A 72,089-nucleotide genomic window follows, 5' to 3' on the forward strand; every position below is an offset into this window, starting at 1 on the left:
ATCACCTTTAGAGTTTAAATTCCCTCTATCTTGAATAGATGACATCCATCAGCATATCAAGTACAAATAGTCCAGTCAGTTGGACTCCCACCTCATTCGAATAAACTCGAGAGGGATGCTTGTGATGCAAAAATAAGAGTCCATGTGGTGGGCCCTTAACTCGGTCAACATAAAAGCCATGCGACACAACCTGGGACTTGGTCAACATAGACTCCACGTAGCATGTCAACTACTGAGTAGAGTCGACTAATCGAGCTGTATATCTCCCTTTGGAGTCTTCCTAACAAACACATACTTACCCAAGGAGTCTTCACCATAAAGGTCGACTCTCTCGAAGAGTCTTCCTAACAATGGAAGACTAACCAATTGGCTTGGCTTCCTTGATTTGACACTCTTGCCTAGCTTGCTTAGCTCTGCCAAACTGACACTCCTGCCTATTTAGCTCAATTATACTAATCTGACCCCTCTTCACTTAACATGTCAAATCTTCTAGCATAACTACATGTGAATTGACATAGCACATGGATTATCATAGAACCATGCGACATAACCTGGGACTTGGTCAACACAAACTCCCCGTGGCATGTCAACTGCCAAGCAGAGTCGACTAATCGAGTTGTAAATCTCCCTTTGGAGTCTTCTTAACAAAGACATACTCACCTAAGGAGTCTTCACCATAAAGGTTGACTCTCTCGAGGAGTCTTCCTAACAATGGCAGACTCACCAATCGACTTGGCTTCCCCGATCTAACACTCTTGCCTATTCTGCTTAGCTCTGCCAAATCGATACTCCTGCTTATTTAGCTCAACTATAGTAATCTAACGCCTCTTCACTTAACTTTTCAAACCCTCTAGCATATCAAACCCTCTAGCATAACTGCATGTGGATTGACATAGCACATGGATTATCATAGCACATGGAATAGCCTGGTCGAGATAGTGTGACCCATACGGTCTTCTATAGTAAAGAACGTGGGTTACATGACCCTTTGATATAACGATGTGATATCTTCCTTTATGAATGTTCGATCAATCAAAACATGGAAGAGAGGTATTATACAATTGTGTTATAAAAGGTGTCTGCATCTCTAGGCAAAGGTATGCCTTTTATGCACATGAATACACATACACTTATCTACTGTTCATTTTCTTCATTTCTCTCTGCTGGAGACTATTAGATCATGACGCACGTGAGAGGGGGGGGGGGGGGGGGGGAATCACGTGGTTTTCAAAATGCTTCTTTTTCGATTTTAAAATCAAAGTATAAGCAACGGAAAGTAAATAAGAAAACACCAGAAAAATACAACCGATTTTTACTTGGTTCAAAGCCTTCGACAACTCATACTCCAAGGCCCAGGTCCCGCGGACCTATCAATGGGCAATCCACTAAAAACCTCTTCCGATTCCCTCAGAAGAGAGAATCGAGTACAAGAAAAGTTAGGCCAAGTGCAACACACTACACTTGTCCTTTTATAATTATTAATTATAATAACAAGATTTTACCAACACTTTTTAGGAATTAAAATGAGGCACTTTGTGTTAATGTCTGTCTGTCGGGCAAGATCGAAACTCCTCGGAGTAGTCGTCGGGCTCAGCAACTTCGCAGTAAAGTCGCAGCAAGCAATCAGAGGCTCAAATGTGCGCGCAATAGCTCGTATGTAGTTGTTGTATAAGTGCCTACTCGAGACTGCCTTATAAAGGGCTTGGAGGGTGCCTCCCATAAGTATGGAATGCGCCTCCAATAAGGCAAACCCTATCCCAAGCAAACTGGCACTTATTTGCGACCGATTCCAAAAATTATCCTTCGGAGGGTGCCTTCCATAGCTATGGAAGGCGCTCTCGGGTACTGTCCACCCGAAGATAGCTTTGCTTCTTTCCTTGCTTTCTTGCCCTGCAGCAAATGTGTTAGTCCAAATACCCTGCAAGACAAGTGTTAGCACAAATATAATAAATAGAGTAATTAGTTCCTGTCCTCTCAGGAACAGGAACTAGTTATAGTCTCAGTTTAGAGATCTCAAATGGACATAAATTGGACCGATGACTACTATCCCTTAACTGGGATGCATCCTCACAGTCACTCTCCTTCAATGACTTACCTTTACTTACCTTTTGTCAGATATCCAGTCAGCCCGTCGATCAGTCTGAACTTCGTACCAGCTATCCGGTCGGCCCGTTGACCTAGCTGGGTTTCATGCCAACTATCCGGTCGACCCATCAATCTAGCTGGAATTCGTGTCAGATATCCGGTCAGCTCGTCAACGTATCTCGACTTCGTGTCAGCTATCCGGTCAGCTCGTCGACTTAGCTGGGATTCACACCAACTATACGATCGGCCCATCGACCTAGCTAGATTTCTCCTGGACACTTAGTCAAAGTGTTAGATCACAACAAAACTAACTTAACCTACTTTATTATTCATCAAAACTTGAGTTAGACCATTAGTGCTAACCGTACCAACAGAGACTAATTTGAACATTAGAGTAACTGAGTCGGGACACCTCCAATCTCTATGCTAACTCTCTTCTCTATCTCTATCTCTATCTCTCTCTCTCTCTCTCTCTCTTCCCTAGGTCTCATAGACTTCTTTGGAGGAGGATCCCTTTTAGCATATGAGGACTTCATCATCATAGAAAACAGTTCACCAGTGGCTCACCTATCGATGATCTCAAGTAGGGATAGTCGATTAGAGGTTGAGATGAATGAGGCAGAGGAGAAGGGTCAGCTAGAATTGCTGGAAGCTGAGGCAGACTGCTTCAAGGAAGAGCTGGTCAGCTATAAATTCAACTAAGCAAATAGGAAGAAAGCATTCTTGGACTTGCCTGAATTCTTTGATATGCTCGATCGGTGCCCAATCCACCTTCCTCCTTGAAAAAGGGTTTTAATGGAGCTATTCGATAATTTCAAAGTTTGGCTACCCCCTTTAGGAGCTTCCCTTGACTTTTTGAATCTTAAAAAAGTTTTAAGCAATGTCCCCGATGATAACTGTTAGTGTGTGCACTTATGTGCCAAGACACTCCTTATGTATTTTGTGGATAATTATTTAATAAAGGCAAGAATTTATCATTAATTAATTACTTTTCTGTACGTATATGATTAATGATAAAGTCCCACATATTAATGAGTATATTAATCTGAAAATAGTCCTTGATCAGATAGATATCTAGAGGGGACATGGATATCTAGATCAACGCTGAGTATGACTAGGTCGAGATAGACCGGAGGGATGGATATCCAAGTTGTACTTGGGGGTGCCTTGAGTTTAGAGGTACACTGGACACGACCCGCTTAAAAGGATACCACATATTAAGCATCATTGGTCTTTCCTTTTATGAACGAGTGTAACTGATCTTTTGACTTGAGACCTTCATTTATTCTATGTGTGGAGTTATGTGCTTTGACGCCGTTAAAAGCAGTCTTTAATCAGATTGTGATTAAAGCGTAGAGAGAATAGTGTTGAGTCAATAGAGGATTCATCGCTCTCTTGGATTAGGAGTTAACATCCTGGCCGCTTGATAGAGATATTAGTGACTCAAAATCATGGCCATGGGAGGAATGATTTATCATTCAAGAGGAGTCTATTATATCTTGGAAATCAAGTAAAACAATTAATTTGGTAATGATGCATAATGTATCAAATTAATTGGGATGTAGGCTTAGATGAAGAGATCGAATTACACAGTAATCAGTTCATAGTGGTTTACATTTTATGACTGATATTAATTTTATCACGTTGGGTGGCTAAAAACTGTTGCTAGACGGTTACCTTAGTCTGTGTATGGATTTACACTGCCTTCGTGTATAAAACCTAGAGGGTCGCACGCATAGCACATAGACATGAACAATGGTATCGGAAGCTAGTCGAGATCGAGATCAAATATGGATTTATTTGATACAAAGAAGAGAGAATTCGAATAGCCATAATCATGATGATTAATGGAGAATTCGAATAGTCATCATAATGATAATTAATGGAGAATTTGAAGAGTCATCATAATGAAGGTCATAAATGAAGAATTTATGGAGCCTATAACTCTTCATCTTCCTTATTAATGAAGATCATAAATGATGAATTAATTGAAAGCTTAACTCTTCGTATTCCTTGGAAGCTATAAATAGCCATCCTCGGAAAAATTCAAGGAAAGGATTTCATTCTCTCCATTTCTCCTTCGTCAACTTTTTCTTTGTGGACCTTCCACCGGAAGAGATCGGTAGTGCTTTCAAGACTTTGTCGATCCAAGTGGCTAGCACCTAACGGATCGTATCAAGTTCGTGATCTAGTGCACGTGATACCGCCAGAGGAGTCACACGTGGGGCTCTTATCTGTCATCTGTCTGTGATATCATTTACCACGAAAGATCCATGATCAATATATGTTCTCTCAGGTACTCCAACTCAACAAGGGTATCGAGCCATTCGTGGTTGGTGGTCGATCATAGTATGGATTCTTCAAAATTTATTTGAGGAATCGGTGTTTGAAATTTCAAAGAAATCTTAATTTCTTTATTTCAAGTTATATGCCGTAGCATTTCATGATTAATTAAATTGTCTAATAAACATGTACATGTTGTAATTTAGATATAAATTCCTTATGGCATAAGTAGATTGACATGTTAACATCTCCGAGACCTATTTGTCTTAAAAGACTAAGAGGAATAATGGAGATAAATCTCATAATGAGATTGTGCAAATGCACAAGAAATTAATTATGGTGAGACATTTTTAATAATTATAAAATCCCTTAAATATATTAAAGTCAAGATTTGTTAAATGCCCTCCGCTAATAACTATGATGATAGTTAGAGTTTTTACATAAGTCGGTACAGCTCAGATGTGGGCTTGTGTCAAAACATCTATAATTTATCATGATTATTAGTGGGATGACTTAACTCAAATTCGTTGACTTGTTTAGCTCAGCTAAGGTTAACTGATTTGAGGGGCAAGGGTTGAGAATATAAGGCTCAACAAGAATATACCGAAAGTCACATAGATTTGTGATTGGCAAGTTAAGGCCTACCTGATGAATGTAGCATGTAGGTACAGCTCAGCTGTGTGCATTTTATATGATTCAGGGTTTCGATCCTATTAGGAATTGTTACCAACTAATTCTCGATTCTGATAGTGAGGGATGTTGGACTTGAATAAAATAATAGGAGTTATAAAAGACCTTTATTAAATAATTCCACAAATACTAAAACTCTGCTTTAAATTTTAGATGACAAACACAAGTACCTTATCACTACGAAGCATTCTCGAGAAAGAGAATATCCTCCTCGGTTCCAACTACCTAGATTGGTATAGGAAACTAAAAATCGTCTTAAGACATGAGAGAAAAATTTATGTGCTAGAAGACGAACCACTGAAAGAGCCTACACCCGATGCTTCAGAAGAAGATCAGTCATATTATTCACAATATATGGAAGATGCACTGGATGTGCAATGCATCATGCTGTCTTCTATGTCTCCCGAGTTGCAGAGACAGCATGAGAACATGAGTGCTAGGGAGATTGATCAGCACTTGCGTGAGCTCTTCCAAGAGAGTGCGAGAGTAGAGAGGTATGAAACCTCTCGAGCACTATTTCGTACCATGCTGGAGGAAGGAAACCAAGTTGGGTCTCATGTACTCAAGATGATCGAGTACATAGAGAGGCTCGAGAGCTTAGGTTCCAAGTTGGACCAAGACTTGGCTGTTGACCTAATCTTGTCGTCACTACCTCCATCATTTTCTCAGTTTGTATTGAATTTCAACATGAACAACATGGACAAGAGTTTGACTGATCTGATGGTAATGTTGAAAACCGCTGAGAAGGATATGAAGGTAAATCCTTCACTGCATGCAATGATGGTCAGAAAGATCAACAAGCGCCCATGCACGGGAAGTTTAATCCTAAGTACCCCAATCTGATGAGAAGGAGGCCATGTGCTTCCATTGTGGCAAGAAAGGTCACTGGAAGAAAAACTGCTATATTTTCATGAAGAAGAATGCCAGTAGAGCGGATGCTTCAGGTATCTTTATGATAGAGTGCAATCTTTCTGTTTCTTCATCATGGGTCATAGATTCTGGAAGTAGTTCTCACATTTGTGCGAACATGCAGGGTCTAAGTGACTGCAGACGGTTGTCCAAGGGCGAAATGGACCTACGAGTAGCTAATGGAGCGAGAGTTGCTGCGTTAGCTGTAGGAACCTATTCAATAAATTTGCCTAGCGGACTTGTTTTGAATTTAGAAAACTGTTTTTTGTTCCTAGTTTCCCAAAGAATATCATTTCGGTGTCAAGTTTAGACACCAAAGGATTTGTATTTCAATTCAAGGACAAGTTATGTTCCTTTTATTTGAATAATGTATTCTATGGGAATGATTCATTGAATAATGGTCTTTATGTTCTTAACTTAGATGAACCAATCTATTGTATTGAAAGTAAGAAACAGAAATTACATGACTCAAACTTAACATATCTCTGGCACTATAGATGTATCACTAGATTACTCAATAATGGGTATTTGGACTCTTTTGAATTAGAGCCCATAGATACATGCGAAGCATGTTTACAAGGAAAAATGACCAAGAAGCCTTTCACCAAGATAGGTGAACGGGCAAAGGAACCACTAGAACTCATACATAGTGATGTTTGTGGGCCATTGCAAGTTCAAGCTAGAGGAGCGTATACCTACTTCGTGACTTTTACTGACGATTTAAGTAGATATGGATATGTCTACTTAATGAGACATAAGTCTGAAACTCTAGATAAGTTTAAGGAGTTCAAGAATGAAGTAGAAAATTAGCGGAAGATTAAGGCCCTTGGAGTGATCGAGGTGAGTATCTAAGTCAAGAGTTCATTGATTACCTAAAGAGTGTGGGATAATTTTCCAACTTACCTCCTAGAACACCGGGTGGAATGGTGTTTGGAAGGAGAAATCACACACTCATGGATATGGTTAGATCAATGATGAGTCATGCAAGTCTAATGTCATTTGGGGCTATAAAGCAAGACACACACTACACCAGAGTTCCACGAGGCAGAGATAAGACTCCTTATGAATTATGGTTTGAAAGAAACCAAATTTATCTTATCTTAAGATATGGGGTTGTGATGCTTACGTGAAGAATGAAAATTCTAATAAACTTGCAATAAGATCCATAAAATATATCGTTTGTAGGTTATCCCAAAGCTACAATGGGATATTATTTTTATCTCCCAAGTGAGCCAAAAGTTATTGCACGATATGCTTTTTAGAAAAAATTTATTTCTAAAGAAAATAGTGGGAGTAAAATAAGTCTTGAAGAAATTATAGACTCTTACAAACTGGAGGTTAGGTTGGACAATGAGATATTGCAGTATAAATGTCTCTCATCCGATCGCCAAGACGAGATCAACGTAAGTCTACAAGGAGAGCCAGGACGATATGGTTGGTGGTAACCAGATAAGTGAAGTACTACTCATCGAAGATGCAACCGTACGAGGCAGCAAGAATGATTAGAAATGATGGAAGCCATGAAATCGAAATGGACTCCATGTACCCAATTGAGTTTGGGAGTTGGTTGATGTGCGGTTGGGTAAAACCCATAGGTGCAAATGGATCTTCAAGAAAAGATTGACATGGATGGGAACATCAGCACCTATAATGCTAGGTGGCAAAGGGTTTCAATCAACGCGAAGGAATAGACTATGATTAAACATTTTAGCTCGTTGCCTGTGCTTAAGTCCATTAGAATTTTACTAGCTATAGCGAGCTTACAAGGACTATGAAATTTGGCAAATGGATGTTAAACTTTCCTAAATGGAAGGTTACAGGAGGAAGTATATATGGTACAACCTCCCGGTTTTATAAAATCCGAGAACGCCAATAAAGTATGTAAGCTCAAGAAGTCCATTTATGGACTAAAGCAAGCATCTCGGAGTTGGAATCTGCGATTTGACGAAGCCATTAAAGATTTTTCTTTCGTCAAGAATCCAGAAGAACCTTGCGTTTACAAGAAGGTTAGTGGGAGTAAGATTACATTCCTAGTGTTGTACGTTGATGATATACTTCTTATAGGCAATGACATCCCTAGCCTAGAATCTACCAAGACTTGGTTGGGAGAGTGTTTCTCAATGAAAGATCTTGGAGATGCAACCTATGTCTTAGGTATTAGAATATACCGAGATAGACAAAGCAGGTTACTAGTGTTGAGTCAAGGTGTATACATTGATAAAATACTGAATAGATTTGGTATGCAGGACTCCAAAAGAGGATATTTACCAGTGTCACATGATAGAATGGACAAGATACCTTATGCTTCGGTTATAGGGTCCATAATGTATGCTATGATATGCACTCGACTAGATGTCTCGTATGCATTAAGCATGACGAGTAGATATCAGTCAGATCCTGGAAAGGGTCATTGGACTGCGGTAAAGACTATCCTCAAGTATCTTAGAAGAATAAAGAACATGTTCTTAATTTTTGGAGGAGACGAGGAATTAGTCGTCAGAGGATATCTTGACGCAAGTTTTCAGATAGATCGGGATGATCTGAAATCGCAACAAGGATATGTGTTTTGTCACGTACATTTGGTTCTTTGGAGGAGTTCCACGAGAGGCACTTGCATTCAACAGTGAGTCCGGTACATAGCACGAGCGACAAACTGAGGGAACTTCATAGCGGAGCTTGAAGTGGTTCCTAGCATTGATCCAGTTGTATATCGTGACAATAATGCCAATACTGTGAAGGCCCAAGGTCTCTCCAAGCATGTACTAAGGAAGTATCACCTCCTTAGGAGATTGTTCAGAGGGTGATGTTGGTTAGCGGTAGATACCGGCGAATATGCGGACCCCTCACAAGGCCTTACCTCTCTGAAACCCATGTGAGAGCCTAGCGAGGTCAGGTAGTGTTTGGCAATAGTGCAAGTGGAGATTGTTGGTGTGTACACTTATGTCCAAGACACTTATGTATTTTGTGGATAATTATTTAATAAAGGCAAGAATTTATCATTAATTAATTACTTTTACGTATATGATTAATGATAAAGTCCCGCAATTAATGAGTATATTAATCGAAAATAGTCCTTGATCGGATAGATATCTAGAGGACATGGATATCTAGATCAACATGGAGTATGACTAGGTCGAGATAGACCGGAGGATGGATATCCAAGTTGTACTTGGGGTGCCTTGAGTTTAGAGGTACAACCGACCCGCTTAAAGGAGACCACATATTAAGTATCATTGGTCTTTCCTTTTACGAGTGTAACGATCTTTGACTTGAGACCTTCATTTATTCTATGTGTGAGTTATTGTTGGGATCGATGGGGCGGCTTGGAGAGGGGTGTGAAATGGCAGGAATGAGCCAATGTTCGTCGCTCGCTTCGGGTCTCAGTTCAGAATGCGCCTGATGAATAGAAACGAGCGGCGAGATAAAGCAAATAGATGTGAGCGAGATGCAAACCTAGTGCAAACGATGTAACGCGGTGTAGCCAGGTGGAAATCCTCCTGTCGTGTAGGTCTGAAGCCTCCTCTATGGTGTCCGGGAAAATGGTACCTCTTACAGCAACAAGATGATGGGAGAGGCAGCAAGAGAGCGAATGTACAATACACAATAAATGTCCTTTGAACGGTTGCTTGCTAAATGCGCATCGCAAGTCCGGACTGGAGAAGCCAAACTCGGTCTCGGCCCCCGAGAGGCTTTGGAATGCGGGCAATTACATCGCTGCTCAACCGACGGCTCGGAGCGGAGGAACGAGCACTTTCGGAGCGGAATTGTTTCTTCTCGGCTCGACCTCAATACTTCTTATGTCCGATCCTGGCTAACTAGAACACTAAGCCAAGGCCTAACGTGTTGCTGGGGCGAACGGCTTCTGGTCGCTGAGCCTATCCACCGACGCCGCACTGACGCATCGGCCTAGGGAACGCATACGTGTGCCCTCTACCGGGTCCGATTTATTCGAGATCGGGACCTTCATCCTCCTTACGGCTTCTCTGATAAGACCTCCGTAGTCCCGTCGCAGTAACGGTTTTTCCCTGCCTGTAAACCGGAAGACGATCAGCGGCTCAGCTACAATCGATAAACGCCTATGATCGATCGTTTTAGGGTCGAGCCGCTCCCCTAGTCAGGAACGGCCCTCAGGCTAGGCCTGGCCTAGACGTCACACCCGCCTACGCTTCACCGACCGCAGTCAGAGTCAGGAAACTAGACTTCCAGACTTTTACTTTTACCATCTCGTTGAAGTCTCCATTGCTTGGATTTTTGCCCTCAACCTTCCCCTGGCTTCCAGTGGTCACTACCAGGACTTCGCACAGCTTTTATCCCCAGCTTCCTCACTGTGACTTCCTCTCAACCGCCACTTCACTCACCAGACTTTCACTTACTAGCTTCCTCCTAAGATTTTGCGCTTCCTCCACACCGGTCATTATTTCTGCCTGCAACCGCCTCGGCTTCACTCACCGTGACTTCTTACCTCACCTAGCTTCACTCACTAGATTTTCACCTCGGCTTCACTCACTGTGATTTCCCGATCACCGGCTTCACTCAACAGACTTCAACCGTCACTTCACTCACTGTGACTTTCACTCCCAGCTACACTTTTTTCACTCCATCTACTCACCAGACTTTCAGGCTGCTGGTTTCACTCACTAGGACTCTGCCTAACATCCCAGTTAGGACTTCGCAGTCAAGTATCGGTCAACCTTGGCGTGCTTGACTCTTCTTCATCAACTGATCGAGACCACGACGGTATTCTCTCGCATGGACAGCTGCATTGTCCATGTCTACATGTCTTTCTGTATTGTCAAACATCGAAACCATGACCAAGATTTACGCTTGGTCAAGTAGGTCAACCTTGACCTACTGAAAATTGCACCAACAGTTATGTGCTTTGACGCCGTTAAAAGCAATCTTTAATCGGATTGTGATTAATACGGTAGTTGGGTGTATGACAAAGCGTAGAGAGAATAGTGTTGAGTCAATAGAGGATTCATCGCTCTCTTGGATTAGGAGTTAACATCCTAGCTGTTTGATAGAGATATTAGTGACTCAAAATCCATGGTCATGGGAGGAATGATTTATCATTCAAGAGGAGTCTATTATATCTTGGAAATCAAGTAAAACAATTAATTTGGTAATGATGCATAATGTATCAAATTAATTGGGATGTAGGCTTAGATGAAGAGATCGAATTACACAGTAATCGGTTCATAGTGGTTTACAGTTTATGACTGATATTAATTTTATCACTTCGTGTATAAAACCTAGAGCGTCGCACGTAGACATGAACAATGGTATCGGAAGCTAGTCGAGATCGAGATCAAATATGGATTTATTTGATACAAAGAAGAGAGAATTCGAATAGCCATAATCATGATGATTAATGGAGAATTCGAATAGTCATCATAATGATAATTAATGGAGAATTTGAAGAGTCATCATAATGAAGGTCATAAATGAAGAATTTATGGAACCTATAACTCTTCATCTTCCTTATTAATGAAGATCATAAATGATGAATTAATTGAAAGCTTAACTCTTAGTATTCCTTAGAAGCTATAAATAGCCATCCTCGGAAAAATTCAAGGAAAGGATTTCATTCTCTCCATTTCTCCTTCGTCAACTTCGTCCTCCACCAGAAGAGATCGGTAGTGCTTCTAAGACTTTGTCGATCCAAGTGGCTAGCACCTAACGGATCGTATCAAGTTCGTGATCTAGTGCGCGTGGATACCGCTAGAGGAGTCACACGTGGGGCTCTTATCTGTCTATCTATTTGTGATATCATTTACACCTATCGAGGACTCGAGGTATGTTTTTATATTATTTTTATGTAAAAATATATGTACCACGAAAAGATCCATGATCAATATATATCTTTCGCTGCGCTCCGAACTCAACAATAACCTGGTCAATTAACTTCTTCTTTCTTTTTGCATTGTTTCTCTACAAGTAGGTTTGATGTAATATAACCTTACATAAATGAAAATGGATCCTTTTTTGAAACTCCTGCGTTGGCACAATTTCATAGTATGAAATTCAAATAAGACTAAGTGTTGTATTATTATTTAAAGAAATGACAAGTCAACCAATTTAGGAAGCTCAGCCAGGACCAAAAAGGATGAACATAATTCAACGAGAAAGATAAATATAATTGAACCTAAACTGTCGGCCTTGCCTGAGGTCATGGAGACAACACATGGTGGCTCTGTCCTTGACAACGGATACATTAGAGGCTACTATGTTCTTGACAGAGGAGTTTTATAAAGGTGATTCTACTCTTGATAGAGAAAATGTATGTGGCGACTCTGTCCCTGATAGAGGTGTTGGTAAGAGGTGATTTTGTCAGAGTATATGTCGATGATGACTCTATCCTTGCCAGAGGAGTTTTAAGAAAAGACTCTATCACTGATATAAGAAATGAAGTTGGTGACTCTGTCCTTGACAAAGAAGTTGTAAGGGGCGATTATATATGTCCCCAATAAAGAAAAAATTGGTAGCGACTCTGTTCTTGATAGAGGAGTTTTAAGAAGTGACTTTGCCCCTGATAGAGGAAATGTCGATAATGACTTTGCTCCTGATAAAGAAAATGTGATCTTGCAAATAAGAATTTCGAAAGCAAATTTTTATTAGAAGATATAACTTCAAAGAATTGTAAAAAAGTAGACATTAACTTAATAAAACCACCAGATACTCGGCACATGTGCAATTAGTTCAGAGGTGGAAGACATTCCAAGGGCGGTCAACCAAGTTGCTTTCCTTTGGAGTCCAACAAGTCCTCTTTCTTTATTATTTCTTCGAGTGACTCCCATCTCAATATCTCAATTCTGATTTCTCATAGACGATACCAATTTGATTCGGTCCGAGATTAAGGGATGAGATGACTCCTCAATGTGTCCACAACCAATCTCTTTAGGTAAGTCGGGTGCGCGTCAAGTCAGTTTTCAACAAGTCAGCTACTGTTGAGTTTGCCTTTGTCAGGTTGGCTACTATTCGAATTTATCTTTGTTGAGTTGGCTTCTATTGGGTCTATCTTTGTCGGGTCAGTTGTTGCTATGCCGAGTAATTGTATAGACTCATCTAACATTTGACTCATCTGACAAAGATCTCTAGCGTCAACCACTAAAAGGATTAGAGAGAAGTTAGAAGAGGAGCCAAAGTGTAGCTTGGCTCGACCTTTCTAACACTCTAAGTCAAATTCAAAGAGAGAGAAGGAGCTGGAGGGAAAAGATAATTGAGATATATAATAAGTAATTCTGTTACCATTACCTTAGCTACAGCTATGATTGCATACTTAAAGGAGGCGGCTAGCAGCCTGTGTAATGATTGTGTCCTTTAAGAAGACGGTTGGCACGACTCAAGTTGAGGTTGAGTTTTGCCAGGAGATGACTGACTCAACCCGAGTTCCTCCCAAGTCAGACAGATTGAGAGTTGCATTGATTAAGTCATGATCCATACCATATGGTACCGTTATCTCCACCGCATCAGCGCCATTGGACATGTAGCAATATCGTTTAAATAATAGGAATTTTTTGTCCTCATTAATTCCTTTATGAATAAAAAACTACAGTGGTGGGGGAATACACAATTGGTTTCCCGTGGATTTACCAATCGTTCAATCATACAACCAAAAGTACAGCCGCCTCGGGCTTGCGGCGATAAGGCACTCCACTGATTGAATCATATATTTAAAATTGTAAGATGATTTTTTTTTAGATAGTATTAAATGATTAAAATTTGTTCAGTCAAAATATATACATGTATATACATACATGAATATTTTGATAATATCATATGGATATATTAATTATATGTATATACATATATTATAATTGAAAGATAGAGATTTCTAGTTGATCAAATTCTGACTAACAAAATTTATTATTTTTTTAATATGATAATAAATTTAAAGATGTGCTTGGGATGAATATTTACTTGCTCATAGAATGTGGAGTTTAATGATCTATTACATAATTAATAAAGTTTAAAGAGCATCTATATCAATTATATTATTTAAAAAAATTATTTTAAATTTGAAATAGGATAATTAAAAAATTTTATATCAATTATTTTATTTATTTTTAAAATTTTATATTTATGAATAGTATTTCTTTAAATTTAAAGAATCAATTCTATTTTTTAAATATTATATAAAGAAAAAAATAAGAAGATTGGTATATGATATAGTGAAAAGCGAATATTTAAATTTAATAAAATAAATTTTTTATTTTAAATTATATATTTCGGATAGAAAAATGGTTATGGATGATTAGGATTTCCAATTAAAAAGAAGTACAGCCCCTTTGATCCGAGTCCATGCATGTGAGCTGTAGAAGGTTTGACATTAATGAACAAAATCACAAGTGAGGAACAACCGAACAAGGCATCAGAATCGATCCAAAATAGAGAACAGGCATCACCTGTGCCAATGATCTGACAGGGGTGCAGGACCCACAGCCGAGCCCCCACAAAGAAGATTCTTCGGGTACAAATCACAGAATGATAATTAATAGGATTGCAAGTCAATTTCAATAATAATCAAAAGTGGAAAATTTTAATAGACCAATAAATCAGAATTATAAGTTGAATAAATGTATCAATTAAAAAATAAAAAAACCTAAAGAAGAAAAATAAAATGATGAAATGAAACTAAAATTTATGGAATAAAATAAAATTTTCTTCAAAGTAAAGAAAATTCAATTTATTAGTAAAATTGGATTGGGCACAAGATTGAACTGATTTTGGTCTACGGCATACATATTATTTGATCAGTGTTAAGTGGAGCTCATCAACTCTGACAAGGTAACTTTGCCTTTGTGTTTTATTCCATTTGTTTATGTTATCTTTTTGGGAGTATTTTACGTTCATGCATCTCAAAATAAAAAAAATTCTAAGGCGAACTCAAAAGAATAGAGATATGTTATCCAAACTAAAATGAAGAGACCTTCATGCGGAATCTGCATGATGAAGACCCCTTCACGTAAGGAGTTCTGTTCATCAAATTTGGTCATGCATGGCTTCAAAGTGCAAACCACGAGCACCGAAGAAACACAAATAGGAGATAAAGATTCCATGATCAGAGACAATATTCCGGACAATATTGAGGCTGCAGCTTTACGATCAAGGGGAGGTCGATATGTTAAACAGCACAATTGAGCCTGATGCTGCATGCCTCTCCTCTGTCGCAATAACTGCTTCGGCTGTCATTGGCTGAAAAAAGCCCATTAGGGTTCCTACCATGGCATGCAACGACAGGCTCGAGCAGAGAGAAGGGGAGAGAACGTGAGGAAGTGAGTGGTCTCTGTGCTACTCCACTGCGCAGATTCCTTTCTTCCCACCCGAGGAAAGGTTCCTCTGTCTCAAGCTCTAGATTTCAATCTTCCACTTTATTCCCTTCCCAGTTTACAAGAAAAAAAGATTGACTATTTCTGACACGTACCCCACTTCTTTCTATTTAATGACAGTCTTAATCTGAGCTTCCTTGTCGTTGTCCTTTAATTTACAGAGCACCCATCGACTTAAGAACATGACTTGAGAACGGCTAACCATGTCCAAACTATAGAAGGCGATCGAGTGGATTGGATTAAGGAAGGAATAAAAATCGCTTTCAAAGGCAAAAAAATAAAGCATAAAGGAATCATCACTTTGCTATCAATCACTTTAAACCAATAAGGAATGAAATCCTAAAGAACATGTCGAAGAAAACACATAAGCAAGCACTTCCTTGGTGTATATTGATGTGGATCACACCAGACTGTTGGGGTTGCAAGGTTGCAAACATAGTCCCATATTGGAAACACATGGGAAAGATCATGGGTTTATAAGAGAAAAAATATCTCCATTGGCATGAGGCCGGTCGGCTTGAGAAGCATTAGCCGTTGTGGAATATCTAAATTCTTTAGTATATCTAAAGGGTTTAAGTAGCATTGATCGCCTGTATATCACGACCGCAGAGCTATGTGATGGAGTAATATTGACCTCAAACAGAAAGTGAGGTCTCATGTTGGATCAGAGGACCGGACACCTGCAGAAGTCCTAGTTCGAAGTCCTAGTAGTACGGGCACAGGAAGTCCTAGTAGGTCGACCGAGGGTGGGTGCACCAGGCAGGAAGTCCTAGTAGGTCGGGTGGACCGAGGGGCAGGAAGACCTGGTGGGTCGAGGATCAGACGTGGGAAACCTATGGTCCTTTGTTTTATTCTCTACTTACTTGTAGTTTGTTATGCCTTGGATGCAAAGAAGGACAAAAAGGCACGCGCATACATCTTGCAGTGTGTCCCCGAAGACATCCTTCTCCAAATTGCAACAAAGAAGACGGCGAAAGATGTTTGGGACAGCCTGAAGACGAGATATCTTGGTAGTGATCGGGTGAAGAAGGCACGTGTACAAACGTTGAAGAGCGAGTTTGACGCCCTCCGGATGAAAGAGACCGAGACGATTGATGAGTTTGCTGGCAAACTCAGCGCCCTAAGCAGCAAATTCTCCACCCTTGGAGCCACACTTGAAGATTCCTCGTTGGTAAAAAAATTGCTCGATTCTGTCCCTGATAAATTCTTCCCTATTGTTGCCGGCATTGAGCAGTTCTACGACCTTGAGTCTATACCATTTGAGGAGGCTATAGGGCGACTGAAGGCGTACGAGGAACGAACGCTTCGACTACGCAGCAACACCAACGGCTCTGAAGGTGAGCTCCTATTAGCTAGACTTGATGATGGTGTGACATTTAGAAGATGCATCAATGTCTTCAGTAAGAATCACTTTGTGGTGTTGAATGCATTCACCACCACAAACTCAGGTAAGTCTTCTTTATCAGCACCTGCGTTCCATGTCCATTCATGAGCTTTGCAGCCTTCTTCGACTCCTAAGTATACCATGGGTGAGCTTCTGTCATCAAGTTTCTTAAGGTGAGGGGTTGTATTTTTTGCATAGGCAATACAACCAAACACCTTCAAGTGGGCAAGATGTGGCTTTCTCCCCATCCAAGCTTCAAATGGAGTACGTTCTCCTAGCGCTTTAGTTGGAAGACGGTTTAGCAGATAGACAGCATGCCTAACCGCCTCTCCCCAAAACCTTGCCGGCATATGTGTACCCTTGAGGAGAGATCTTGCCATAGCCATCACTGTACGGTTACGACGCTCCACAACGCCATTCTGTTGGGGTGTGTAGGGAGCCGAAAGGTGCCTCTCAATTCCTTCATTTTCACAGAATCGAGTGAACTCCGTGGATAGAAACTCACCGCCACGGTCTGTCCGAAGTGTCTTGATCTTGTACTCAGTCGTGTTCTCCGTCACGGACTTGAACTTCTTGAATGCTTGGAATGCATCTTTCTTTGCTGTCAAGACAAATACCCACATCCACCTTGTGCAATCATCAACAATCAAAAAGAAATACTTGTTACCAGCAAGTGTACTTGGTGAAATTGGCCCGCAGATATCAGCATGGAGAAGTTCCAACGGCTTCGTCGCTCTAAAGTTTGCTTGGTGCGGGAATGACGATCTTGCATGTTTGGAGATCACACACACCTCGCAAAGCTTGTTCGTCTGGGGCAATAGTGGCACACCAACCGCCAATTTCTTCTCCCCCAACAGCTTCAAGTCATGAAAGTTTACATGTCCGAGCCTTGCATGCCATAACCAGGTGGGGTCTTCTAGACTTGCTTGGAGGCAGACTTGCTTGAATGTCTTCAAGGTTATCGTGTACAAACATTGAAGAGCGAGTTTGACGCTCTCCGGATGAAAGAGGCCGAAACGATTGATGAGTTTGCTGGCAAACTCAGCGCCCTAAGCAGCAAATTCTCCACCCTTGGAGCCACACTTGAAGATTCCTCGTTGGTAAAAAAATTGCTCGATTCTGTTCCTGATAAATTCTTCCCTATTGTTGCCGGCATTGAGCAGTTCTACGACCTTGAGTCTATACCATTTGAGGAGGCTATAGGGCGACTGAAGGCGTACGAGGAACGAACGCTTCGATTACGCAGCAACACCAACGGCACTGAAGGAGAGCTCCTACTTACTCATGCCGAATGGCAAATACTTGACACACCATCATCAAGTCTAGCTACCCCATCTTCAACAAGAGCATCAAGTCCGTCTACACCATCATCGAGCACCCAAGCAACTACCTCACCCGAGTCTCATGAAGGGCCAGTCCGTTATAGGTCCATTGCCGATATCTATGCCAACACTGAGGAAATAATTGGTATTGATGAAGAGGAGAATGAGGTAATGCTGATGATGTCAGAAGAGCCGACCTGTTACCAAGAAGCTGCAACCGAGGCTTGCTGGTACGAAGCAATGGAGGAAGAACTGAAGACTATTGAGATGAACAAGACCTGGACCCTAACTGAGCTCCCATTAGGCCACAAACCTATCGGCCTAAAATGGGTGTTCAAACTGAAGAAAGATTCAGCTGGAAAAGTGGTCAAGCATAAAGCAAGATTAGTTGCTAAAGGCTATGTGCAAAAACAAGGCATCGACTTTGAAGAGGTATTTGCACCTGTCGCTAGACTTGATACTATTCGAGTCATTCTTGCACTTGCAGCAAATCAAGGCTGGGAGGTACACCATCTAGACGTGAAGTCGGCATTTCTGAACGGAGAGCTGGAAGAAGAAATATATGTCACTCAACCAGAAGGGTTTGAAATACAAAATCAGAAACACAAGGTGTACAGGTTATCCAAGGCCCTCTATGGACTGCGGCAGGCTCCACGAGCTTGGAACATGCGGCTGAACAGGAGTCTGAAAGAGCTCGGCTTCAAAAAATGCAATCAAGAACATGCAGTATATACAAGAGGTAAAAGAGAAGCTAGTATACTTGTTGGAGTGTATGTTGACGATCTCATCGTGACAGGAAGGAGCACAGAAGGAATAAACAAGTTCAAACAACAAATGATGACAGAATTTGAGATGAGTGATTTGGGTCTTCTCTCCTACTACTTAGGAATTGAAGTGGAACAACAGAAGAGCCGAATTTTACTTAGACAATCAGCCTATGCTAAGAAAATTCTATCTCAATTCCAGATGGCAGACTGTAATGCCACAAAGCAGCCGATGGAACCCAAGACACAACTGCATAAAGACCTGGAAGGGACTCCAATTGATGCCACGGAGTACAGGCGCGTCATTGGCTGTCTAAGATATCTGTTACACACACGGCCAGACCTATCATATTCTGTCGGCATGGCGAGCAGATACATGGAAAAGCCTACAAGCATGCATCATAAGGTGGTCAAACAGATCCTCAGGTATTTGAAAGGTACAATCTATTTTGGACTTGCTTACATAAAGGGACCCCAGGAAATTAGTATATTCGGCTACTCGGACAGCGATTTAGCCGGAGATCTCAGAACTAAAAGTTTCTCCAGTTTCTAATTTTTGGTTATTTGTGCATTGCTTTCCATCTGTGCAGTTTTTTCTCCCCTTGCTACTGTGTGTTTTTTTTAGTGCTACGTGTGTTTTTTTTTCCTTTTTCCTGCATCCTTTGCTATTCATCGATTCTGTGCCAACACTTGGTATCACAGCGTTGGTAGTATAAGACATCCAAGAATCTACGATTCCATAAAATGCGAGCATCCCAGAAAAATAGAAACTGGAGAAACTTTAGTTCTGAGATCTGATTGTTTCACAGCTTCGACCCCTTTAAATACAACTCAAGTGATAAGATTTAACCATAAGAATAGGATGGCTCATCCCACTAAAATAGGAAAGATTAATATCACAGAAAAATTAAATAAATCATGAACGAGAATAAAACGTGGCCATGTTGTCCGAATTATTTTCCTACATTTACTCCCCCTAATTCGGACATGGCTCTAAATCACGAACGCCGAGTAGTTGTCGCATGACAGCTAACTTCACTCCTGGCAGTGCTTTAGTCAATACATCAGCTCGCTGTTCTCCAGTATTAATGAACTCAACCACAATCTGTCCATTCTCAACACATTCTCTGATAAAATGAAATCTTGTATCTATATGCTTGCTTCGACCATGGAATACTGGATTCTTCATGAGTGCTATAGCAGATTTGTTGTCAACAAACAACGTTACCGGCTTTGGCTTTTCACCTGTCAATTCACTGGCAAGGCTTCTTAACCACAAAGCTTGACAGGCTGCAGTTGTGGCTGCCATGAATTCTGCCTCACAAGATGAAAGCGCCACTGTCTTCTGCTTCTGTGAGTTCCAGGACACCAGACTTTCATTAAAATAGAAAGCCATTCCACTTGTGCTTTTCCTCCCGTCGAGATCGCCGGCTAAATCGCTGTCCGAGTAGCCGAATATACTAATTTCCTGGGGTCCCTTTGTGTAAGCAAGTCCAAAATAGATTGTACCTTTCAAATACCTGAGGATCTGTTTGACCACCTTATGATGCATGCTTGTAGGCTTTTCCATGTATCTGCTCGCCATGCCGACAGAATATGATAGGTCTGGCCGTGTGTGTAACAGATATCTTAGACAGCCAATGACGCACCTGTACTCCGTGGCATCAATTGGAGTCCCTTCCAGGTCTTTATGCAGTTGTGTCTTGGGTTCCATCGGCTGCTTTGTGGCATTACAGTCTGCCATCTGGAATTGAGATAGAATTTTCTTAGCATAGGCTGATTGTCTAAGTAAAATTCGGCTCTTCTGTTGTTCCACTTCAATTCCTAAGTAGTAGGAGAGAAGACCCAAATCACTCATCTCAAATTCTGTCATCATTTGTTGTTTGAACTTGTTTATTCCTTCTGTGCTCCTTCCTGTCACGATGAGATCGTCAACATACACTCCAACAAGTATACTAGCTTCTCTTTTACCTCTTGTATATACTGCATGTTCTTGATTGCATTTTTTGAAGCCGAGCTCTTTCAGACTCCTGTTCAGCCGCATGTTCCAAGCTCGTGGAGCCTGCCGCAGTCCATAGAGGGCCTTGGATAACCTGTACACCTTGTGTTTCTGATTTTGTATTTCAAACCCTTCTGGTTGAGTGACATATATTTCTTCTTCCAGCTCTCCGTTCAGAAATGCCGACTTCACGTCTAGATGGTGTACCTCCCAGCCTTGATTTGCTGCAAGTGCAAGAATGACTCGAATAGTATCAAGTCTAGCGACAGGTGCGAATACCTCTTCAAAGTCGATGCCTTGTTTTTGCACATAGCCTTTAGCAACTAATCTTGCTTTATGCTTGACCACTTTTCCAGCTGAATCTTTCTTCAGTTTGAACACCCATTTTAGGCCGATAGGTTTGTGGCCTAATGGGAGCTCAGTTAGGGTCCAGGTCTTGTTCATCTCAATAGTCTTCAGTTCTTCCTCCATTGCTTCGTACCAGCAAGCCTCGGTTGCAGCTTCTTGGTAACAGGTCGGCTCTTTTGACATCATCAGCATTACCTCATTCTCCTCTTCATCAATACCAATTATTTCCTCACATTTTCACAGAATCGAGTGAACTCCGTGGATAGAAACTCACCGCCACGGTCTGTCCGAAGTGTCTTGATCTTGTACTCAGTCGTGTTCTCCGTCACGGACTTGAACTTCTTGAATGCTTGGAATGCATCTTTCTTTGCTGTCAAGACAAATACCCACATCCACCTTGTGCAATCATCAACAATCAAAAAGAAATACTTGTTACCAGCAAGTGTACTTGGTGAAATTGGCCCGCAGATATCAGCATGGAGAAGTTCCAACGGCTTCGTCGCTCTAAAGTTTGCTTGGTGCGGGAATGACGATCTTGCATGTTTGGAGATCACACACACCTCGCAAAGCTTGTTCGTCTGGGGCAATAGTGGCACACCAACCGCCAATTTCTTCTCCCCCAACAGCTTCAAGTCATGAAAGTTTACATGTCCGAGCCTTGCATGCCATAACCAGGTGGGGTCTTCTAGACTTGCTTGGAGGCAGACTTGCTTGAATGTCTTCAAGGTTATCTTGTACAAGCGATTTTGCGTTCGCTTTACCAGCATCAAGAGCTTCCCGCTCCTATCAATCACCTTCATGGTATCTCCTTCCATGTGCACCTCGTTCCCAGCTTCTGTCAACTGACCAAGGCTTATGATATTACTACAAAGTTTCGGAATGTAGTATACCTCGTGGAGGGTCTTCTGATCGCCGTTCTTGCATTCGAACACAGCCGTCCCCTTGCCCATGATCTCAATGGTTGATCCATCGCCAAACCTCACCCTCCCGGTGATAGTTTCATCTAGTTCTTGAAACTTCTCGCGATGTCCAGTCATGTGATTGCTGGCACCATTGTCAAGGTACCAAACGTCTTTGTCTTCACCTTTCTTGACGCCCCGGTACACCTTCGGTAGCAACCTCTCTTCACTGAGCAGAATGGTATCCTTGAGGAGAGATCTTGCCATAGCCATCACTGTACGGTTACGACGCTCCACAACGCCATTCTGTTGGGGTGTGTAGGGAGCCGAAAGAAAATAACAAGGGGAAAAACCAAGTAGCAAGTGTTGGCACAGAATCGATGAATAGCAAAGGATGCAGGAAAAAGGAAAAAAAACACACGTAGCACTAAAAAAAACACACAGTAGCAAGGGGAGAAAAAACTGCACAGATGGAAAGCAATGCACAAATAACCAAAAATTAGAAACTGGAGAAACTTTTAGTTCTGAGATCTACTTTGTTTCACAGCTTCGACCCCCTTTAAATACAACTCAAGTGATAAGATTTAACCATAAGAATAGGATGACTCATCCCACTAAAATAGGAAAGATTAATATCACAGAAAAATTAAATAAATCATGAACGAGAATAAAACGTGGCCATGTTGTCCGAATTATTTTCCTACATTTACTCCCCCTAATTCGGACATGGCTCTAAATCACGAACGCCGAGTAGTTGTCGCATAACAGCTAACTTCACTCCTGGCAGTGCTTTAGTCAATACATCAGCTCGCTGTTCTCCAGTATTAATGAACTCAACCACAATCTGTCCATTCTCAACACATTCTCTGATAAAATGAAATCTTGTATCTATATGCTTGCTTCGACCATGGAATACTGGATTCTTCATGAGTGCTATAGCAGATTTGTTGTCAACAAACAACGTTACCGGCTTTGGCTTTTCACCTGTCAATTCACTGGCAAGGCTTCTTAACCACAAAGCTTGACAGGCTGCAGTTGTGGCTGCCATGAATTCTGCCTCACAAGATGAAAGCGCCACTGTCTTCTGCTTCTGTGAGTTCCAGGACACCAGACTTTCATTAAAATAGAAAGCCATTCCACTTGTGCTTTTCCTCCCGTCGAGATCGCCGGCTAAATCGCTGTCCGAGTAGCCGAATATACTAATTTCCTGGGGTCCCTTTGTGTAAGCAAGTCCAAAATAGATTGTACCTTTCAAATACCTGAGGATCTGTTTGACCACCTTATGATGCATGCTTGTAGGCTTTTCCATGTATCTGCTCGCCATGCCGACAGAATATGATAGGTCTGGCCGTGTGTGTAACAGATATCTTAGACAGCCAATGATTCGAGTCCCTTCCAGGTCTTTATGCAGTTGTGTCTTGGGTTCCATCGGCTGCTTTGTGGCATTACAGTCTGCCATCTGGAATTGAGATAGAATTTTCTTAGCATAGGCTGATTGTCTAAGTAAAATTCGGCTCTTCTGTTGTTCCACTTCAATTCCTAAGTAGTAGGAGAGAAGACCCAAATCACTCATCTCAAATTCTGTCATCATTTGTTGTTTGAACTTGTTTATTCCTTCTGTGCTCCTTCCTGTCACGATGAGATCGTCAACATACACTCCAACAAGTATACTAGCTTCTCTTTTACCTCTTGTATATACTGCATGTTCTTGATTGCATTTTTTGAAGCCGAGCTCTTTCAGACTCCTGTTCAGCCGCATGTTCCAAGCTCGTGGAGCCTGCCGCAGTCCATAGAGGGCCTTGGATAACCTGTACACCTTGTGTTTCTGATTTTGTATTTCAAACCCTTCTGGTTGAGTGACATATATTTCTTCTTCCAGCTCTCCGTTCAGAAATGCCGACTTCACGTCTAGATGGTGTACCTCCCAGCCTTGATTTGCTGCAAGTGCAAGAATGACTCGAATAGTATCAAGTCTAGCGACAGGTGCGAATACCTCTTCAAAGTCGATGCCTTGTTTTTGCACATAGCCTTTAGCAACTAATCTTGCTTTATGCTTGACCACTTTTCCAGCTGAATCTTTCTTCAGTTTGAACACCCATTTTAGGCCGATAGGTTTGTGGCCTAATGGGAGCTCAGTTAGGGTCCAGGTCTTGTTCATCTCAATAGTCTTCAGTTCTTCCTCCATTGCTTCGTACCAGCAAGCCTCGGTTGCAGCTTCTTGGTAACAGGTCGGCTCTTTTGACATCATCAGCATTACCTCATTCTCCTCTTCATCAATACCAATTATTTCCTCAGTGTTGGCATAGATATCGGCAATGGACCTATAACGGACTGGCCCTTCATGAGACTCGGGTGAGGTAGTTGCTTGGGTGCTCGATGATGGTGTAGACGGACTTGATGCTCTTGTTGAAGATGGGGTAGCTAGACTTGATGATGGTGTGACATCTTCCGCCGCTGCCTCAATGTCTGCAGTAACAATCACCTCATCGGTGTTGAATGCATTCACCACCACAAACTCAGGTAAGTCTTCTTTATCAGCACCTGCTTTCCATGTCCATTCATTATTTTCTTGAAATATTACATCTCTACTTACTTGTAGTTTGTTATGCCTTGGATCAAATAGACGATGAGCTTTGCAGCCTTCTTCGACTCCTAAGTATACCATAGGTGAGCTTCTGTCGTCAAGTTTCTTAAGGTGAGGGGTTGTATTTTTTGCATAGGCAATACAACCAAACACCTTCAAGTGGGCAAGATGTGGCTTTCTCCCCATCCAAGCTTCAAATGGAGTACGTTCTCCTAGCGCTTTAGTTGGGAGACGGTTTAGCAGATAGACAGCATGCCTAACCGCCTCTCCCCAGAACCTTGCCGGCATATGTGTACCCTTGAGGAGAGATCTTGCCATAGCCATCACTGTGCGGTTACGACGCTCCACAACGTCATTCTGTTGGGGTGTGTAGGGAGCCGAAAGGTGCCTCTCAATTCCTTCATTTTCACAGAATCGAGTGAACTCCGTGGACAGAAACTCACCGCCACGGTCTGTCCGAAGTGTCTTGATCTTGTACTCAGTCGTGTTCTCCGTCACGGACTTGAACTTCTTGAATGCTTGGAATGCATCTTTCTTTGCTGTCAAGACAAATACCCACATCCACCTTGTGCAATCATCAACAATCAAAAAGAAATACTTGTTACCAGCAAGTGTACTTGGTGAAATTGGCCCGCAGATATCAGCATGGAGAAGTTCCAACGGCTTCGTCGCTCTAAAGTTTGCTTGGTGCGGGAATGACGATCTTGCATGTTTGGAGATCACACACACCTCGCAAAGCTTGTTCGTCTGGGGCAATAGTGGCACACCAACCGCCAATTTCTTCTCCCCCAACAGCTTCAAGTCATGAAAGTTTACATGTCCGAGCCTTGCATGCCATAACCAGGTGGGGTCTTCTAGACTTGCTTGGAGGCAGACTTGCTTGAATGTCTTCAAGGTTATCTTGTACAAGCGATTTTGCGTTCGCTTTACCAGCATCAAGAGCTTCCCGCTCCTATCAATCACCTTCATGGTATCTCCTTCCATGTGCACCTCGTTCCCAGCTTCTGTCAACTGACCAAGGCTTATGATATTACTACAAAGTTTCGGAATGTAGTATACCTCGTGGAGGGTCTTCTGATCGCCGTTCTTGCATTCGAACACAGCCGTCCCCTTGCCCATGATCTCAATGGTTGATCCATCGCCAAACCTCACCCTCCCGGTGATAGTTTCATCTAGTTCTTGAAACTTCTCGCGATGTCCAGTCATGTGATTGCTGGCACCATTGTCAAGGTACCAAACGTCTTTGTCTTCACCTTTCTTGACGCCCCGGTACACCTCCGGTAGCAACCTCTCTTCACTGAGCAGAATGGTATCCTACCGCTGAGATTCTTCGTGGAACATGGTCATCATTAGTGCTGGCTCTTCATCGGTGGCGCAAGTGAGGTGAGCCTCATCTCCACGACGCTTGTTGTAGCATTCAGACGCATAATGCCCCATTTTCTCACAATTGAAGCATTTTATGTGTCTCTTGTCACGAGTGCCACTGTTGTTGCCGCTAGTGCCTCCTGCACTATCTTGACGCTGTGTACCACGACCACGACCGCGCCCTCGGCCACGCCCACGCCCACGCCCTTTGCCACGATTAGAGTTGTTGGACCCACGTTCCTTGCCTCCTGACGAAGTGTCCACGCTACTCCCCTTTTGTCGCATTTGCCATTCGGCATGAGTAAATAGGAGCTCTCCTTCAGTGCCGTTGGTGTTGCTGCGTAATCATTGGCTGTCTAAGATATCTGTTACACACACGGCCAGACCTATCATATTCTGTCGGCATGGCGAGCAGATACATGGAAAAGCCTACAAGCATGCATCATAAGGTGGTCAAACAGATCCTCAGGTATTTGAAAGGTACAATCTATTTTGGACTTGCTTACACAAAGGGACCCCAGGAAATTAGTATATTCGGCTACTCGGACAGCGATTTAGCCGGCGATCTCGACGGGAGGAAAAGCACAAGTGGAATGGCTTTCTATTTTAATGAAAGTCTGGTGTCCTGGAACTCACAGAAGCAGAAGACAGTGACGCTTTCATCTTGTGAGGCAGAATTCATGGCAGCCACAACTGCAGCCTGTCAAGCTTTGTGGTTAAGAAGCCTTGCCAGTGAATTGACAGGTGAAAAGCCAAAGCCGGTAACGTTGTTTGTTGACAACAAATCTGCTATAGCACTCATGAAGAATCCAGTATTCCATGGTCGAAGCAAGCATATAGATACAAGATTTCATTTTATCAGAGAATGTGTTGAGAATGGACAGATTGTGGTTGAGTTCATTAATACTGGAGAACAGCGAGCTGATGTATTGACTAAAGCACTGCCAGGAGTGAAGTTAGCTGTCATGCGACAACTACTCGGCGTTCGTGATTTAGAGCCATGTCCGAATTAGGGGGAGTAAATGTAGGAAAATAATTCGGACAACATGGCCACGTTTTATTCTCGTTCATGATTTATTTAATTTTTCTGTGATATTAATCTTTCCTATTTTAGTGGGATGAGTCATCCTATTCTTATGGTTAAATCTTATCACTTGAGTTGTATTTAAAGGGGTCGAAGCTGTGAAACAAAGCAGATCTCAGAACTAAAAGTTTCTCCAGTTTCTAATTTTTGGTTATTTGTGCATTGCTTTCCATCTGTGCAGTTTTTTCTCCCCTTGCTACTGTGTGTTTTTTTTAGTGCTACGTGTGTTTTTTTTCCTTTTTCCTGCATCCTTTGCTATTCATCGATTCTGTGCCAACACTTGGTATCAGAGCGTTGGTAGTATAAGACATCCAAGAATCTACGATTCTATAAAATGTCGAGCATCCCAGTAAAGGAGAACGGCGGAGTGCCATTTCCCTATCCGATGCTAAGTCCTCACAATTACACTGTGTGGGCGATAAAGACAGAGGCGATCCTTGATGCCCAGGGAGTCTGGGAGACGGTGGAGCCAGTGGAAGGAGCCCAGGTGGATGCAAAGAAGGACAAAAAGGCACGCGCATACATCTTGCAGTGTGTCCCCGAAGACATCCTTCTCCAAATTGCAACAAAGAAGACGGCGAAAGATGTTTGGGACAGCCTGAAGACGAGATATCTTGGTAGTGATCGGGTGAAGAAGGCACGTGTACAAACGTTGAAGAGCGAGTTTGACGCCCTCCGGATGAAAGAGACCGAGACGATTGATGAGTTTGCTGGCAAACTCAGCGCCCTAAGCAGCAAATTCTCCACCCTTGGAGCCACACTTGAAGATTCCTCGTTGGTAAAAAAATTGCTCGATTCTGTCCCTGATAAATTCTTCCCTATTGTTGCCGGCATTGAGCAGTTCTACGACCTTGAGTCTATACCATTTGAGGAGGCTATAGGGCGACTGAAGGCGTACGAGGAACGAACGCTTCGATTACGCAGCAACACCAACGGCACTGAAGGAGAGCTCCTATTTACTCATGCCGAATGGCAAATGCGACAAAAGGGGAGTAGCGTGGACACTTCGTCAGGAGGCAAGGAACGTGGGTCCAACAACTCTAATCGTGGCAAAGGGCGTGGGCGTGGGCGTGGCCGAGGGCGCGGTCGTGGTCGTGGTACACAGCGTCAAGATAGTGCAGGAGGCACTAGCGGCAACAACAGTGGCACTCGTGACAAGAGACACATAAAATGCTTCAATTGTGAGAAAATGGGGCATTATGCGTCTGAATGCTACAGCAAGCGTTGTGGAGATGAGGCTCACCTCACTTGCGCCACCGATAAAGAGCCAGCACTAATGATGACCATGTTCCACGAAGAATCTCAGCGGCAGGATACCATTCTGCTCAGTGAAGAGAGGTTGCTACCGAAGGTGTACCGGGGCGTCAAGAAAGGTGAAGACAAAGACGTTTGGTACCTTGACAATGGTGCCAGCAATCACATGACTGGACATCGCGAGAAGTTTCAAGAACTAGATGAAACTATCACCGGGAGGGTGAGGTTTGGCGATGGATCAACCATTGAGATCATGGGCAAGGGGACGGCTGTGTTCGAATGCAAGAACGGCGATCAGAAGACCCTCCACGAGGTATACTACATTCCGAAACTTTGTAGTAATATCATAAGCCTTGGTCAGTTGACAGAAGCTGGGAACGAGGTGCACATGGAAGGAGATACCATGAAGGTGATTGATAGGAGCGGGAAGCTCTTGATGCTGGTAAAGCGAACGCAAAATCGCTTGTACAAGATAACCTTGAAGACATTCAAGCAAGTCTGCCTCCAAGCAAGTCTAGAAGACCCCACCTGGTTATGGCATGCAAGGCTCGGACATGTAAACTTTCATGACTTGAAGCTGTTGGGGGAGAAGAAATTGGCGGTTGGTGTGCCACTATTGCCCCAGACGAACAAGCTTTGCGAGGTGTGTGTGATCTCCAAACATGCAAGATCGTCATTCCCGCACCAAGCAAACTTTAGAGCGACGAAGCCGTTGGAACTTCTCCATGCTGATATCTGCGGGCCAATTTCACCAAGTACACTTGCTGGTAACAAGTATTTCTTTTTGATTGTTGATGATTGCACAAGGTGGATGTGGGTATTTGTCTTGACAGCAAAGAAAGATGCATTCCAAGCATTCAAGAAGTTCAAGTCCGTGACGGAGAACACAACTGAGTACAAGATCAAGACACTTCGGACAGACCGTGGCGGTGAGTTTCTATCCACGGAGTTCACTCGATTCTGTGAAAATGAAGGAATTGAGAGGCACCTTTCGGCTCCCTACACACCCCAACAGAATGGCGTTGTGGAGCGTCGTAACCGTACAGTGATGGCTATGGCAAGATCTCTCCTCAAGGGTACACATATGCCGGCAAGGTTTTGGGGAGAGGCGGTTAGGCATGCTGTCTATCTGCTAAACCGTCTTCCAACTAAAGCGCTAGGAGAACGTACTCCATTTGAAGCTTGGATGGGGAGAAAGCCACATCTTGCCCACTTGAAGGTGTTTGGTTGTATTGCCTATGCAAAAAATACAACCCCTCACCTTAAGAAACTTGACGACAGAAGCTCACCTATGGTATACTTAGGAGTCGAAGAAGGCTGCAAAACTCATCGTCTATTTGATCCAAGGCATAACAAACTACAAGTAAGTAGAGATGTAATATTTCAAGAAAATAATGAATGGACATGGAAAGCAGGTGCTGATAAAGAAGACTTACCTGAGTTTGTGGTGGTGAATGCATTCAACACCGATGAGGTGATTGTTACTGCAGACATTGAGGCAGCGGCGGAAGATGTCACACCATCATCAAGTCTAGCTACCCCATCTTCAACAAGAGCATCAAGTCCGTCTACACCATCATCGAGCACCCAAGCAACTACCTCACCCGAGTCTCATGAAGGGCCAGTCCGTTATAGGTCCATTGCCGATATCTATGCCAACACTGAGGAAATAATTGGTATTGATGAAGAGGAGAATGAGGTAATGCTGATGATGTCAGAAGAGCCGACCTGTTACCAAGAAGCTGCAACCGAGGCTTGCTGGTACGAAGCAATGGAGGAAGAACTGAAGACTATTGAGATGAACAAGACCTGGACCCTAACTGAGCTCCCATTAGGCCACAAACCTATCGGCCTAAAATGGGTGTTCAAACTGAAGAAAGATTCAGCTGGAAAAGTGGTCAAGCATAAAGCAAGATTAGTTGCTAAAGGCTATGTGCAAAAACAAGGCATCGACTTTGAAGAGGTATTCGCACCTGTCGCTAGACTTGATACTATTCGAGTCATTCTTGCACTTGCAGCAAATCAAGGCTGGGAGGTACACCATCTAGACGTGAAGTCGGCATTTCTGAACGGAGAGCTGGAAGAAGAAATATATGTCACTCAACCAGAAGGGTTTGAAATACAAAATCAGAAACACAAGGTGTACAGGTTATCCAAGGCCCTCTATGGACTGCGGCAGGCTCCACGAGCTTGGAACATGCGGCTGAACAGGAGTCTGAAAGAGCTCGGCTTCAAAAAATGCAATCAAGAACATGCAGTATATACAAGAGGTAAAAGAGAAGCTAGTATACTTGTTGGAGTGTATGTTGACGATCTCATCGTGACAGGAAGGAGCACAGAAGGAATAAACAAGTTCAAACAACAAATGATGACAGAATTTGAGATGAGTGATTTGGGTCTTCTCTCCTACTACTTAGGAATTGAAGTGGAACAACAGAAGAGCCGAATTTTACTTAGACAATCAGCCTATGCTAAGAAAATTCTATCTCAATTCCAGATGGCAGACTGTAATGCCACAAAGCAGCCGATGGAACCCAAGACACAACTGCATAAAGACCTGGAAGGGACTCCAATTGATGCCACGGAGTACAGGCGTGTCATTGGCTGTCTAAGATATCTGTTACACACACGGCCAGACCTATCATATTCTGTCGGCATGGCGAGCAGATACATGGAAAAGCCTACAAGCATGCATCATAAGGTGGTCAAACAGATCCTCAGGTATTTGAAAGGTACAATCTATTTTGGACTTGCTTACACAAAGGGACCCCAGGAAATTAGTATATTCGGCTACTCGGACAGCGATTTAGCCGGCGATCTCGACGGGAGGAAAAGCACAAGTGGAATGGCTTTCTATTTTAATGAAAGTCTGGTGTCCTGGAACTCACAGAAGCAGAAGACAGTGGCGCTTTCATCTTGTGAGGCAGAATTCATGGCAGCCACAACTGCAGCCTGTCAAGCTTTGTGGTTAAGAAGCCTTGCCAGTGAATTGACAGGTGAAAAGCCAAAGCCGGTAACGTTGTTTGTGCACCCCTCAAACAAAGGACCATAGGTTTCCCACGTCTGATCCTCGACCCACCAGGTCTTCCTGCCCCTCGGTCCACCCGACCTACTAGGACTTCCTGCCTGGTGCACCCACCAGGTCTTCCTGCCCCTCGGTCCACCCGACCTACTAGGACTTCCTTTGCTATTCATCGATTCTGTGCCAACATTTGGTATCAGAGCCTTGTCAGTATAGAACACCCAAGAATCCACGATTCCACATAAAATGTCGAGCATCCCAGTAAAGGAGAACGGCGGAGTGTCATTTCCCTATCCGATGCTAAGTCCTCACAATTATACTGTGTGGGCAATAAAGACAGATGGACTTGTCCGTTGTGCGAGCAGATGGATTTGCTCGTGTTGCCGAAGGAGCAGACAAACGAGACTTGTTTGTGGCAACGAATTTGCGGGCAGACGGACTTGCCCGTGTCACAAAGAGAACGAACAGACGAGACTTGTTCGTGGTGCCAAAGAGATCGAGCCATGGGCCGAGCACTTGGTGTGCAAGCAGACTTTGGCGCAGAGCCAAAGAAACAGAGCCATGGATAACGCAGACAGATGGACTTGTTCGTGGTACGGACAGATGGACTGCCCGTGGTGCCAAAGATGGACATATTGTGGTTGAGTTCGTTAATACCGGAGAACAGCGAGCCGATGTAATAACTAAAGCATTGTCAGAAGTGAAGCTGCCATGCGACAACTACTCGGCGTCCGTGACTTAGAACCATGTCAGGATTAGGAGGGGTAATGTGAGTATAATCCAGACATGTTATTTAGCTACGTATTTTTTCTTTCCTTACATTAGCAGTGATAAACTTTCCTAAGCTTTAAGGGATAAAGTCTAGAATTAGTCTTCCTATTTTTGTGGATCTCATCTAGATCCTATTTTTGTGGATCTCATGGTTCGTGCTCTTAGCATTTGTGATGCTATATAAAGGGTCAAGAGGCATGTAGTATCTCATCTCATTGTAAGGTTTCCTTTCATTAGTGAAGTTTCTATTTTGTCCTATTCTTCTTGTTTTGTTCTTGGGTGTTGTGTGCTATCGTATCCTATTCTAGGCCAACACAGACATGAAAAGCAAAAAGATCGTTCTTGCTCAAAAAAGTTTGATCTTTTTCTCATTGGATCGATCCAAAGTACAAGAACAAGAGAAGCAGTTGGATCAGACGCTGCCGCCGCGGCCGAGGTGGAGGAGGCTGCTGCAGCATTTGGGGCAGGCGTCTACGCTCTTCGGCACCATGAAGTACATGAAGCATGACCGGCAGCCGGCGGCGACGAGGACTTGACCTCTGCCGGACTCGCCGGTTACAGATGAATCAGAGGGAGACGAAGAGGAGAGGGAAGAGACGCATGAGGAGTTGGCCGTATCGACGCAGCTCTCGTACCCATCGCCATTGCCGACTCCGGTGCAGCTGTCGTTCGAGGAGGACACGTGGGCTTTCCCGGACTGGTAGCAGTACACAGCGGTGGTTCGCGGGTCCGTGGCGATCCTCGTTCCTGTCTCCCAGTTGATGTAGTAAACCTCCCCTGTCTGCCGTTAGAACACAGCGAGATTGAGGCCGTAAAACACCAAAATGGGATCTTTGGGAAAAGAGTGCGCTACGATCAATGATTGGGAGAAACTAAAACAAAATAAGCGAATTTATAAGCAACGGAGGAGGAGTTAGGATCCGCACGCGCATGTCAAGGCACTGCTCCCAGGGACACGGCAGCGCAGTCTCTGAGATGAGCTCCACCCTTACTTCTCCGGCGCTCTCATCGCTGACCTCCAAGAGATGCGAACCCGGAGGCGACGAGGACATCACCGGCGACGGCGACCCCGCCTCTCCTCCGGTTTTCTTTCCTAGATCGCAGCTCCTAAGCGAGGCAGCGATCATCTCGATGTTGGGAGCCGCGCTCATGGACGGGCAGGTTCACTAGATGAACATGGAGGAAGGGAGTCGCACTAGATTGATTAGCTTTTAGATCGATCGTCCGCATAAATACTTCCAAGGAAACGCTGCAGATAGTTTAAAATTTTAAAGTTGTAATTATTGAAAAATTTTATTTTTGAAGCCTTCATTTTGATCCGTGACTTTTTATGAGGAATATAAATTAAATTTATTATTTTTTTTCCTGAAGGTACGACGTATAATAAATATTGGTTTTTCTATTATGATACTAACTCCCGCATAATTAATTTATGGCGACGACTGGCTAGAGCCTAGAAGAAGGAAAAGGTCGCTTTCCACCCGGTAAAACTTATCGCCCTCCCCTCTCGTTGTTTCCGCCGCCATGTTGGTCGGAAGACCCCAATTCTGCCGTCAAGGCTCAGCCCGTCTCCTAGACGGCGCCATTGAGGGCCATTTCTGCTTGATTTAATCCCTGATCCCCATCTTCTCTTCTCTCTCCATCTGCATTTCCGCTCCCTGCCTCGTTTTCTCTAATCCATCTCATCTGGATCTTTGTCTCCTTTCGTCTTTGTGAGATTGCGAACGGTAGTCGAGGGCGGGGAACGACGCGGCTGGGCGGAAGATGGTGAGGTTGCCGTATGTGACCGCGCTCACAACGCTCTTCAGTTATGGCCTCCTCTTCGCGTTCGGCCAGCTTAGGGATTTTTTCAGGAGGATCATCGATTGGTTCAAATCCAGCTCCAAGGATCTCAAGGTCTCTCCTTTTCGCCACACCTGTTCCATTTTTTTGCATTTTCTTCTTTGGTATTTGGAAAGGAAAAAAAAATTCTGTTTGGATTGGATCTTGAGACGGACTCTTTGATGTTGCTTGGAACAGGGCTATGCGCCGATCTGCTTAGGTCTGGAAGACTTTTACACCCGCCGTCTCTACCTCCGCATTCAGGTTTGTTTTTTCTGAATATCCATATCATTTTCTTCTTCAAAAGTTCTTTCTAGTTTCTAACTCGTTTTCTCTGTAAAACATCTCTCTTTTTAGAATATAACTTATTACCTTTTTCGTTGATGCTAATATCAATGCTTTTCTAGAAACCTTGATTCTTTACCTTTATTTCCGGAAGATATTGTGATATGTTAATTTAGTTTGTATCATATCTGTAGGCATTTTCATAATTGTGATGAATGATTATTCGACCTGTCATTAATTTGATACCAATAATTTCTTTCCCTTGCAAATCCTGAATAGGCAAGCTCTTCACGACCAATACCCCACTTGGTGACCATGTCATTTTATCATTGATAAATGATGAAATTGGTAATAACATGGAAAGTTTTGAAATTATCTAGTTGACAAGTTGTTGCTTAGAGAAAGTAAAATTTCACAAAAATCAATTCAGTTTACAAATATCCACTTTCCTATTTTTTCAAGTCATTCAGCCCTTTTTGTTAGGATCACAAGTGCCTTTGATACTACTTGATAGAGTTAGAGAACACTCTGGCATACTTGCTTGATCTCATGGCACCAAATCACACAGTTGTATATCCAAATCTGGTGTCTGTAGAATGCAGGAGAACTTCTGCCACAAGGTCACACTCCATCATGGAGTCTTTGTATCCCTTGGTAGAATAACACAAACACACATAAAGAAAGACGAGCTATCTAATATGGTTTAATGTAAGTCTACATCTGACATTTGCATAAAAGCCTTTGGAAAATAATCTAAATGATTTTCTTAGAGTATTTAGCCTTAATTTGGTCATCAGCCATGTTTTAGGCACATGTACTCATGCACCCACTGCATGCTCTTGGCTTAGTAACTTAGCAAAAGAGGTATAGCCCAACAATATCTATCTCAGTAAGATGCTACATCACCTCTCCATTTTAAATTCTAGGCTAATACTCTAGAATGGTCTTGATCCTCTTTGCCTTTTCCACCGATGTACATGCTAAAGTCATCAAATCCACGTACTTGACTCAACCTCAATCAATCTTGTGTACAATTGATTAAATTGATGGCTCCACTCAATCATGAAACGATATCCTTTCTCCTAAATCTATCTACTCATTTGAGGTCCTGAAATGCACTGTGCCACATGAGCGCTATGTGTTAGGACCGATGATCGCGGCTAGAGAGGGGGGGTGTGAATAGCCGCCCCAAATTCTTCGTTTCTTTCTACAAATCAAGTTAGCGCAGCGGAAATAAAATGAATAGAAACGAAAGCGGAGAATAGCAAACCTCAAACTCGTCGATGTAACGAGGTTCGGAGATGAAACTCCTACTCCTCGGCGTGTCCGTAAGGTGGACGAATCCGATCAATCCGTCGGTGGATGAGACCCCGGAGAACCGGCTAATGTAACACTCCTTCTGGGTGGAGAAACCTGCGATGTTTTGCAAAATACAGTGAAAGCGGAAAAGCAAAATACAATACAAACAAAATAACAAACCTTCGCCATCCGCCTCTGCATGATCGCCTTCTCTCTCGACTCGACCCCAAGCATCCAACACAGCGCAAGACTAACTGAACGGTGGTTGCGCTCCCACGGTGGTCAGTCAGTCAAAAAGCTGGCAGGGAACGTCGGCAAGGGAGGGCGACTCGCAGCCGGAAAGAACTCTTACAGTTGACGAGGAAAAGAACGCAGATCGCAATCGAAGAGTAAGCTTCGGCTTCCACCGTAGAAGAGAAGAAATATACTAGATGCCGATCGATCCCTTATGTGATGTTGCCTCTCTGCAGCGACCTCGGAATCGCACTGCATGTGCAAGCGAACTGGCATTAAGCTGGTCAGATCTAGCGGAGACGATGTCATCGGTCGCGATCCAACAGACATATTTCGACTGACGTCCTCTGATATCGAACTGAATCTTGGGCGGTCAGAATCGTAGGGCCTTGATGATGGTCCTTGAATCGTTGTTTCCAGCGATGGCACACACCTTTTTCTCCCGAACTTCTCCCGTCTCGATCGTTGTGTGAAGTCGACGGCCACGACGATCGACTTAACGAGATAACCACCCGCGGCTATCGTTCTCTTCATGGGCCGATCTCCGGATGTATCCAGATCGATCCGATCGATCCATAGGAACCAAGTCCTAAGCCTTCGAACCAACATCCGGTCGGCCTTGACTGTTGGTACATCGCTTAGCATCCGGTCTCTCTTGACACTCTAAGACTCCCAAGTGTCGGTGGTCTTTCGACACCGGATGTCCGATCACCCTTGATCCTCCTGGCTTCACTCAGACATTCTTCCACCGTGGCTTTCACTTTTAGCTTTACTCACTAGGGTTTCACACTTCATTCACTCTTTCCATAGCTTCACTCTAGGGCTTCTCACGCCGGGCGCACATCATGAGACTTTCCTTTTGAGTCCCAACCGTGCAATCACCGCCTCATATCGACTGATCACTGAGACAGTACCTTTCCTGAGAGCAACTTGACTTTCACCTCACCAGGCGCGAATTTTACAATTCCCGATAGAAAAGGCAGCGACCGTCGAATTTATCCTGATCGGAGGGTTGGCTAACTTAGAGAACCAGCCACCAGACTTCTCGGCTGAATGCTCCTGTACAGCAGCTACAGAGTGCCATAGGCTGCTAGTGAAGCTACCTTGGTCGTTCATCCCGAGTACGAGTCAACTGGCTCCGGGCCTACCAGGTCTCGAGAGTGTGTTAACTCAACCGGACAGACCGGAGTCAGTCAACCGTAAGCACCCTCGACCTGAGTACTTGTGCCTTTGAGCAACTTTTCGCTACTGGCCCGACTCGTTAACTTCACCGGTCTGTTCAACTCGGTCCAAGCTCGACCTGACCCAAGCAGGTGATGCACCCGGACCTTGCCAAAACTCCCACTTGTGAACACCGAATTGAACACCCCATACCGTAACCTGTCGTTCGGCTCGACTCACAGTCAACTTTCACTAATGTTCTACACCAACCTCGTCAATCAACAGGAATTGCTTGGGTTGAACCAATTACTTCTCCTTATCAATTAACTTTTCGACACTTTTGACTTTTGACTTTTGACCGCGAGGAATGACAGGTCGATTTGATAATGAAACCGTGAAGGCCATCCACTCCGAGTCCTTTAGGAGTCTTTAGGGTAAAGGTCATGACTTGATAACTCTCGAGCACCCCTTCGCACAGTCACTGTCTAATTGAGTAAGTTTCGAAATTCTAAAACCAAAAAGTCAACTCCCGACCATCGCAAATGTCTTGTCTCGAGTAAATTTTCACCCGTTGCGCTTAACTCGTGGAGAGTGTTTCCGGCAAGTCATAGATCTTGGGTCAATGAGACCAAACCGTGCTCGAACTGATCGGTCAAACCTTCTCGGTGGCACCGATCGGTCCGTGTCAGCGTTAACAACTGTTAAGCTCTGGATCGGTCCGAGTGCGGAAAGCCGATCAGAAAGCCTCAGAGCCAAGAAATGGACAGATTTCTGAATTTTCCTTCGAAGTTGAAACCTCTAGAAAATTACGAAGAATTCGAAAATTATGAAATTTTGAGGATCACGTCCTCGTACCACATCTTATCATGGAAAAATAGTTTTCTAGCAATATCTTCCATTTTAATCTTGATACAAAGTTAAAGTCTTTGAAACAAGCTTAAAGTTAATCCTCTTTGTATCACTTGTTGATGATGAATACTATCAACTGAAAAGCCGTCGAGGTTTTGAATCGGTGCAGATGATTTTATACTCTTTAATTTGGGATCACGATCTTGGGGCTAAATGTACATGACTTGTACATGACTTTCCTATGATTACCGATTTGAATTAAACAAATGCAAATGCAAGGAACTATACCTTGATCCTAACTAAGTGATCTGATATCTATTTATCCCAGGTGTCAGAAACGCGTCGAGTCAATTTGATGAGGATATGGGTTTAGACATAGGCTAAGTTCCTAAGTATATTTTACAAGCAATTTGATCTCCGTACTCAAATTGTAACGTCATAAATCAATTAATTGATTATAGAGTCACAGATAATAATGGCGTAATGATGTCGTAAATAAAAACGTATTGATGTCGTGAGTGTCGCGTAAAGTATGAAACTTAAATAGAGCATGACATTTAACTAACCTAAGCATTATCATGACATTTCAAATGATAATTGATCCGGCGGTAAGAATGGGGGACCCATTCTCTGAAGGGTCTCAGCTTGAGGACCGATGAAGGGATGACTAAGCGGTTAGTGGCCACGTCGAGTAGCTGAATAGGTCCGAGCGGAGCTAGAGATAACCCATCCAGGGGCTTGGGTTCTTGGCAGGCGGGGAGATCCGTAGGGCGGCGGAGTCCGCTCGGTATTCCGAAAGCGGGTCGTCAGTTCGGCGAATAAGGCGGTCTGAGGGGCGGCGGCTACCCTCGGCTCGGGTATGGGATGTCGGCGAGCATGTCGATGATTAGGTCCGTGGTAGTGGAGATGGAGGACCTTGCCGTCATATCGTGGAAAGGTTGATCTGATAAGTATGGCCTCGTGGACATCTTCCGACAGCAGATCATGTCCCGGCGCAGCCGCCAGGACCGGACCCGTACAGCGTGGTCGAAGGCGGTGGTCGCTTTGATTGGCGGCGCTGGGCTTCTTGGGAGGATATAAGGCCTCCGTTTCTTCGAGGTATGAAAATCTTCATCTTGAGGCCACCTTCTTGTTATTTCTCGCGACTTGGCGTCGGAGAAGTCAGGGACACCCCTCACTCGGTTTCGCTGCGAGTTCGGGAGCACTCGAGGATCGAGCGCCGCGTCCAGTCGTTGATTCTTGGTTGACGAGGATCGATTTGGCGCCGTGGAACGCACGCGTTCGAGCAGGAGAAATGGGCGGCCGGCGACACCGGTGGCGCTTTGTCAAAGAACTCGATGCTCCTGAGTCGAGATGAGGCCAAACTTATGGGCAAAACAAAAGCATCGGTTACAACTGACATGCGTGCGGTGGGCGGCGGGCACCTCGAGCCACCGTCGCGTTCCCTCGGGCCTTATTTCGCACCCCTGAGCCGCAGCGACTCGAAGAGATAGAGGCTCTTCTTCGGACGAAATGCGGCGGGATGGCAGAAAGGGAAAGCTCCGGGCGGACTCGTCTCGGCGGATCAATCGCCAATTCTCGGAGGCTATTCTACGGACCCTTTACCCAAGCACTACGTGCCTCCGACGATCGGCGATACAATGGAACAACGGACCCGGATGATCGTTCTGGTAAGTTTGATATCAGACTACACTCCATGATACGGATGGAGTAAAGTCCGCGTCTTCCTTAACTCTCTCGGGATCGGCTCAGCGGTGGTTTCGGAGGCTGCGGACGGGTCCATCACTAGCCAAGGACTTCGAACGGCCTTCCTCCACCACTTCTAGCGGTCGGCGTTATCGGAAGACAAGTGTCGACTTGTTTGCCGTCAAGAGTCGAGAGAATCGCTTGAGCCTCGTCCGGTGATTGACCAGTGGCGATGGATATCGACCCAGGCGATGATGAATGCCTTCGCTCGGGCCTTGTGGATGGGGACTTCTTTTCGCTCGCCGGAAAGCCGCCCAGATTATGATCGTATGCTACGAGTCCGACGAATACATAAGCGTGGAAGAAGCGCCGGGAAAAACTCCCGGCGGGCACCTATTAACGCCGGCGGAAGACACCACTTTCACCACCCTGCCAGTGAAGCGATCCGATCCCCACGCCGGTCGCGTCTGAGAAGTGGGCTGACGAGACGAAGAGGTGGACCCACTGTTACGCTCCTTCCACAGACGAATACGCACAACACGAAGGATTGTCGAAGTCTTCCCCGTGGCGATCCGTTCGGAATTTGAGCAGCGGTCTCCTCCCATCGGCCAGACAAAGGACCCATGCGGCCGCAAGACCGGCGGCGTCACATCGACACCCGATCGGCACCGATCTCCGCAGGAGAAGTGCAAGGCGTCGAGAGAAGTCACGGTCACGGTCGCTCGGAAGAGGAAAGCAGGAGCAATACTTCACGGGGTGAGATCAACGTTATTCTTTGGGGACGACCGGAGGAGACTCAATCGAGCAGGCGGGCGCCAGGCTGCGGATCCACGCGGTCGGGCTGGCAAAGTAAGAGGGCGAGTGGACGGAAATCACTTTCGGGCCGGAGACTGGAAGGAGTAAGTGCTTTGACGCGCTCTTTTTAAAGCGGTAGTAATTACACTATTCACCGAATATTTGTTGACACAGGGAGCTCGGTCAACATCATATTCAAGAAGGCGTTCGATTAATGCTGAATTGATCGAGCAGCTGTCGCCCACGTGCGACCGGCTCTCGTTACGAGCACCGCAGTGCGGTGGTCGACAATCGTAGCTACCTCTGGGAGAGGAGCGCTCGGAGGACAGAGACAATAAATTTCGTGGTGGTTGACTCTCCTCGTCCTCTCGTCGTTTTGGGACGCGGCCTGCGCGACCGGCGGTCGTCTAACCTTCCACCAGAAGATGAAGTTCCCGTCGAAGACAAGGTGGGAGAAGTACGGGGAGACCGGTTAGCGGCTCGGCGATGCTACGTCGAGATGGTCCGGCGAATCCAACTCCGCTCGGAAGGTGCCTCAATCGAGGTAAATACTATCATTGAAAAGCCACCCGCCTTAATTTACGAGGAAAAGAAGAGGTGCAGATTCATCAGAGCCGATCGGAGGCCACGACTTTGTTGCCTCGATGCGGAGGAGAAGCGAAGGAGGAGCTGATCGATGTCTCCGCGAAACCATGATGTACATGCGGTCGAACACATGAATTGCACGGAATTTCGATGCGAGACAACATGTAATTGCATGTCAAATACCGGACGCTCGGCGATGAAAGCGAGAGAAAAAAGGTTTGCGAATGCCATCGTCCCGGGAAGAGAAACTTGAGGCCGACCACATCTGAAGTCGTTCGGTGGTGGCTAGCGTAGTATTAGTCTCCAAGCCGGGCAGTGGAGAGTCTGCGTCGACTTTCGGGACTTAAACAAAGCATGCCCAGGACTTATCCTCTCCCTGAATAGATCAATGGTGGACTCTACGTGCGAATTAATTTCAGATGCTGACGCCTACGAGGCTATCGTCGTCTTGGCTCACAAGGAAGATCGAGAAAAAGTAAGCCAGTGAACTTAGGCGGCATACTCGTTCATTCTGATGTAATGCCGTTCGGATTGAAGAATCACGGGGCCACTATCGGCGCTTGATGAGCAAGGTGTTCGAGGTAGATCGAGGCGTGTCTGGAAGTCTACATGTGGACGACATTCTTATCAAATCCGTCCGAGCGGCGATCTCTTGAGGACGTGGAAGAAACCTTCAGCGCAACGCAAATATTGAGTCGAGCTAAATCCCAAAAGTGCCTCTTGGAGCAAAGGAGGCGTTTGTTGGGTGCATTAGTGACCGGCGGGGAATCAAGCCATCCAACAAAGTGAAAGCTCTGCAAGACATGCCGCCTCCAAGAAATACAAGGGAAGTGCAGCGGTTGACCGGTCGGATAACTGCTTTGTCCAGATTCATCTCCAAAACCGCCGACCGGAGCACTCGAGGATCCAGCAGGAAGCGCCGCATCCCCAGCGTTCGTTGACTCTTGGTTCGAACAGGATCAATAATAAATTAAATATGATGTCATGACATGGCATATAGCAAACAATATATGGCAAATAACATGTAAAGGTATAGAAGATACATAATTCTAGCCTTAATTGCCATTTTTGATAGTTTTGATCATTTTGCCATAGGTTCTATATTCCTAAGTGTAATAGACCTAGCATCTTATACCAAAGATTTTTAGATCACTATGTGCCAATTAGATTGACCTAAGAGAACTCCTCAAATGTAGTTGGCACATTCTAATCACCTTAGGAATAATTCTTAATTTCATTTTCAAGGCTTGATCACACCTTGAAAATTCCTAAAGTGCCACCTTTTGCCATGATTAGGTTAACTTCCTATTCAAGTAAGGTTGACACACCCTAACTCATCTAGCGTGATGAAATCACGCTCCTAGGAACCCAATACCTATTTGAGCTCATTGGGTTCACTAAATATTCACTAGGGATGACTTCCCTAGCAACCCTTCTAATGACCCTCCTAGGCTTTGAAGTCTTGGTCATTTGGGACTCATCAAGATCAACTCTAGGGGTGACTCCCCTTGTGACCTTGGTGATGGTCTTCCTTGCCCTAGATTTTGTTCCATAATCTAATGGAACATTGTGATAAGTGGGCTTGACCACTTGGGACTTAGGTTTGTGACCCAAACCTTTCATGTCCTTGGGCTTTGGTTTTTGACCCCTATTTGACTTTTCCAAATTTTTAAGGGTCTTTTCTAACATGTCAAGTCTTGACCTCAAGACTTGATTTTCCTTCTTTAATACCTCAAGACTTGATTTGTCATTTTTCTTTGAGGCATTCCTAGGCATGTGTCTAGTTGATTTGGGATTCCTACCTAGGTTTTCCTTAGCCTTAGATGGGTTAATTCTAGGGTTGGCTTTCCTAATGTTATCCTTATCTAGGCTCACATGTTTGGCACCTAAGCATGTGTATCGATTTCTAATGTTATCATGCTTACCATTATTAACAATAGCAATAAGGCTACTAGCATGTGTCTTATTATTATTGCAATAATGTGCCTTAGAGATTACCTTAGGGTTTGCCTTAGCTCCCCCTATCGATGTGCTCGTCTTCTTGTCCTTGTGAGGTTACCTCCCCCTCGGACATTGGCTCCTATAGTGTCCCCTTCGCTTGCATTGGAAGCACACCACGTGCTCCTTGCCTTTGCGTGTCGGGACTCCGACTTCCTTGACCTGTGGCGCCGGTGGAGTCTTCCTAACCCTCTTTGGACACTTACTCTTGTAATGCCCAAATTCTCTACACTCAAAGCACATTATGTGTAATTTATTTGAAATTAAATGGCTTGAGTTACCTAGGGTTGAGGATGGATGTGAGCTCTCTTCTTCATCCCTTCCGGAGATAGAAACTTCTTCTCCTTGCTCCGAACTTGAAGAGGAACTCTCCTCCTCTTCTTCTTTAGATGTTGAGTAGCCCTCAACTTCTAAATCCATCCCTCCATGATGTGAACTCCTTGGCTCACTTGACTCCTCTTCATGGCTTGAAGTGGAGTTCCCCTCATGGAACTTAGCCAAGTTGTTCCACAACTCCTTGGCATTGTTGTATCCACCTATCTTACATAGAATGTCATTAGGTAATGAGAATTCAAATACTTTCATTACCTCATCGTTGATTGTGGAATGGTGGATTTGTTCCCTTGTCCACTTCTTCTTCTCGAGTGGTTTTCCTTCCTTATCCATTGGAGGCTTGAAACCTAATTGAACACAACTCCAATTTTCAAGGTTAGTCACAAGAAAATACCTCATTCTTACCTTCCAATACGCGAAGTCGTCGCGGTTATAGAAAGGTGGAATGGTGATGTCTTCTCTGAGTTGATCCATTTCTAGCTTGTGCTCCCTCGGGTGTTAATCCGTCGAAGAGCAACCTCGCTCTGATACCACTTGTTAGGACCGATGATCGCGGCTAGAGAGGGGGGGGGTGTGAATAGCCGCCCCAAATTCTTCGTTTCTTTCTACAAATCAAGTTAGCGCAGCGGAAATAAAATGAATAGAAACGAAAGCGGAGAATAGCAAACCTCAAACTCGTCGATGTAACGAGGTTCGGAGATGAAACTCCTACTCCTCGGCGTGTCCGTAAGGTGGACGAATCCGATCAATCCGTCGGTGGATGAGACCCCGGAGAACCGGCTAATGTAACACTCCTTCTGGGTGGAGAAACCTCGCCACAATGTTTTGCAAAAGCAATACGGGTGAGCAAAGCGGCGAAGCAAAATACAATACAATGTATGAAACACCTTCGCACTTGCCTTCTCTTCGACTGGATGAAGCGGTAACTTCTCGGATCCAACCACAAAACAGCACGGAATCGATCGGTTGGTCCCAATAGTGGAAGCTCACAAAAGCTTCAGCGAAGAGCTCAGAAGTGGCATGAAGAACTTGCGGGCAGAAGAAGAGGCGAACAAGAAGAATCGAAGCTTGGACCAAAAGAAGAAAAATATCAGTAGCGACCCTCGATCTCCTTTATGGCTCGAACTGCAATTGCACTGCAGCGTAGCAAGAAGAAAGCGGAGATAGCCGTTGAATCTCAGCGGATATACGGAGACCGATCAGGGCATATCCGATCGGTCCAGAAGACCATCGATGGTCCCGGGACCGATCGAGCTTTCTGATCGGTCGTGGGCCGATCGGCATGCATCCCTTCCTTTTCTCCCGAACTTCTTGCCTTCGATCGTTGTTCTTCGATCGGTCTGCGGACCGATCGAGATAACACTCGATGAGTTCTTGTTTGGTTCGATCGGTCACGGGCCGATCCGGATACTGATGTATCGGATCGATCCACGATCGATCGAGCTTGATTTTGCCCAAACCAAGTCCCAAGCCTTCAAACCAACATCCGGTCAACCTCGACTGTTGGTACATCGTGCTTAGCATCCGGTCACTCTCTTGACCGCTAAGACTCCCACAAGTGTCCGGTCAATCCTTTGACCCACTTGGTCTTTCAACACCGGATGTCCGATCACCCTCGATCCATGAATTTTTCCCCGCTCCGTTCACGGGACTTTCATGCAGCTCCTCACCAAGACTTTCCTTGCCTCACCGGGACTTTCACCAACCCGGCTTCACTCACGGACTTTCACTTTCACCTAGCTTTACTCACTAGGGTTTCATCACTCACTCCTCACTCACTTTCCTGCCCGCTCACTCACAGACTTTTCCGGCACTTGGCTTCCTCACCGGACTTTCCATCTGCCTTCCGTTCACTGGACTTTCACCGGCTTCACTCACGTGATTTTCCATCCGCCTTCCACGATCTAGAGAGCCACTCCAGGGCCCTCTCGACCTAGTCAGGAGAGCTACCGAGCCCTCTCCGACTCCCATTTGCCAAGTTCCCATACTTGGACTTCTCCGTGCCAAGTCTCCATACTTGGACTTTTCCGTGCCAAGTCAACTCACCTCGGGTCAACCAGGTCAACCTAAACCAAGGGTTGCACCCACAACCTCCCAAGTTTCTGTTCTCGTCAAACATCAAGATACAACTTGAGTCAGGTCAACTCGAGTCAGGTCAACCAGGTCAACCTTGACCTAAGGTTGCACCAACAATCTCCCATCAAAATACAACTCTTCTGTTCTCGTCAAACATCAAAATACAACTCGAGTCAGGTTAACTCGAGTCGGGTCAACAAGGTCAACCTTGACCTAAGGTTGCACCAACACTATGGTCATACTAATCATTTTATATGTCCTAGCGATAAGGGTGTCATGCATGAGAAGAATAGTGCGAAAAATGGGTGTTGTGATTAATTAAAGGAGACTTTGAAGTCAAAGGGGAATCATGGAGAGAGGAAAAAAAAGGAAGAGATGGATGAATTTTATTGGAGGATAAAAGATGTGTTGCGAGTATGTCTTCTCTCATAGCTTGGTTAAGTCTCTCCTTGCCCCCACAGTATAGCCAAGTTGGTACTCGGGTGGTAGAGTTGCTTCATCGGGCAACGGTTGATTACCGCGGGGTTCATTCTCCTGAGATATAAATGTTCTCCCACCAAGGAGGCCGTTTGATACGTGATTTACCTCCCTTTATCTCGCTTTGGGGCTGACAATGAGGGGCGCTCGGAGTGAGCGAAACCACCTTTTGCTTATTGGTTAAGTCTCTCCTTTTTATTTTATTTTATTTTTTCATTTATTGAATGCAGGTTTGAATGGTTTTGAATCTGGACCAACATGACTCATGAATTTTGAAATTAGGTTATTTGATTTAGGCATAATTTAAAATAAATTTTGGATTAATTTTGTTTTTTATTTAATTTAGTTGATTACGAATTTATGATGAAAATTGACTTTGCATGTCACCAATGAATCCATGCAAATTAATTTAAATGACTTGGATCATGTCAAAAATTAATTTTTGAATATTTGTAGAAATTAATCTCAAACCTTGAGAGTTGAATGACTTTGAATTATTCTCAAGTGCACGCGGGATGGAATAAATTATTAACTTGTGACAAACAACTTACAACTCAAATTGCAATAAAATCATGTGCTTACAAGTGAGGTTAGAATTTTTTGAATGATAGTGGTCGCAATCGACCTGCCTTCATGACATTCTTGAAATTTATTTATTTTTTTCAACATCAACAACAATTCTTTAAATGAGTTGGATATCTTGCGATGACAACTTAATGCACAGGATTGCTTTAGTCGACCAATTGCAAGTGCACCAGATGCATGGTTTGATGTGGTGGAGCGCTACTCTAAGGATAATAACAAGACCTTGCAGTAAGTATATGGTCTTCCTGAGGTGCATGATTTTTGACATTAGGGAACTTCCACATAGTCTATGTAATACGGCTTCCATAATGTAGTCGAGCCATACTACAATATGATGTAATTCGAGGATGATATCAATGGGAAATATTTGGACTGTAATTTAAGGTAAACACAACTTATTGAGATTTTTTCTGATAATTTGTGCAGCCGAACTGCAAAGACTAGCCAGTGCCTTAATCTGGGATCATACAACTACCTTGGTTTTGCAGCTGCTGATGAATACTGCACACCCCGTGTTATTAAATCTTTAAAGAAATATTCTCCCAGTACCTGCAGTATCCGTGTTGATGGTGGTATGCCCATCTTACTTATAATCTTGCAATAAAGAGCCTTCAATGCATAATGCACAATCTCATTTTTCTGTTTTTTGCTGCAGGCACAACTGACTTGCACAATGAGCTGGAGTTACTAGTTGCAAGGTTTGTGGGAAAACCAGCAGCCATAACTTTCGGCATGGGCTACGTGACAAACTCTGCCATTATTCCAGTTCTGATAGGGAAGGTTGTTAGTTTAATTTCTGTTGATTTTAAAATTAAGAAAGGAATTTGTAGTGTTGAGTTTAGTTCTTTCCTGCTAATTTATCAAAAACCATGATGATGTATAGGGAGGACTCATCATTAGTGATTCTTTGAATCATAATTCAATTGTAAATGGTGCTCGAGGATCAGGTGCAGCAGTTCGTGTCTTCCAGCACAACAGTAAGTTCTCAATTTCCCAAGGAGAGTGAATGTTACCTCATAGTTGGTTGTTCTCAATCGCTGATATTGTGATTTTATAGATGCTGCACACTTGGAAGAGGTACTGAGAGAACAGATAGCTGAGGGGCAACCTCGAACTCACAGGCCCTGGAAGAAGATTATTGTAATTGTTGAGGGCATATACAGCATGGAAGGAGAACTTTGCCAGCTTCCTGAGATTATAGCTGTTTGCAAGAAATATAAGGTTCGTATATGTTTTCTTAGTTTTACTGTTGGCCATTTTCTCATTCGGTATTTTTACTCAGAATCATCATCGTGCAAATGGGAGCTACATACGCTTGTCCTAGAAAATCCAATGTAGAATAAGTTTGAGTGGTATTTTCTCTAAACAGGTTTATACCTACTTGGATGAGGCCCACAGTATTGGTGCTGTTGGAAAATCTGGCAAAGGAGTCTGTGAGCTCCTAGGTGTGGATCCGGCTGATGTAGACCTCATGATGGGCACATTTACAAAATCATTTGGATCTTGTGGAGGATATATTGCAGCATCCAAGGTTCTCTTGAAAAAAGAAATTTAATGAAAAAAAAAAAATCAAATATGCTTATTTTTGGGTGAATTACAAGATACTTCCAAAACCTTTGAACTCTTCTCTTCTTCAGGAAATTGTTCAATATCTAAAGCATGCATGTCCAGCACATCTATATGCAACTTCCATGTCCCCACCTGCCGTGCAGCAAGTTATTTCAGCAATTAAAGTTATTCTTGGAGAAGACGGATCCAGTAGAGGTAAAGATGGTTAATATTGTGAATTCAGCAGTCTATTGTGGGATTCTTTTAGTCCTCTCCGCTTGGTTTCTTATTTATTTGGTTGCATTGTATAGGGGCCCAAAAACTAGCACAGATTCGGGAAAATAGCAATTTCTTCCGCTCTGAACTTAAGAAGATGGGGTTTGAAGTTCTTGGTGACAATGACTCTCCTGTTATGCCAATAATGCTTTACAACCCAGCAAAGATTCCAGCCTTTTCTAGGGAATGTCTCAGGCATAATGTGAGTTGCATTTGCTCAATTTCCATTCAACCATCCACATGTCTTTGCACGATATCTCATGATCCTGATCCTTTAGCAAATAAAACTTCACCGTAATGGTGTTTTACAGCAAGTAACTTGTGAACTTATCTGGCCCCATTCAGTCTCAGTTGTAATTACTTAATTGAGCACTGTTGAGAACTCTCTGCGATTAGTCATGTTCAACATTGCTCTTCTGGTAGAAGATCTAGGGTAAATTATGGCATTATGTTGCTATAATTTTGCAGGTAGCTGTTGTTACTGTTGCTTTTCCAGCCACACCGCTTCTTCTCGCAAGGGCTCGAATTTGCATTTCGGCTGCTCAATCTAGGGAGGACTTGGTTAAAGGGCTTGAGGTAAGTTCAAGACTCCCTCCTCTCTTGAAGGCCACTGATTCAAGTAGCCTCAACCTGATTGGAGCCTTGATACTTTGTGCTCCTCCAGGTTATCAGCAAGGTTGGTGATCTTGTGGGCATCAAGTACTTCCCTGCAGAACCACCTAAGCACGGGAATCAAGCTCATAAGAAGGTGGAATAGGGAACAATTATTCTAGGAAAGATCAACATAAATTAAGGCAAATCCAGCCAATTGCAAAGGCAACTGTTTGTTATCTTTTCAATCAAGTTTTACCAGACTGAAGGTTGTTCCTTATCAGAAGCTTGATTCAGTCAGATGGTATTACTTATTTGTCATATTTTTGATATGTACAGCTCTATTAAGTTATGCTAGTCAAAATGTTTTCTTGATTTTGAGTACACTACCAATTATTAGTGTGCAAATTCCAAAATATGACCCTGCATAGCAAATACAATCCACAATATGCCATATATAATGCACTCGTGTACTTGGTTGTATGTGCACTTCACATCCAACTCCCTCAACCCACTCACCCAATACAACAAAGGCATCCAGATAAAATGATAGAATGATAGATTGTAGTGTATAACACCTTAGACTGATATTTCTTCCTTCTAGTGGTTGTTGCTCGCTAGGTAGCTAATCATAGATTAGCTTGTCGGTACGATCTAGACACAAATATTATTATATTTTTGAATACTTTGAAATTTAAAACGATTAACGTGGGTACATCATACTTTATAATGCAGCTTCAATTCTGAATGATAAATAACATATAAACTGTCGGCAAGCTAATTTTGCAAATCACTTCTGACTAAATTTAGAGCTAAAGGCTATTTTGAATACTTACAAATTTAAAATGTCTAATTTGTAGCATCTCAAAATTAGATATAAAATAAACTTATGATTTTCATAAATCAGTTTGCACCATGAATATAGGAGGAAGTTAGTGGGGTTTGTTTCAATGTGTGGCTTCAATTACACAATGTATCCCCCAAAATAAAAATCCCATGAAATTTTGATTCAATGTTTCATTTGTGGTCGAATCAACATACAAAAGAAGACATTTGTGGCCGCCACTATGACTCTCCTCCATGTCGAGACAAAATCTACTATGTCATTGTTTTCCTCTTCTAAAAGGAAAGCTTTGACAAACTAGCAAGTTGCCTAACTCCCAGACCAAAACCTACCCACCACCACCAACCCACCACTGCTCTTTGATTCTAAAGTTTACCTAAGTGCCGTTAAATCCTGATAACCTTTTTAGTGACACTAATCTCATCTTTCAACTCCACGCTTTCCCTCCAACAATTAACAAAGTCCTCCTTGTCGGTAGTACCAGAATAAACACCAAAGAACAGTCGTTAATTCCTTAAAAAAATAATTAATTTGGCTCGACAAGAAGGTAAAGGATTAATGCAAATATGTAATTGAGCTGGGGATGTGGAGGCAATGCAACACATGGAACCCAAAAGGAAGGCCATTAAGGGGGCCATAATTATACATCTTTGGCAGCAGGAGGCATTCCTTTGTGCACACTTTAATTAACAAGACAAATAAGGAGCAAATGAATTGTAGAATGTGAAAGTCTATTGACTTGAATGAATCTATCTTTTACTTAGCTAGCTTTGGATTGGTTTGCGTCAATGTTTTTAAAGTCTTAATCCAGAGTGTTTATATATAATAATCAAAGTAAAAAAGACCACTCTTTTTTAATAGAATTAAGACATGGCATCCCTTTTTTATTTATTATCAAAATAGTATATCATCTCATTTTAATCTATTTTTATTTTTAAAAATACCCTTATCTTTTATGATTTATACTAATTATGAGGTCATACCTTCTACATATTTATAAGTTATGATCTCATAGTTGTTAAATAGTTATAGCAAGTTATAAATATATACTTGTTATAACATAATGCTAACTAATATTAATTAGCAATAAACTATTTATGTTATAGTAGTTATCCTAGTGCTACAATTAATATTGACTAGTGTTCATCAAAATAAAATGCTCATATATGTATAATTACTACAACATAGTATTATTAATGTTTGATAAGAGTTGAAATATCAATATTGTAATAGCTATCATCTTGTAAATGTTATAACAGCATCTAAAAAAATATTTTTAAATATAAAAATATATTGAGATGGATGAAGCGTTCTTTTATTAATGTTGAACTACCGCCGGTCCGACCTCCCAACATGCTGTTGGTCCGACCTCCCGACTTCTAGCCGATCAGACCTCCCAACCTACCAAGGGCCTAGTTAGGCACCCGAGTGTCGAGCATCGAAACACCCTGAGTTCGAATGGGTTGTGATCTCGAGCATGGATACGAGCGCATTCTCAATCCGAAGGAAGTTTAATGCGGTGATTACCTTGGCACCAGTTGCAAAGAGATGCACCCACAAAGGGGATTCTCTCTAGTGTTACTCTATTTGTTTATCACTTATTTCTAGTATATACATTTTTTCAATTTTTTTATTATATTATTTTTGAGGGCTCTGTAATGACTTAGACGTCGAAGAGACCTCACCAGGATAACTCCCGATGAGCTCGTTTAGGAGTGTTATTCTTCGCAAAGTCGGCTCATCATTAGAAGAAAACTTCTGACATAATCACTTCATGGTATGAGATAGATTTCTATTGGCACAATCATCATTTCATGATGTAAGGTAGATTTCTACCGGCACATTATCACTTCGATAGCACATCATCACTTCATCAATAGGTATGCAATGAGATGGTCTCTTGGATTTCTCTCCGTATATGAGAAATGGTGATGTTATTAATCCCACAAAGGGGAATCTCTACTGTTACTCTATACATTTTTTTATTTTTATTTTTATTTTTGAGAGTTTCATAATGACTTATGCGTCGGAGAGACCTCACCAAGATAACTCCCGATAAACTCATTTTGGAGTGTTATTCTTCGCAAAGTTGGCTACGTCATTAGAAGAAAACTTCGACATCAAATTCAAATCGATTGTTTTTTTTTAAGCATGAACGGGTGTAAAGAATAATGTGTGAAGGATATCAAATTCAAATTCCATTCAATTAATAATCATAAACTTGATGAGCCTTTTCTTAATTATAATTAGCTCAATACATAGCCATCATCTATCGTCAGCGCATCATCTATTTAAAAGTTGCTATCTGTTGTGTGAATAGTAGTTTTGTTTAAAAAATAGCTCTAAGAATTTTCAAGTACCAATAAGATGAAGACAGATTACAAATTAAAATATTAATACAAACTTTAAAGACCATTATAAACCAGGCTACTAGTGCTTGAGTAAGGAAAAAAGAGTTGCATTATCAGTGGATTAGAGATATGGATTATAAAGGTTCGGCCTCTAAAAATAATGAGGTTTGCAACTCTACTTTTACTTTAATCAGTGGAAGAGACTGAACTGGTACGGCTGTTGTCGGCATCATTGGAGTAACAGTGTCCATCCTTTAGTATACGTATACTAATACTAATGCTTGTCAGCAAATTTTGTCAAAATAAGCTTTATCATTTCAGCCTGCTCAGGTTAACGTAATCAAATATCAAATAATCAATACAGGATCAGAACAATCGAAAAATATCGTTTCCGTATAATATATATATATATATATATATATATATATATATATATATATATATATAGTATCAAAATACTTGCAACATACAGCCTTAGATTGATTGCCATGTCACATGTAGCTTTTTACTATCTTCTTGAAGCAAATCAAATGACAAACCGTCCTACATATCCGGGTAACTTCTTCTCATTAACTACTACTACTGATTTATGTTTATAAAACTGTTCTTATCTCTGTCTTTGTGTTCCACTATATACCTATGTACACAGGAAGCGGCTATGCCTGTGGCCTAAATAAAGGCCCAAAACGAGTAGAGACAGTAAAGTTGGGAAACAAAGTAGACGCTTGTCAGCATCAGAGACAGCTAAAAAGGTCGGACGAGGGAGAAGAAGACGAGGAATTAAAATGGAAGCTTCTTGTTCTTTTGTCTGTTTATAGACGTACGTCGTGGTGGTGTCAGGATCATGGGCACCCTACCCTAGCGCACGCACGAGGCGTTGGAGATGGCAAGGGGGTACGAAAAGGAGTTGGCGTACTGAAAGGAGACGACGGAGCCGGGGGCCATTGGGAGCCCGTCGTTGAGGAGGCAGTCGTTGATGCGGAGGCGGCGGAAGACGCGGGGGTTGATAAGCCGGGCCGAGCTGAAGGCACCGCAGCTGAGATGGATGTGGCCCACGGCGCAACCGCCGGAGACGGAGCAGAGGTTCAGGACTGACACAGTATACGTCGGAATCCCGCTCGGCAGTGGCCCCGTCGCGCCCTGGTGCACTACGATGTCGTCGATGCTGCACGCGTCGCCCATCCGCTCCGTAGAACTCGATGACGTTGTAACTGTACCATCATCACCTTCCAACAATGCAAACAATTAAGCACATGATGCACAAAAAAATCGTACACACTTCAATAAAAAACAAAATAAAATTGAAGTGACAGGAGACAAGGAAATCTTTTTTGTCTCATCGTGAAGCCCTTAAACAATTCCATAATCGTATTCTAAGTAAGAGTGCGGCCGCGACGCGCAGACTTTACATGTACGAGAGCAACTCACAAAAACAAAAAAGACCAACACCCAACCAAAATCAAACTCAACCGCTGGTGGAAAACAACATGAGGGTAGAAATGAGAAATAGAGAGGCAAAACATCAGAAGAAGATGAGAAGGAGAGATGAAGCAGGGAGAGGGTTGTCAGTTTCTAATTTACTATTTCGATCCTCGACAACATGTTACGACAGCAGGGAATTTGTTGTCAGGTTCAGGAATTGTCGTGCGGACGGTGGTAACTCCGGGCGGACGCACGGTGCGCGGAGCGCAACCACCTGTGGGCCCCGCTTCCGGCTCGTGCGGCCGTTCGATCTCACGCAGTTATGCCGATTGAACGGAATGGGATTGGCTTGGGGGTATGCCATTAAATTAATTATGAAATAGTGATATACCTTCATTAACTTGAAGAAGTCTGCGGTGATGTTGGGAGACGAGATTGCTCTGCGGCAGATTGAACACTGAACAAAGAGAGGAACAAATCTTAATCGATCAAATTATAATCGACCGTGGAGGGGAAAGATCGACAAATAAATAACCATGAACAAAAATACATAATTTTTTATGTCATTATAATTGCGAAAAAAAAGGAAGGGGGAATTAAAGTCGCAAGAGGAGCTTGTTTTGACACTGACCGAAGGCGAGCAGAAGCAGGAGCGCAACCGCCGAAATTGCCGCCCTGGCAGCGGCGAAAAGCCATGTTGAATCGCCTTTCATCCTCCTCGCGTCTCGAAATATTCGCCCTCGATTCTTGGTTTGCAGAAGAGATCGCAGGCTCACTGAGAACCCCTTGCGCTTTAGAACCCTTACGCTGCAACAGAAGAAGGGCGGTGCAAGTCAATGTATAGCACAACTTTATCGACAGAGAAAAAAGGAGTAGATGAAAATTTGACTCGGAGACGCCTCGGGTTCGGGGCCAAAAAGCAAGCCTACAACAGGGAGTGGAGATCGATCAATCAGTCCCCGTCGCTGCCCTAAATCTCCGAAAAGGTAAAAAGGAGGATCGCTTCGGTGGAAGGAAACTCGTGGTGTTCCCACAACCTTCCCGTTTGCGGCATGGAGCCTCGGGCCTCGAGGCCTCACGAGGGCAACCCCTCCGCGCCGTGCGATTGTCGCTCGGAGCGGAAACAGCCTCGGGTGCCGAGAGGAGGCCCGCAGCCGGAAATGCTCACGGCAGGCGGCAGAGCAGGAGGAGGAAGAACTCACAGATCGGCGAAGTAGCACCAGAATGGAAAACGAAGGACAAACAAAACCAAGCTCGCGATCTATTCTCCGCCGCTCCGATCCGAGCTCGATAAGAATAGGAAACAAAAAACAACAAAGATCCAAATCAGGAACAGAGAAGGGTTTTGGAGAAGAGATCGAACCTTATGGGCGCATGGGGCAGCTACAATTGCTGTCGGGAATCGTGCAGCCAGTTGCAGCGAGACAAGGGCGATGGGGAAAGGATTAATCGAATGATTCATATCTCATCAGTGGATATTTATATAGGGTTGACACCGGTTTAAGTTCAACCGGTTCACTAATTCGATTTAGCATCTGGGAACCAAACCGCGTTGGGTATTTTCGTAATCTTGTTGTTCACTCGGCCTTTAACCAGAAATACCCCCACTGCAAATGTCAAAAGGTAAATAGCAGAATAGTCCGAACGGTGAAGTAAATTGAGCTGTAAATGGGACTATATTCGGTTAAAAGCACTTTATTTATACTTGTTTTATTAGTTTAAAGTATAATAAATAAATAAATTTAAATACGTTTGATTTATTAATGTTTACAAATACAAATTTAAATGGTATAAAATTATTTATTGAGTTTTTATTGATGATAAATATTTTATATTTTATTTAAACAGATTGTATTTAATTGGCTCTCCATCAGACCAATTGGATTTCATCAGTACACTCCAATTAAATTGAATAGGAAAAAAACCAGAATGGTAAGATGGCCCATCCATTGAGATAAGAAATTTGAAAGTCATTTGATGCGGTAAAATTCGGACACATCATTGGAGGTTGCTGCCTATGTTTTCTTCCCGTGAGATGGTCGATTCTGATCCACAAGTCAATATGAAATCGATATAAGAAAAAGAAAGTGGAAGATAAAAAGAATAAGAGTTAGGGTTAATGTCAAAGCATGCCTCCCTTTATCGTTACTACACTATTTTATAACCTCATGCTTTCGAACCCTAACGAGTTAGTAGATTACGGGTGGCGCATTACAGGTACTAGAGAGACGATATTATTAGGGGTAACATGAGAACCCCTCGAAGTTGAGTCGAGGAATTATGCAAACGACACTCGATTTAGGATTCAAAGCACAGTCATAACACGGAAACCTTAGGGTCTGAGGGGATTTTAGAACATGAACCTGTTCGGAAAAAAATGATGATTATGTTTCAAAAATAAATTAAAGACAATAAGACTTAATGTAGAGAAATCAATGAAATTTGGATCTCCTCTATCGATAGGGAGTTGGGAAAATAAGAATCCTACCTAGCTAAGAACCCAAGGGCTTCAGGTGCAGGGATCCAGATGATGATTTCGCCGAGTGTAAGAATCTAGGGGCCGCAAGTGCAGGGACTCGGATGATAGTAACCTTGCTGGGCATAGGCACCAGAGTGTCTAAGTCGTAGAGCCCTAGGGACTTTGGGCGTAGAGACCAAGATGATGATAACTCCGATAAGCACATAGACCAAAGGATCTCGAGCGCAGGGCCATGATGATGATGACTTAGTCATGAATAGGGTCTCGGGATCTCGGGCGCAGAGCCCGAATGATGATTCGATCGGGCGTAGGGCACTACAAGAAAAATAGCGATTAGCAATTGAAAATTTTGGTCACAACTTTTTTGGTCGCTGACAACGTTTAGCGACGAAAATTAAAATCCGTCACTAAATAGAGATTAAAACTTAAATTTTGTTACTAATTTTAGTGACTGAAACTAAACTTCATCACTAAATTAGCGATAAAATCTTAATTTCCATTGCTAGTTTTAGTGAAAATTTTGCATAAAGCCCCATAAAATTGAATCAAAATCCTATAATACACAAAATCTAACAACATTCAATATTCATCACAAAACAACATTCACATTCAACAAAAAACAACATTCAAGTGCAAGAAGTACACTCATCACAAAAAAAATCAAATGATTCTAGTTCAAAAACAAATACGTACACTCATCACTTCTTTGGCTTCTTCCTTTTCACCATCTAATCCTTTTCACCATCCAATCCTGTATGAAGTACAATACGATAGGTTTAACAAAAATAAGAAAATTCCACTATATTTTCTATTTTAAAACAATATCATATTTGAATCTAAAGTTAAACTACATATTAGTTGGATAATATAGATATACACAAGGGTAAAACTACTTGGCAAAAAAATACACAAACTGATAAACACAAATTTAACATGTTTTAAAAAAATATATCTTAATGAGATTTTTAATATCAGTTGATGGTGATAAAATATAATCTCAAATTCAATTTTTCAAGTGCTGATCTTTAATTTACATTATTCCTGAAAGAATATAATATAATTAGAGTTCAATATAGTATCGAAATTAATAGAATCATTTTACATGTTTTATATATAATTAGAGTTATATATAGCATTCGGTCTTAAGTGTCCTATGAATCAAACCCATGCAGTGTTGGAAAAGCAAAAGAACTCATGAATGGAAAGCGAGAAATGAATTCTTGCATTTGTCGCTCTATTGCCGTTTTGACTCGATCTTCCATCAACTGCTACTAACTCAAGACTGCTCTAATGTTATGATCCGATCCCTCAATTCTTGATTTTCTTGTCTTAATACTTGTACTTTAGTAGATGAAGAACTAGGGCAACCCCCGAACCTAGGATCAATCCACGATCATATACAACTTTTGCTTGAGAGTCAAGGCCATAGAGGGAGAGGAAGTTTTTTTTTCTTCTACCGACAATCTCATAATATATATTTATCATTTATAGCATCATGTGATGATGTATCTATAAGTCCTCTTCATCTATTGCAGACTGAGACGCCTTGCAACTCGATCAATCATATCGTCCTTTGTAAAAAATATTTTATTATTATCTAATATATAATTTATAATCCTAGTCATTGTTAAATGTAAGTGGTAACAAAGTTTATATTCTTACATTTATGCCTTTGATTGAGCATCGATAAAAGTGTCATCCATTTTTAGTACGTATTACAAAATACCTCCCAACAATTGTCAGGTCTCTAAAGTATTTGTCTACATACACTTTTTTTTATATAAATTAAAATAAGTTGATTAATAATTATAAAATCCTTACAGAGCTTTGTTGTAAACTCACCAAGTCTATTGCATGCTCTATAATAGATCGTGATCCAACTGTATACTTTGTGGATCCCATGCTTAGGCCAGGGAGCTTGGTATTTCTATTGTTTCGAGTAGTCGATAAATTTTGTTGTTTTTTTTTCTACAGTCCAATTGTTCTTCAATGCATCTCAAATCTCAACTAGTACATAGGATGACCTTGTTCCCATCTTTCTTTACTTGTATAACAACTCCTTGTATAGTTTTTAATAATAATTATTTCATATTTATTTAAATTATACCTCGTGTCCTGGCGAAACAGAGGATATCTCGATTGGGGGAGAAAATGGGTAAATTCCATATGACTCAATATGTCTGACAAGTCGCACTATAACTCAACCCAAGTTGCATCTTCCTCTCCGGGATTCCGAAAAGGCACTTTTCAAACACCAACGGGCATTAATTTAAAGACAAAATTGAGTACTATACTTCACATTAATATGGAAATGTAACAATGACTTTATCATCTTTATCTCTTTTTCTCTTTATTTTTATTACATTTTATACATAGATTTTTATACATAGATTGAAAGGTTTATAAAGTAAGACAGAATGAATAAAGAGAAAATTTAACTAACATATCAATCGTTTGAATGATAAACAAGTATCTATGTATTTGTTTCCCGAAAGTATGAGTAATCCTCCGATTGTGTATTGGTACTTATCGGGTATAGAATAGATCCACTTCTCTTTGTTCTTACGAACAAAATTTTTACCTTATTTTCAATGAAAGGGAATAAATATTAACCTTTTCTTACAAAGAATCTATTAAAAAGTTAGGTACATAGTATAGTCTTTTCCAATTCCAATGCAATAAAATAAAGTGACATAGTATCTTTTTTTTTTTTTTTGATAAAAGGGTATTTCCATGGGTTTGCCTTGGTATCGTGTTCATACTGCCATATTGAATAGTCCTGGTTGATTACTTTTGGTCCATATAATGCATACAACCCTAGTTGTTAGTTGGGCAGCTGGTTTGATGGCTTTATACAAATTAGCGATTTTTTATCCCTTTGACCCTGCTCTCGATCTAATGTGGAGACAAGGTATATTCGTTATACCCTTCATGACTCGTTTAGGAATAGCCAATTCGTGGGGTGGTTGGAGTATTTCAAGGGGAACTATAACGAATCCAGGTATTTTGAGTTATGAAGCTGTGGCAGGGGCACATATTGTGTTTTCTGGTTTGTGCTTCTTGGCAGCTTCTGACATTGGGTGTATTGGGACCTAGAAATATTCTGCGATGAACGTACAGGCAAACCCTCTTTGAATTTGCCTACGATCTTTGGAATTCATTTATTTCTCTCAGGATTGGCTTGCTTTGGTTTTGGCGCATTTCATGTAACAAGTTTGTATGGTCTTGGAATATGGGTGTCCGATCCTTATGGACTAACCGGAAAAGTACAACCTGTAAATCCTGCATAGGGTGCGGAAGGCTTTGATCCTTTTGTTCTTGGAGGAATTGCCTCTCATCATATTGCAACGGGTACATTGGGCATATTAGCGGATTTATTCCATCTTAGTGTTCATCCGCCTCAACGTCTATACAAAGGATTGCGTATGGGCAATATTGAAACTGTACTTTCAGTAGTATCGCTGTTGTTTTTTTTGTAGCTTTCGTTGTTGCTAGAACTATATGATATGGTTCAGCAACAACTTCAATTGAATTATTTAGTCTCACTCTTTATCAGTGGGATCAAGGATACTTTCAGCAAGAAATATACCGAAGAGTTAGCACCGGATTATTACTAATGTAATTATAAAAAACTATTTTTTCGGGAATTTTAGACCAAGCTTCAGATAAACTTAGATGTTCGTCTACTGATACTTCGAGGTCTACTTGAACATCCTTTCGAGAGCGGGCCAAGCAAGTCGAGTCGCTATAGCGAGAGAGTCTCCTTGTAATGTTGTTAAGGATAGGCTCGCTCTTAATTGAATTAGTTAGTCAGTTGGGGCGCAGATCAATCGTCGTTTTGAATGGAATACAATTGCCCTGTAGAGTGAATGGCCCAAAGTCATTCACACAATACTGTAATCTACTCTGGCAACAGAGCACCAAGAGTTAATTGCTATTCAAAACTACGAAATATAAAGAATAGAATGAAGGCCCGTGCGACACCCGGTGTTAACACTCCCAAATCTGGAAATGCTAACCACAGTTTCAATGGTAATGGGAATATGCCTGACGATGAAAGCATATAAAGATAGTTATGTTGCCATCACTTAGATTTAGGGCGATAGGGCACACCACAGATACGATAAGAAGCACCCCTCAATTGAACAGAGACTATAGTACCAATTACATCTCTAATCTTTGCTCAATCGAACAGAGACTATAGTACCAATTACATCTCTAATCTTTTATAAAATCGGGGTCTTTTCCACATAATAGCGTCAACCAAAGATTGGAGCATCTTAGCAGACACTGGTTAAAAATCCCTAGTCACTTCATCGCTCCAAAATCTTTTGGTAAACTCCATGACTTATAATAAAAAAATGTTTTAAATGAGAGACTTTTCTTTAGATATAGTTATAGTACGGTTAATTCGATCCTACCTTTAAGGGCACTGCCCTCACCTCTCACAAAAGAGGTGGACCCCACAGACATGCAGGTGGGTCCCACCCAGTTGCATGTGAGAGGTGAGGGCAGTGCCGGTACAGGTAGAATCGAATTTACCGTTATAGTACACTGAAATTATTTATTATGGTAAGCGGCCTCCACCTTCTCATCGGCGATCACCATCGCCAAGAATGGCATAGTCACAAAGCTTCGTCGTGCCATATAGCAACTATCCACACAAGCATATGATGTGTAAGTGTGAAAACATGCCAAGTACTAAAAAATCTGAGGGGTTGACCATTTGTGAATGTCACAACTGATGACCTATAGCCAAACTATATGGTAATTGAAAGACTACAGAACAAAGTATGAACTCCCAGGAAGTTGCAAAGGGATTTTCGACTAAAGATTGCTGACATTTTTTTAGAGGGAGCCATTCACGATTACTATAAGTTACTTGAGGGGTGAAATTGTTTGTAGTGAGAATGACGTGTCTTTGGGAAATGACTAAGAGGAGAGGAGAGTGAATTCGAAATCCTGTAAGTATGCTCCACCTTCCACCCTAGACCCACGGGAAAAGAGTTAATTCCTAGAAGCTGCAGCCTAAGCCGGGTAAGGGATGAACACAAATGACTCTAATTATTAAGAGGGCTCTCTCGTTCCATCTCCGATCCATTCTATCGCTCGTCAAATTAGCTCCTTTTCTCTCTTTACTTTGGATAGATATGCCCTTTCAAGGTCTTTCCGCAGCACCCTTTCCCAACCCTTTGAGTCTTCTTTCCTCTCGCGTTCGAGACTATATAGAAGATCTTGCGAAGCTGGTTCGGTGTGCAATGCTATTTCATTATTCGCTTGGCTCAAATGTTTGAACACATCATTATCACTCGTTCCTCGAGCTAGAACTAATAAGGTGGGGCGTTCAGAAGCTTCTTTCGTGCGTGCTTACTAGCTCCCCATTCATTAGCTCTTTCAACTGGCCAAAGTGAAATGCCTGCTCCTGTACGGTATGATTGAAAGGATAATAAGAGCAGCAAGAGGAGAGCAACCCCTGTCTCGCACGGAAGTGTTTTCTTTGATTCTTTTCACTAGCACTTAATAGTGTAGTCTTAACGTCGCCCGTCGTTACCTCAGACCTTTTCTTTCTTGGGACAATTTACATTTCAAGTTGCTCGACCATAAGGGCATCTGACGATGGCTCGTTTTACCGTAATTCAGGGTAAGAGTGAATGGGACGTGTCATTTACGCAATACTGTAATCTGCTGAGAGAGGGGTAGAGTAATAGCTATGGCTTTCGTAGTTTTGAATCTGTTCACGTTGTAATCTGCTTGAGAGTTTTTGTATTGTATTTGTATTGTAGTTTTGTTTTGTTAGGGGTGATCTGACTTCCTGCAAACCTAGGTTGATACACTTGGGAAGGATCTGTTGAGCTTAGTAGCTTAGGATCTCCATGCTCATGCAATAAGTTACTATGCTCTCTATTATAGTTAGAGGCATGGTCATTCGAATGTTGATTCCGTTCTCCAGATCGCCCAATAGGAGACTGGGCTTTCATAATCCTGAGCTAAAGAAGGCCTAAGCCCTGTACATAGGCTGGCTTGAATAGCTAGGGAATAGGGCGATCAGTGAGACTTGTTCGAAGATTGATGAACGACACATTCGGGATTCTAGCTCGACCTCGCAAACAACCCTAATGGGAAACCTTTCTTCACATACGTATCGATAACCCTGGGTAAAGGGATGAAGTCCTCATGTAGTGCGAGAGACCCGGTCGATCCCGATGCCATATGCGTCAGACACCCGATCACCTCGATCCCGATCCGCAACTGAGGGTCGAGTTCGAACCACACTCCCGATCACCAATGGAGGGTCGATAAGAGTCCATCTTCAATTGCCTTGATTGCGCCTATCACTCAGTTAATTCACTCAAAGAACCGATGGAGAACTACTGCAGCAATAGGAAGGGACTGGCAGACGCAAGGCCGGCTGCTGCTCTGGTTCGGGGCTAGGACTAGTGGGGGTCCCCTTCCTCGTCTTATATCAATTAGTTTAGTGCCGAACGCGAACCGTACGCTGCTGTGAGCTCAGACTACGACTACAATATGCGAAGCCAGCTGCAAAGACCTCCTTTCTCTTCCCGGCATATTCAAGCGATTATTGAAGAGTCCCGCTTCCTTTGAGTTCTCACTCAAATCCTCTCTTTTTCACTTCTAGTGCAATAAGGTATAGCTATATGAAGAGATTAAACTGTCAAAGCAACCCCTCTATCGCACATTCTCTGCTTTGACTATCGGGAATGGAGAAAGAGGCAGCTATTTAATGAATCTCTTGCGAAGCCGGAAAGGTGTGCCGGCTGGTGAACCTATGGCGGTAGGATAGAGTAATGCGATAGTGAAGACGGGCTATTCATAAGCTAGAGTCGTTCATGGTTTAATAAAGGAAGTTTCTGTCAGGGACCATGGAGCACCTAGCGGTCGAGCACTCCTTCTCTCTCTCCCTTTCTGAAGATAGTAGCTCATATCATCCAAGAAGAGCGGAGGATCAAAGAAAGGTCGAAGAAGCGGCCGACAATGAAAGTGAGGGCTGGGATTAAGGGAAGACGAGAAGGCAACCATTGAACTCATACTTCAGAACAATAAGGAGAGTGGAGTGCGGGGCCAGCCGCCACTACTGGAACTTAGGGACAGCCAAGCGATTCCATATGGAATTCCAAGACTATGGAATGAGAACTCGAAAGGCTTCGAAAGAAAGAGCGTAAGAAGAGACCGCATATGAGCATTTTAATTCCCTCTCTTCTTTCTATCCTTCCTTATACGCGAACAAGACTCTAAATAGAGGGGCGTACCTAATCTCCCAATCCTTTTCATAGTCGTTCCCCTTCTTAGCATTATGTAGTCAAGTCTTAGCATTTGTCCTGTGGGTCGGTTATGAAAAGTGCTTGAACCCCCCTATTCATTGCGCCCCGAAGGGTTGGGCTTATTATAATTAACGTTCTATCATACCTCTTCTTTCCCTACCTCCCCTTTGAGCCAAGGAAGGGATTTGGCTTACTCAGTTGGCTCCTTAGCAACGTACGAGTAAGTAGCAGCCCGCTATTACAAGAAAAGGTTATTAAGAGGGTGAAAGCACGACACTCAATGCTCGTACTTACTTGGACTTATGCGATGTAGTGCGATCTGGTACATCATTCAATAAAAGAGCAGGTGAAAACTACTACCAAACCATAGATTCATGGCTTCAAATAGAGAAGTCGTCGGTGAGTCAGGTTCGGAGAAGAATGGCAAAGCACTTGTACGGAGTGAGGGCCACTAAAATGGACACAAAGCACTCGGGAGCCCTTCCTCTCCTACTCCTGCTGGTTGAGGAAGAACCACTCCACTGCACATGCTTTCGTTTTCCTCTCGCTCGCACCAACTCATACTAATCAGAAGTATGTACCGAATTCAATGACTCCCAAATATATTTTTCTATAACAACATTGAGAAAATTAGTATAAAAGGAAATTATATAATATTAATAATATTCAAATTACTTATCAAAAATTTATGATAACAAAAATCTTTAAGATCTTAATCTACATGCCTTCATGTAGAACAAAAGGCACAATGATGTTCTTTAAATTTTTTTTGTGATATAAACATATACACTATGACCATAAGGAGTAAAACTGCATGAAAAACTTTCATTTTTTTGAAATTATATATAAAAGATTAGATTTATTTGAAATACTAATAATATCAATACTTACTAATCCCGATAATCCTCAACATAATCTGTCCATCAAGTACTTGTGCAATATCTAACATGATTATATTTATAAAATAAAATTATAATACATATACGTTCTAAATTATAATTAAATCGAAATAATAATGTCTTATATCACTACAAAAGAAATTTGTTTAGCGATGGAATTATCCGTCACTAATTGGTCGCTAATTGAACATAGCGACCAATTATTGTCATCGATATGAAATTGGTAGTTGACATCATTTAACAACGGAATTAAATATTCCATCGCTACTAGAGATTAATAGTTGACATCATTTAACAACGGAATTAAATATTCCATCGCTACTAGAGATGAAATTAATAACCATCTCTAATTTTAGCGATAGAATTTAATCATCCTTAGCTATATTTAGCAATGGATTTAAATAGTTCATTGCTAATATAGAGATGGAATTTTATTAACCCGGTCACTAATTTTATTCCGTCTCTAGTAGCGATGGAATATCTAATTTCGTCGATACCATCGCTAATTAGAGATGGATAATTAAATGTCCATCACTAATTATCGTAACATTTTTAAATTTTATATATAAACCTGGCGATGAAATAATAAATTTCGTCTCTGATTATCGACGAAAAATTAATAATCTATCGCTAATTAGAGACAGAATATTAAATATCCACCGCTAATTATCGTAACTTTTAAAATTCATATTTAAACATAGCGACGGAATAAAAAAATTACATCTCTAATTATAGACGGAATTTTAAAATTCTATGTCTAAATAGTGACAAAATATTAAATTTCTGTTGCAAAATAACAATGAAATTTTAAAATTTCGTCACTAATTTTTGAAAAATTCCAGTTGTAGCTGCCTATTTTTCACATTTTCCCTTGTTTATATATATATCAATTGACACCATCACATACAATGGTTTTCAAATGTTGACAAATTGCACATTCACAAATACATTACAACATAACACATTTACAAACACATTACAACATAACTCATTTACAAACACAATACACATTTTCATAAATAACATAACACATTCACAAACACATAATACATTATAACATTCATAAAGATGGAATTTAACAAAATGATACATTCACAAACACGAAAAGTATCAACCCAATCTAAGCAAGTATCAAATTAATCCAACAACAAAATAAAAATGAATATCTAGACATCTCAAATAAAGTATAATACATCTGAATCTAATAATATAAAATACAATACCTCTTAACAAAGATAATTCACTCCAAAACTAGGTAGTGGTATTAAATATTGTAGAAAATATAATACAATAGGTTATTAATAAAACAAGGAATAAACTAGTGATACATCATTAGAATTATGACTAACATATTGAATTTAATAATATGAACATCTTAGATAGAAAATTATTTTACACACCTGAATGCTAATTTAGATATCTACTGATGGTGATGCATAGAATAGATTTACAATGTTCCTGAAAAGATATTTTATAATGAGAGATGCATTTAATATGAAAATTAATAAATATATGTTGCATGTTTCATAAGTGATAAACAAAAAAAGTAAATTAAAAAGTCCACATACCTCTAAGTCAGTTACTGATCAGTATGATCCCTGAGTCTCCTAAAATGATACGGTGTTTAACTCATCTAAGACATGAATTCTTGCATTCCCGTCCAATTTACTCAAGATGCATTCAGATTGTTTCTTCCCTTAAAATCTCTCTCTAATGTCGAGAGTCAATTATTCAAATCTTGATTTTTTTGTTCTAAGACATCTACTCTAGTAGGTGATCCAGATTTGCTAGATGATCCGCTGGGATGACCCCTGGCCCTAAGAGTCATCATCTGATGTTATATGACTCTCACCTAGGACCCAAGACCATAGAGGGTGGAGGTCTTTTTCCTTCCATTGATCACACGATAATAAATTTTATTTATCTAGTTGATGGATAGAGTTTGCACCTCACCTCCCTTTATAGAAGGCTGAGACATTTGTGCAACCCTAGCAGTCATTTCTTCCTATTTACATTAAAAAAATATGCACATCAGATATTTATTTAAAAAGCTAATCATTGTTAACAATTAAAGATATTCAAGTTTATATTCTTATGTCTAATGTCGACGATCGGCGATCGACAAATGTGTCATCTTTTGACTTGTGCAACTTGTAAATACCTCCTAACAAGTATAAGTTTGTTTAGCGTATTTTCCTAAATATTCAAGAATGCAATTAAATCAAATTATTAAATTTAATTGATAATCACATAATTCTTATATAAATTTATTAATTATAAACTTACCAAATCTAAGACATGCTTGATGATCGATTAGGATCCAGCTGTATGCTTTGTGGATCTGATACTAGGGCTATCCAACTCAGTGTTTATGTCGGCTTGAGCTATCATTGATTTTTTCTACCATCTGTTTGTAGCCCAGATGGCTCATGCATATCAAATATCCTCTAATACATAAGATGACTTTATACCCTTTTGTCTTGCTTTACATAGAATTTTTTTTACACAGTTTGACATAAGCTATATTTTAGGTTGCATAAAATATCGCCTCATGCAACAAAAAGTTCACAAATTAGTATAAAAAAACTAAAATCCTAATAATTAAAATTGCTTACTAAAAATGTATCATAATAAAACTTTCTCATCTCCTGGTCTACATGCCTCCATATAGTACTCTTTAAATTTTGATGTTATATACGTTGCTATTCGATAACTATCTGGGATAAAACTGCATAAAAAAATATAAATATTAAAACTATATTATAGAAAAAATAGATACAATGAAAATTACTAATAACACTAATACTTATCAGCCTCCAATAATTGCAGCGCATTCTACCCACTAAGTGTAGCTACCAAATTTATGCACAATTACATTATAACACATGCACATTCATAATAATAATCAAATCATAACAATAATGACTTATATGATAGAACTAGTAAGATTTAGATCTAAATAGAAATTTATCTTAACATTAATGACTTACAGAGTATAACTAGTGAGATTTAAGAATATGAAACATTAACACCAATACTTTGTAGGTCTTCCTCACTAGACTCTGTTAGTTCAATAAGCTCCTCACTGTTAGACATTTCTCCATCATTTATCTCCTTATAATGTACATTAACTATTGGTGAAGGGTGCACCAGAATTAAACCAGAGTTTTGATATTGTCAAATGTTCAAGTTAAGTCTTGTTATGATTTGACTAAGTATGCAGGTTGTTTACTCAACTGAAAAAACCCTAGTCACGGCTAGGCAGGAAAGTTTTAGTAGATCATGGAAGCTAGGTAGGAAAGTTCAGGTGGGTCGAGGACCTGATACCTGATAGTTAGGCTCGATAGGTCTGGAGGACCTGATATCGAGCAGAAGCCTAGTGAGCTGATCCGATGCTAAGCCACAGTCCAAATAGGTCTGGAGGATCCGATGTTTGGCAGGTAGGTTGAGGTAAGCAACTGGAGTGGAGCGACGGGGAGATCGTATCCTGGGACGGGATAAACCCTAGGTCACTGATCCAACTGAAGAAACTAGGAGGTTTCCAAGTTGAGATCAAGACAGGTCTTACTATCTTCTCTTACTCATGTATTATTTTACATTGTGTTAACTCTATTTTACAAAAATGTTATTTTTATATTGAACTAACTCTGTGTTATAGAATCATTTGATTCCTTGAACTTCAAAGGGTTATAACTTTTAACTAAAAACTTGGAATCAGGCTCTGTCAGCGACCACACGTGCAAACTCAAAAATTTTTATTTGACCAAGGGTTCGCTCGATTGAACAAGAGGTTTAGTTGAATGATCAAGCCATTTTATCAGTCGACTAAATGGAGGTTCAGTTGACCAAATAGACAAAAATGGAAAAATAAATTAGGCTCGTAAAGATGGTATCACAATATATCAATCGACCAAACTCAAGGATCAGTCAACCAAACCATAAAAGGAAATGACAAAGAATCAGATTGAATCATTGGTGAATGACAACTTAGAGTGATCAGTCGACTGAACCAGGGATCAGTCAATCAAACAACAAAAATCATGGGATTGACTAGATCAAATCAAAGCACAGAAGGAAGGTGTGGGATTTAGTTGATCTATAGATGGATCAGTCGATCGAAAGGATCAGTTAACCGAATTAAGGTTCAGTCAATCGAACAATGCCTATATATTAATTGATTTATATAATTCCTCAATTCATACTGCACTTGTTCACGTCTCATCTGCTCATGAAAGCTACTACAATGCCGAAAGGTTCACCGACAACGAATGCTTCATTTCTTTTCTTCTTTTATCAGTATATTTTATTTTAGCTTGCATCATTGTTATTATAAGAAGATAGTAGTGTGTTACTATCGTTCTTCCTCATTGTACAAATTACCTCTTTTCTAAAGATTTTGGAAAGAAGAGTTTTAGTGTATTACCTAATGGTACAATCAAGGATTGCTGGTTTTAGAGTAGGAGTCACCATATATTCCGAACCAAGTAAATAATAATCTCTTTTGTATTGCTTCTATTTTATTATTTCTGCTGCTTACTCTGATTCAGTTTTATGATAAATAAAAGATTTTTAATGAACAAGATTCATCCTCCTCTCTCGTCTATTTTGATCCTTCAATTAGTATCAGAGCCTAGTAGCTCTGAAGCAACTTAACAATTTTCAAGTAATTTCAAAATCTTTTTCTTTTCCTTAAAGGTGTTTCTTTAATCATAGTCATATACTTTTTTTTCTATCTTGCACGGTTAATCCCAAGATGAGAGTCTTGAAAACCTTCCTTTGTTAATTCCTTTGTGCAAGAATGTCTAACTCCTACCAAGAGGGCTATGGCATAGTTCGTCCCCCACTATTCAAGGGAGAAAACTTTAGCTACTAAAAGAATAGAATGAAGTGCTACCTCAAGTTCGACATTGAGTTCTGGTTTACTATACTGAATGGATACACGCCACTAATGCAAGATGGAAAGCCTATAGAGCCGAAAGGTTGAACTCCCCCAATGTTCAAGAAGACTCAAATGAACTACAAAGGCATAAACACCAACCAGTGAGACCTAACCATAGAGGAACTAAACTGAGTTGGACCCTATGAGAATGCTAAGGAGCTTTGGGATAAGTTGGTTGAAATTCATCAGGAAACCCACACTCCAAAGGTAATCGAAAGAAATCCTATTTTAAATATTTTTTTAATAATAAAATGCAGGATAAAAAATCATCCTCGGAAGAGTCGAACATGGAGGAACCAAAGCATAGATGCTTCGTGGCACTAACAACAAAAGAGCAAACAAACGAACTAGAATCTGAGTCCGAGGACGACTACGAGTCTGAGTCCAACAACAAATCAGAGAGTAGCCACAAATCCGCATCCATTTCAGAAGGACTAGATGAGGTAAATTCACTTACAGAAATTCAAATGCGTAAAATTATAAAATGCTTGTTTAAAAAATTAACCAAGTCCGAGAAGAAAAATAACTTATTACTTAAGGAAATTGACCACCTTAAGGAACATGTTAGCTTGAGTCACTCAATTAACCAAGTTCAAGTTGGAACTTTAACTCAAGTTACAAAACTTGAGGAAGATAATTATAACTTGAAAGGTGAAGTGGAGCGACTCAAGAAAATGTTGGAAAGTTCAAATTAGGATCTAAGTGTTTAAATATGGTACTTGGATCGTTACGAGTCGTATACAACAAATAAAAGCTCGGTTATAAACCAAACAAAACAAACAAATCATACTTTTATTTACTTAGCCAAAACATAAGAAAACCAGTCCAAGCATGGGTCTCAAAATCATGTTTAACTGAACAAATTGAACCAAATCAGTATTTAGTCCCTAAAAGTCAGATACATCTCTTTGATAGACCATATCTAAGGTATAACTCAGGGAGAGAAAATAGAAAAACTGTTCATCCCACTTAATTGATTGAATATGCATGTTTAGATTTAGATTTACTTTTTTGCTTAGATTAGCATGGTTAGAAAAAAAAAGGTTTATCAAATTCTAATAACATAGCATTGAAATGGATTGGGATGATAGTACGTCAAGGAAACTTTATCGAATGCATGTCTAGGCTGAATCATATGTGTTCTACTTGATGCACTAGACATAGTTGATCTGGCCAAAGCTACCCTAGTCAAACATGAACTAGTTAGACCAAAACCTAGTATTAAGTTCTTTGGGAGGATCATTTTTAGAAAGTTATCTCAGATATGGTTACTCTAATGATGCCAGTTGTGACTCACCACAATCTAGAGATTTACCCTATAAACTCTTTCTTGATGAACTCAAAGCTAAGTTTGAATCTAATAAAGGTTAAACAACATTTTCAAGAATTCATAATAATTCAAACTAATTTAATATAAACTTAACCTTAATTAATGAAATAAAATTAACTAAGAAAATTAATAATTAATCAAATTTATAATCAATAATCAATCAATTAATTTTAAAATTAATAAATTACCTTTTATTCAAAATTAATTTAATAAATTACTTTAATCTAAAATTAATTAAAAATTATCTAAAAGTAAACATTTAAATAAAAATTAATCATAATTAATTTTATTAATCAAAATAAATTAATTTAACTATTAATTAATCAAAACTAAAATTCTCAACTTAATCAAATTATGAAATTATTTTTTTTAACTCAATCCAAGTTTAACTTAATACTTAACTAAATCAAATCAAATAAATTATTAAATCAATAATCAAATTCTCAATTAAATTAAATTAAATTAAAGCTATAAATCAATCCATAACTCTAAGTAATCTTAATTAATTCAAAAGTTAATTGATCAATTACTTACTTTAATTACAATTAAATTTCCTAAATTTAAAACCAAAACAACTTTAACTTAAAATGATAATCACCTTTTTATTGAAATAAGTAATAACTAATCTAATAATTATAATAATATAAACCAAATTAATCTAATATGAAACTAATTTAATTCAATTAATAACTCTTAATATAAGATACGATAAGTAAATAATAAGTGTTATCGGAGAAATAATCTTATAGAATTTTTTGAAAATTTTCAGAAATTTTTTCAGATTTAAACGGATTCAATATGACACATTTAAAGGGATGGATATATTGGGTTAAGAGAAAGTCTATTCAGAATATCCAATTTAGGTGGGAGTTGATTAAATTAATTAACCTAGGTTTACAAATCTAAATCTAAGTTCATTTTCCCATTCTTCTCCTCTGCTCCTGATCCCCTTCTTCTCCTCTTCTCATTGCCGCTAGCTCTTCGCATATCCTTCATCGCTTATCGCCGACGCCGGTCAACCCCTCTCACGATCCAGCCGCAAGCCGAGTGAGAATCACTGTCGCCTTCTCTGCAATGCCATGCTCATCCCAGAGATCAATGGCGTTGAGCCCTAATCCTCTCTCCTGATTTGCTTCCTTTCCTCCTGATCACCACAAATGGATGCCGCCCTGACGTTGAGATATCGATACCCGATTCTGCCAGCCATCGATGTCGCCAGCCATGGGATATCTTTTCCCTCCTTCCCTCTCTTGGCCGCAGACACTGGGCACTCATTGGAGGCCGAGCATTGGTGCCAACAATTAGGTTGGGGTTGATGGTTTCTCGAGCCTTATCCCTATCCACTTTCCTACTGGTGTCGAGCCTTATCCTTATCCACTTTCCTACTGGTGTTGTCACCACACATGGTTGAGACCTAGCTATTGCCATCAAAGGAGTCACTAGCGGTGGATCCATAGCCTCCCTTCATTGCACCACTACAGGACACCTGCCAAGGATCCATCATCGGAGGAGTGGTCAGCAAGGGATAAATTCCGACCTTGATTTTTTTTAGGGTTGTGTAAACCTGATTGCTACTGTTAATGGAATGAAATTTGGATTAACCTTGGGAAGTAATTAATTGATTGTTAGATTAAGGATATCAATGGATTTAAGCCTTGTTGAGATATAGGCATCTAATCACCAGTTGGGCACCAAGGAGTGGTCACTACTATTCCGGCAAGACCAAGAGTTTGATTAAGGTATATTTCTTGGTTTAAGAATTTAGTTGATCATTAAATGAGATAATTAGTAGATTGGTGGGTTAGCAAATTGTGCATGATATTAATTTGTATGTTGGATTAATGAGTGCATGGA

At 41.5% G+C, this 72,089-nt stretch overlaps 4 protein-coding genes and 1 pseudogene across 4 annotated transcripts; 3 read left to right on the top strand and 2 right to left on the bottom strand.

The window, feature by feature from the left end:
• Positions 1–27,379: 27,379 nt before the first annotated feature.
• LOC122031467 lies at positions 27,380–28,499 on the top strand. The gene is made up of 2 exons (XM_042590581.1): positions 27,380–28,437; positions 28,487–28,499. Exons 1-2 carry the CDS (start codon positions 27,380–27,382, stop codon positions 28,497–28,499), a joined length of 1,071 nt encoding a protein of 356 aa, XP_042446515.1.
• A 3,938-nt stretch (positions 28,500–32,437) lies between these two features.
• On the bottom strand, positions 32,438–33,313 carry LOC122031927. The gene is made up of 2 exons (XM_042591160.1): positions 33,019–33,313; positions 32,438–32,873 (listed from the first exon to the last, which is right to left on the bottom strand). Exons 1-2 carry the CDS (start codon positions 33,241–33,243, stop codon positions 32,505–32,507), a joined length of 594 nt encoding a protein of 197 aa, XP_042447094.1. The 5' UTR covers positions 33,244–33,313; the 3' UTR covers positions 32,438–32,504.
• Positions 33,314–33,542: 229 nt separating this feature from the next.
• Positions 33,543–49,055, top strand: LOC122031926 (long chain base biosynthesis protein 2a-like). The gene is made up of 12 exons (XM_042591159.1): positions 33,543–33,988; positions 34,112–34,177; positions 46,416–46,504; positions 46,703–46,848; positions 46,932–47,056; positions 47,160–47,253; positions 47,334–47,497; positions 47,646–47,807; positions 47,914–48,040; positions 48,136–48,302; positions 48,569–48,676; positions 48,765–49,055. Exons 1-12 carry the CDS (start codon positions 33,857–33,859, stop codon positions 48,855–48,857), a joined length of 1,473 nt encoding a protein of 490 aa, XP_042447093.1. The 5' UTR covers positions 33,543–33,856; the 3' UTR covers positions 48,858–49,055.
• A 3,322-nt stretch (positions 49,056–52,377) lies between these two features.
• On the bottom strand, positions 52,378–54,759 carry LOC122032551 (TPD1 protein homolog 1-like). Its single transcript, XM_042591859.1, has 4 exons — positions 54,672–54,759; positions 53,940–54,115; positions 53,700–53,765; positions 52,378–53,112 (listed from the first exon to the last, which is right to left on the bottom strand). The coding sequence occupies exons 2-4, from the start codon at positions 54,019–54,021 to the stop codon at positions 52,745–52,747; spliced, it is 516 nt and encodes a 171-aa protein (XP_042447793.1). The 5' UTR covers positions 54,022–54,115; positions 54,672–54,759; the 3' UTR covers positions 52,378–52,744.
• A 3,761-nt stretch (positions 54,760–58,520) lies between these two features.
• On the top strand, positions 58,521–59,409 carry LOC122031468 (annotated as a pseudogene).
• Positions 59,410–72,089: the final 12,680 nt, after the last annotated feature.

Source organism: Zingiber officinale, chromosome 11A (genome assembly GCF_018446385.1).
Source record: "Zingiber officinale cultivar Zhangliang chromosome 11A, Zo_v1.1, whole genome shotgun sequence".
In the NCBI taxonomy this organism is placed as follows: Eukaryota; Viridiplantae; Streptophyta; class Magnoliopsida; order Zingiberales; family Zingiberaceae; genus Zingiber; species Zingiber officinale.

What these genes read in the sequence shown, in the direction of transcription:
- LOC122031927 (XM_042591160.1), bottom strand. Translation starts at nt 33,243, where the DNA reads ATGAGCGCGGCTCCCAACATCGAGATGATCGCTGCCTCGCTTAGGAGC. An exon ending in AGCAGTGCCTTGACATGCGC is followed by an intron (nt 32,874 to 33,018) that starts GTGCGGATCCTA and finishes TTCTAACGGCAG; the next exon opens with ACAGGGGAGGTTTACTACAT.
- LOC122032551 (XM_042591859.1), bottom strand. Translation starts at nt 54,021, where the DNA reads ATGAAAGGCGATTCAACATGGCTTTTCGCCGCTGCCAGGGCGGCAATT. An exon ending in CCTGCTTCTGCTCGCCTTCG is followed by an intron (nt 53,766 to 53,939) that starts GTCAGTGTCAAA and finishes CTCTTTGTTCAG; the next exon opens with TGTTCAATCTGCCGCAGAGC. An exon ending in ACTTCTTCAAGTTAATGAAG is followed by an intron (nt 53,113 to 53,699) that starts GTATATCACTAT and finishes CATTGTTGGAAG; the next exon opens with GTGATGATGGTACAGTTACA.
- LOC122031467 (XM_042590581.1), top strand. Translation starts at nt 27,380, where the DNA reads ATGTCGAGCATCCCAGTAAAGGAGAACGGCGGAGTGCCATTTCCCTAT.
- LOC122031926 (XM_042591159.1), top strand. Translation starts at nt 33,857, where the DNA reads ATGGTGAGGTTGCCGTATGTGACCGCGCTCACAACGCTCTTCAGTTAT. An exon ending in GATAATAACAAGACCTTGCA is followed by an intron (nt 46,505 to 46,702) that starts GTAAGTATATGG and finishes TAATTTGTGCAG; the next exon opens with CCGAACTGCAAAGACTAGCC. An exon ending in CTGTTTGCAAGAAATATAAG is followed by an intron (nt 47,498 to 47,645) that starts GTTCGTATATGT and finishes TTCTCTAAACAG; the next exon opens with GTTTATACCTACTTGGATGA.